This window comes from Perna viridis, chromosome 7 (assembly GCF_037379345.1).
Source record: "Perna viridis isolate PV_CMFRI_1.1 ecotype Kerala chromosome 7, ASM3737934v1, whole genome shotgun sequence".
Taxonomy (NCBI): Eukaryota; Metazoa; Mollusca; class Bivalvia; order Mytilida; family Mytilidae; genus Perna; species Perna viridis.
The window spans coordinates 40,676,081-40,737,028 of NC_142451.1; the positions used below are offsets into that span (position 1 = coordinate 40,676,081).

The following is a 60,948-nucleotide window of genomic DNA, read 5'->3' on the forward strand; positions in this document are numbered from 1 at the left end:
ATAGGTGCAATTTTGAAACTTTTTTCTAATGTATACCATATGAAATCCAAGCCTAAATACAAGAGCTTTAAGGAGTATGCTTACCAAATTAACCCTATTTTTTAATGAAGTACAAAGTGATCCACGAATGCACTCTAAAGCAGACGTTTATACGTATATTGAATTTCAAAATATTGCAATATTGTGTCCAAATGATTTGTTGTGTCCATAATGTACTGTAAGTCTCTATGTTAAGTGTGTCAATAACCAATATTGTGTCCACACTTGCAGAGTTTAATTGTCTGTGGTCATAGCATGCTGCACTTGGCAAAGCTTTTTATTTTAACTTGGACACATTCTTGTATTTGTATATGTTTAATTGCTGAGGAGTTTTCTTCACATTTTTATGTAATGGTGAAAGTTATAACATTCACATTAGTTAATTAAAAGTTTATTTATAATTTACTTGAGTAACTACACGTTTAGAGAAAAATGTTGCATTTGTCTCCATTACCATGTGCACGCATCATAAATAAAACATGTTTATACACTAGTAAATTCAGCTACATCTTCCAGTGACAATATTCTTGTAGGATTTAGGGGGCAGGAATTTGATGTCAGATAAGAATTTTTTGTTGCACAAGCAAAAATTTTTAGTTTTAATTCAGAAGCAACCGAAATCAATATTTCATTTTGAAGAAAAAACTGCCTTGTTTAGTAATTGGGAAAATATAGAATCATTATTATTCTACTTTTCAATGTAGGAATAAAACAATTCTTTTCAGGAATTTGGAACATTTTATAAAAGATCCCTCTCCCCTTGCTAATAAAATGGTCGATGCTTCAGATATTGAACAAAGACGGATTAATAAAACATAAGACATGGTCCATTACTGTGCCTCAATGCCATAAACATCATTCTATACAAAAAACATTGTGTTTTTAGGATTTGAGAGCCAGCACAAATGTTAGCTGTTTCAATTTGCAGATATACAAATGTACATATATATATATGATTAATATTGATTTGTTGTGACATGCATCATTAATTTGATCCTCTATCCTACATAATAACTAAATGAACTGTCCCGTACTACCATATATCGTGTACTAAGTTACAGCCCTAGATTAATCCTACGAGGAGGAATGTCCCGGTCAGCGAAAGCTATATTTTATATAGCCTAGCTGGCCGAGTGGTCTAGGACGCTGGACTGTGTGCAGGCGGTGTTGCCATAGATGTCACAGCGGTACGAATTCGAGTCCTGCGGAGGGAACGACCAAAAATTTGCATCGTAAATTTGACAGGTTTAACATCGTTGGGAATTTTTCAGACCTATATATATATATCTTTTAATTGTTTGGTAAAACTGACACATCACATGCCTTAGCTCCAATACAAAAAAAATATGTCCTTTTTTATGTCTTTGGTTGAAGTCGCAGATAGATTGAGGATTGTGCAATCTATTATACTTTGAATAACTTTTCTATAGTCCTCTCTAAAATCTTATCACCTGTAAAATTAAATACGTGTTTTATCGTGTAATGTAAAAAAAAATAAATATAATGTGTGCCAACTCAAACAGTACCCTTTTCATGTAAAACATACGTTAATAGATATTGGGAGGCAGCTACCAGTACAATTTGGGTTTGCTTTTATTTAGATATATAATAATTTGCTAGTAATGTTACATGTTGTAATTGCCATTTTATGTATATCTACAATACATTCATGTAGATTACTAACGGTACTTCATACATTTCTTTATGTCACTATATACAACATGCCATTCTGATATGCAATGTGCCTCATCATATGCAACTGAACATTTTTTAGCATAACCTTCTTTGATACCTGAAGCAAAAATCAGTTAATTGAAAAGTTGTTATTTCTAGTGATCATTTAAACTGTTTATTGACTTGAATCATTCATTGAATTCACAGAACATTTCCAATACTTGGATATATTGCATTTTTGACAAGACATCCTCACTTTTTTATTTCCCATTCCTAATTCATTTGTTCATGGATAAACAGAAAAAAAATCAAGATTATTTTTAACTAAATGACAAATACATATAGCATCCAATTCATTTTGGGTTATGCCTTCATAAATTTCATATGAAGAAATCTTATGGCTCCTTAGTTTCTGCACCTGTTCCTTGATAAGGTATATGTCAGTGGGGGTATAAATATCTGGTGTGCTTGGGTACTAGGATTGTGCTAATGGAATAAAAAATATAAAGCTACCATTTTGATGGTGTCGCTTTTTCGAGAAAAAAAATGCATGTCGCATAATTTGGTTCAATTTTAGGGAACAAAATTGCGGGAACTGGATTACAAAGAATAAGGGATATGAATAATGAAAAGTTAAGTGAAACTTACTAAAACTTTTGTTGAAAGTCACACTGAAATATGCATCCACCAAATTTACGATGGTCTCTTTCGATTCCAAATCTATCCAGTGCCCCAATTCAGAATTATCCATGTTGTCCCAGTACACAAGCTTGTTTAGACACACAAAGTAGGCGGTGTTTGTTGATGTCACGTGACCATATGTGCATGACAAAAACTCATTTGCATTCGACGAGATCTCGCTTGCGTGATGCAACGTTGGAAATCGAAATTAAATGGCTGCTGACCATGGGTGAAGGTTTTCAAACTTATTTTTACCGAGATTTGATGACAAAAAGCCGATAAAACTTACATCAGCATGAAAAAATGAAACCTGAATCGAACAAGGTATGCATCACCTGCACACGATTTCAACCTAAAAGTCGTTAGAAGCGTGTGAAAGGCGGTACTCCGCGGTACCGTTGAATCTCTTTTTGTATGGTACATCGTTCTGACCTGGTACATCGTTCTGACCCCAACCCGACATATCAATATCCAAATAAAAAAGAGGAGGGTTGCAGAGTCAGAGAAAATTCGGACTAATTCAATTTCACCAAAGCCTTTAAGCTTTCTTTGAAACAGAATGAAATCAGTCCAAGTTACTTCAATGCTTAAATGAGATTGATATAAAATGTTGAATACAACCGTTCCAGTGAATTGTAAGATTTGTGTCCCTTACCCCAGGTCTACCTCCTTTATTTCTAAGCTGGCAATGAAGAATATTTATCTGACACCATTTATTGAGCATGATAAGTAGTGAGTCTTTCAGGTTGAACTTATATTGTCCCTAAAGATAAATGGATTCAGCATTCTTAATGCAAGTTTAGAGAGTATTGTTTCCTCCTACATTAACCCAAAACCTTCCATGATAAAGTTAGAATCGAAAATTTACATTTTCTAAATTGAAAATGACGATGTACATGATGAGTTCAAAAGCGGAGGTCATTGTATATACTAATTTACATCACTGCCCGGAAAGGAAAATTATAATGAATCACAATTGACCGCATTTTTTCTCGGGAATTACCCAATTGAAAAGTGTAGTTTTTTTTGCAGATATGCATACAAAGTAACAGTAGCCAAAATAATACGTACAAAGTAACAAAAATAAATGAGCAACTCGGAATCCACCAAAAACTGGAGCATGGACCAGGTGCACAGGTAGGGTAAGCGTCCTATGCTTTTCTAGAAACACTTGCCGAGGTGTTCATAAAAAGTAAAGTCCGGGGTAGACGAAACAGGAAAGGAAAACTATGAAACGTTAAACAAATCAGTTTTCATGATGCAGATGGATACACCGTAACAATTCTCGAGTTCACGATGAAAAACTTCTGTAGTGATGACTTCAATCTTCTAGCAACACAACCCTGTTCCAGAAGCCTACTTGTAAGAAGTCTAGCGTTGTTACGGCAAGCTCTGGCATAACGTATGAGTTGTAATATAAAAAGTCCAGATGAAAGGAAAGTTGACAATACGGAATGGAAAAAAAACATCGCATTTGTCGTATAGTTTGGTCAAAAGTTTTCCTTTACCATCGATCTCTTAGTGTAGGTCAAGATATGAGACTGACTTCACAGTATCTGTAGTATCCTTTATCTCAAGTTGTTTGGGGTAGATGCGATATATAAAATCCCCGAAACTTGGACTGTTGAACGATATTAGGGTCATCTATATAGCGGAAACTGAGATCAAGTGATCTGGCTAAACGATGTTCCATCCTTTGGATTAGATCAGCCTCGTAAGAGTGAATAAATAGGTCAGAGAGCAGAGGAACACATTTTGTTCCGATTTGAATGCAAAACGTTTGTTGAAACAATGCTTAAATAATATTGCTATGGCAAAGAGGAAAAATTATAAATGGTAAAAATTTAAAAAAGTCGTCCATAACTATACCGTCGATATCTTTAAGTTACAACAATTATAGAACTCTAATTTTGATTATTTAAAGAAACGCTTCTTATTTATTTGGCTGCGGGGTAATCATTATGATTAATGATGGAGCTTTAAAAAAAGGACACCATTATACCGGAAATAACTGACCGTAATAGAAGCGGGAGGTTAAACGATATAATGCCCGGTTTAACTCATCATTCATTTTGAAATGCCTGAATCAAACAAGGACCATTGCGATGGTTGTCAACTTTCCGGTTTTTTACCGTGATATTGCCTTTCTTTTTTACTTCTCCTTTTGACTACTGCATAGATTTTATCAGTTTGGCAAGTTTATTATTACCCTTCATATCCCTGCAATGTTATATCGTACAAAAACTTTTTTTATTTTCCTTAGTCATTTTGTTCACAAGTGTTTTAACTCTTAAAACATGGATATTTCAGTTAAAAATATACATATTAAGTAGCGGTCTTTGTAAGAATCATGCAAAACATGAAAAATGTGGTACACCCTCAAAAAGGCTACATATTTTTATTTTTGTAATTCAGTTGTTTTATGGGTCTGTACAATAAAATGTGTAATTATTCATTCGAATCAGCCTGCTCTTAGGAGATAATCAACATCGAAAATTCAACAGATTCTATTGTTGTCATTTACAGAACTATCTCCCTTAATTTTGAAATCTGCAGTGCATTCTATATAATTTTATCTCATAAGAACACGGAATATAACAGAAAACTGAATGTAAATTTCTATTTACTTACGGCAATTCAAACAAAATATCCAAAATAAAAATATGTAGGCTTTTTACCGACGAATCACATTTTGCATGATTCCTAGCTGGAGTGCTACTTATCTTTGTAACATTGGACTACAAAAACGTCCATTTAAGGATTGTTTGATAAGCTAACAGTTAAAAAGAGAAAACACCAACAAAAAAAAAGGAAACTAACAAACATTTAACCTTCCGTTGTTTAGATAGATAATATTTCAGCCGAAATATAACTTGTCACTAAATGAAAATTAGCGATGTGAAACAATAATCATTATAAGTTATGTTACCGAGAATATCTTTCTCGTGAGCAATTAATCATCCAGCACTTAGTTAACACACACACACACACACACATAAAAAAATGTAGGTTTCATTGTTTTAATACTTATTAAAATTATTATACCTATTCAAACACTAAAATTCTTCCTTATTCTCATCTAGTTTGTTATTTTTCGTAAAGTTCATGGTGAGAATTCATACATACATATTTCCGAGTTATCGCGATATCACAATGTACAACGGATGTGAAAGAGTGTTTCCGCAGTAAATTATTTAATAACGCTTTAATAAACACGGGTTTATGGTTCATCGTGATGGCGGATATCTACTTTATTTTTGCATTTCTGATCAATGTTGTGCTTTCTAACGGTAAGTCCTTGAAAGTGTCTTTTTCCAATTTTCCTTTGTGATACCGCAGGGTGCTTCTATTTGGCTTTCTTTCTGTGTCCCATGATGAAAATGTAACATACGTTATTTGTAGTAACAAGATTTACAGCCTTTCTAAAGCTGAGGAATTTTTGCAAGTTCAATGCTTTTAATGAGTTTTTTTTTTTGTCTGTTTGTATGTTTGTGAATGGAATGAAGTATTTACCCAATTTACTCTTCTTCGTTACGATATCTGATTGAAAAAGTTAACTTTTAGTAATTTTATAAAGGCTTTACTTTTGAGGTATTAATAAAATTTGACTGTGTACACGATGTACCGCTATATCGTTATATCGCTGATGTCTCGACCAATGAAAATATGCGAGACTTACTATAGCACATAATGTGCGTCTGCGTTAAAAGGTCAGGTAATCACATCATTACTGCATACGTCATTTCCGAAGCACGCCACTTCAAACACAACGATTTTGAGTCATTCATGTTTTAGAGTACATGCATAATGTAGTTGACGCTCCATCCCTACTAATGTTATGCACATTTCCTTTTGTAATAGGTCTTAATATTACCATGATTCCCGCGTCTGGCTTTGATGACGTAGACGCTGCGTGCACCAATCAAAGTTCCGATTCTAGTTCACTGTTTCCGAGGAGCATATTGATCAGAAGTAACCTGACATCACTGATAGATATGATGAACATTAGTGAGTCGGCTTGGATTGGTGGAGAGAGATTCATCCGAGGTTGTCAGAATGACAGTGCAGTCGATTATAGCAGTATGTTGTAGTTAAATTGTTTTATTAGAGAAATCAGAGTAAGAACCGTTGAAAAACAAATGCGAAAGAAGAAGGGATAAAAGCATTACCACTTAGCGCATGAGCCAAATTATTGAAGAATCAAAGAAAAATAATATAAGAAAATTATATATTGAAAACAAAACATACTAAATTCTTTGAAATACAACTTTAATACATCGCCGTGATAAAAATACACAGTATTTTAACTGCTATATATAAAAAAAAAAAAAAAAAAAACTACAAAAAACAAAATACATCTTAGTCTGCCCCATGCTTCATCATCGATTTTCACACGATGTATGGATATTTCATAATATACATTTATCTTGATTGAATGTCTTTGTCTTAAAATTATGAAGGATTGTGTACTGAAATTGTGTTTGAAAGACTGCCAGGATATACCAAACTCAACTACAGCTGTGGTAAGTTTCTTTTTAGTATCATAATAAAGAAGTTCGATCAACTTCAGTCACATTCGGCCCTGAAAAGTAATGCGTGTCGTTGCAAGCGTTGAGTATCATTCATCAATGAAAAGTATATCATAATAGACATGGTCGCTGTACCAGTATATAATGTTGTTTTGGAGTCAGCATGTAGCCTACCTGGGGTGTGAGTGTTTCCTCGTTGTTTATTGAAGACCAATGAACGCCCTTGAGCTTATATCTTTTTTTTTATCCCGGTAGGGTTGTTGTCTCTTTGGCATATTCTTAAAATCCATTTTCGTTATAAGTCAACTTCTGAAAGAGTATTTACTTTATACGCATCCTTTATCTAAAAAAATAATGTTAACCTGTAAAATTTACCAAAAATTATGGTTTATTGCATAATGAATGTTGCGACATCATTTGCACGTTGATGAAATGACAGCTTGAGGTTTCACGTATTTGGTTTTTTTTAATAACATTTTAAGTAAGAGCGTCTACAAGGTGTATTGATTTGCTAATTTTCCGTATCAAGTTCTTACTAGTCAATATTTTGTTTTCAGTTGACACCTTTATAAATGTCAGGAAAAATTCACCAACAGAACAAAATATTATTAATGCCACGAACTTCTGTACCTCGTTCGGCTGGTCATTACCTACTCTTAGTATAAATGTGCCAACCTACCAACTTCCGGATAGCCTGCAATTGCAAGAAAGGGGGCACCAATGGTTTAAATCAGTCGGGCGGGAATATCTGAAGGGCTGTAAGTGAATAATCTACGAATATATATTTACTACAAGTCGAATATACCCAACTGTGTTACATGGAAGAATTTACTCAAGCTCTTAGATTTTTATGTGAAAATGCCTGGTTACAACGCACATTCAGTTTTTGGTTTCTAAATAATAAGTAACCAGGCGCGGATCCTAGGATGGATGTGTCGGGCGTACGCCCCGCAGAATTGCTTCCCTCTGCATCTAGTCTTATTTACGAATCCATTTGATCTGGTAACATTAATTCAAAGTTTAATTAATCGAATGCTATCAGTATTTTTGTATTTTTATGCCTTGAATATATGTGTTGTTTAATCTAGGAACCTGGTCAATAGCATAAGTGACATGAGTAATTTGCCGCTTATAAAATAAAATAAGAACAAGAGAAAATTCAATCTTGAAAAATACTAACAAAAACAAAACAACACCAACGAACAAAAACTCCAAAACATTCTTAATTGAATGAACAATTTGCTCGCGCTGTAAATTGCATAATAATATCTGAAGCCAAACTATTTTTTTATTGGTCAGAAAATGCAAAGAACGTCAAAACATTGCAATGCTGCTATATTGTGACCCATAATTCTAAAACAAATAGGAAAATTAGTGCGGTGCACCAAGCAATTTTATTTTGTTCAAGATATGGTTACTTTATCCTTTTTAGCTGTAGCCCGTAAATGCCCAATGGTCACGAGAAAAGACGAATGTAACTTGTTGGTTAAATACGTGGACTGCGAAACTGACCTAAGGGGCGTCTGTATGTCAGGTAAGCGTACTTCGTTCAAATTTTAGGGAAATTTGTAATTATTTATTAAATCTGGCTTATAGAGTTTAGGGTGATATTACAATATAAGCAGAAAGTTACCGTGTCCATAATTCATATCCAGGGAATCAGTGCCTCAAAAACAGAAATCAGCGAATCATTTGTACCTATATTTTCATTTATTTGGAACCTTTATCCACAACAGCAGTTTCCATTTCAAATTTAGCTTTTTATGTATATTCCCGTCGTTTATGATGTTTCAATACCTTACCTTTTACAATATTTAGAAGTTTGTCGAAAATCACCTAAATGTTATCGTCTTCATGTTTTTTTTTTTACATTCCTTTGATTTCCTCTAGAAACTTGGTTCCCTTGATTACTCTTTACAGATAAGGGTAAAATAAGTAAAAAAAAAATCATATGGTATTTATATGTTTTCAATAAGATGTCAGATGCGGAAAGAATACGTTTTCATATTATTTTCGAAAATATATAAGAAAACACAGAAACGCATTTTCACCATACTGATCCTGAACATATCCTTCCAGGTATTTTTGAAAAGATGTGGAGAGGCATGTTAATTACCATTATGGTAAACATGTTTTTTTTTGCCTGTGTGAACGAAATTTAACATTAATATTTTGTGTGTACAAATATTTCAAACCAATCCTACATTTTCATGACCTTGAAGGACTTTTTTGCAGGAATTCATGTTCAATGTAATATCATGAATGGACCTTTTTAAAATTTACTCATTCAAGGATAAAAAAGTATTTTGTTAACTACTTTTTAGAGAAATCTCAAGCAGATCATTTATTTTTTATAATTCGTTCAACACTATAAGTCAATCTTTTTGTAGTCTCAAATGTCCAGTTTCATGACAGTCTGCTATTCGAAGAATATACAGATGACATCAGCACAAGGGAAGTACCCACTCCTCTTACAGAAGAAGCTTTGTGTTGTAAGGCAACCAACCACATCTATCAATAACTCGCACTAATATTTTCGAGTTTGAAAAATCAAATTTTATTTATGAAATCAACTTTTTATAATTACAAACGTAGCATTGAAGTACTAACCTCATACAGGAATCTGTATTAACACAGTCTTCGGCCAAATCTGTCACACAAGGAGATAGGGAGATGAACTTTCTTTTATGATAATATATTTGTTCTGTTCATTATAGTAAAGTCATATAGAATATTTAAGTGGTTTTTCACTTTGTCTATATGTTACCTACATAAATATTGACAAAACAACGACGCGTCAGCGGTGGGACAATTCAAAAACATTAACATAAAAAAAATGGCCTGGGCTGAAATAAATATAAAACAAAGACGATCTACATTGGCAATATAGCAAACCCAATTAATAGATTATATATGAAAACTGCAGACAAGGACAAGAAGACGTAACATAAATCATGGAGATGAGGACAAGAAGACGTTACATAAAAAATGCAGACAAGGACAACAAGTCGTAACATAAAAACACAATATCACTAGCAATAAACAGATTTGGCAATAAATATAGTCTTGTAAATGTTGGCACTTAAATATATAATACTAGATCGATTATTGATTTTATTTTTATACAGATGAGGAAAAAACCTCGGAAGCAGAAACAGCACCAGGTATGTTTATATTACTAATTCCTATTCTGTTGACGTATTATGGTATATGCTATATTAGGTACAGTTAACAACTATTTTGGAATACAAAAAAAGAATTGAAAATTAAAAAAAAATCTATATCAAAATTTAAAAAAAAAAATTAAAAATTGCATAAAGAAAAGAAATATGCATGAAGAAGTATGACAAGTATATAAAGTTATTTCTTACTAGACGGAAATCAAAAGAATGTAATCCAGGGACAAAGACCAGGCATGGAAAACAGACAAACACAATAAAGAACATACAATAACCAAACTAATACATACAAAGTAACAAAGGTAAACGAGCAACTCTGACTCCACTAAAAACTGGGAGCACGGACCAGGTGCGCCGGCAGGTGAGCGTCATCTGCTTAATGCGTATCAGATACAATATATAAATAAAAAAAAATAGGAGTGTTATAAATTGTCAATTTTGATATGCTGTACACGTATCAATACACGTGTTTCAAGCTCTCATCAGCAGCATTAAAATCAAATATGTATTAAAATCATAATTAAAATATTAGTTATATACAAGAAGTAACCAAAACCAAAACTATCAGTGTTTTAAGTATTTTTAAATTTCAAATACTGCAAAATTTTATAAATACGGTAGATAAAATATGACATAATTCGGAGTCGGACTACTTGGTTGGTGAATACCCTCTGGGATCGACTTAGTGGATCTTAAATACAAAAAATGTCAGTTTTATTTATTGTAAATTTCGTGTTTAAGACACGGAATTATAACTTGAATTAAATTTTAAGGTGATAACTTAAAATAATGTGAGTATTGATAATCGAAAGTACCACATCCATAATGTCTATTGTTTCGATTTCAATTTTAGCAATAGATTTATCAACAGTTGGACTTCCTGATGCAAGAGGTAAATTACATGTAAACAGCCTTACATATAGCCTGCATTTTATTACAGTTGGTATTTGATGCGTAATGAATATTTACTTCGACTACTTTTCACTGATAACGGTTATCTATTTTGAAAGGATTAACTCCTTCCAGGGGAAGGGAGTTGACCATTTGGTTACTTTAAATACAATAAAAGCTGTCTAAACCGAACCATGAAACATCTGAAACCTGTCTAAACCAGACACTTGTTATAGTGCCTCAAAGTCAGTTTAAATGTTTTTGAACCTTGGTCTGTCTAAACCGAAGCAATTTGAAAGTCTACCAGATGTTTAGTTTAGTTTCACTGTAACTTGTCAGGAGCTACTAGGGTTCTGTTAAAATGCTACTATAGAAAACTATGAGAATTAATGTTGAATCGCACATTAAAACAAGCAGTACCTAAGGTGGTCGACCTAGGGTAAAAGACATAACTCTTGGAAATCAGTGATATGTTTAAACCATATTCAATTTCACCACTTTATCAAGCTGTCATTTAACACAGAATGAAATCAATCCAAGCTGCTTTGATACTTACATGAAACTGATGTAAACATTCCTATGATTTGTACCTAGGTCTATCTCCTTAATTTAATACCTTGTAATTTTTTAAGGTCACGTGGACTATGAAAGCACAGAAATGAGAGATAATGGTTAGTTTTCTATTTTTTGTGCTTATGAAGTTAGTCAGAAGTATTCTATAGATGCTTTATAAAACGGAAATTGATGTTAAATGGTTGTAGCGATTTCATATTTAAGATATGAAAAGTTTTCTGCCGTTTCACTGATTTTTCGCTTAACATAATCAGATTGGAGGAGGTATTTGGTTTTGTATATGAAACAATTGTGTTTTTGTATCGCCAGTGCGACTTCAGTTCCAGTTTGCATTATTTTGTTTTCAAAATTTACGGTTCATTTTGGGATAATTCAGTCGTATTGAAACCGGCAAATTTATAGGTGCTATTTCCAAATAAGTTTTGACAGAAGCTGGTGTTACAAAATCAGCAATTATTTTTACAGAAGTCTCAACGGTTGGCCAACCTGAAATGAGTACCAAAGAACTGGAACAAACAACAGGTGAAGTTTAGAAAATAAGTCACGAAAACTCCATTTTATCATTGTTTTAACACGAGCTGACCACTTATGTCCCATTGTTTTACCCTGAGCGATAGACGCAATCTATATGTTGCACGAAATGTTGATCATGTGTTCATCACGTTATAACAACGGATGTGGTATAAAGAGCTTTGAAGCACGTCATATTAGAATATCATAATAAATTATTTAACAGAATTGAGACGTTTGTTGCAATGTTATGAATAATCTTGAACATGCATCTTTTGTAACGATAAATTATGAACAAGTGAATGAAAACAAACAACAAAAACAAAATTAAGAAACATAAAAAAAGAAAACAGCAGCGAAAGTAACGAAACATTGAATTAAAAAGTGCATGCATAACAAGCAGCATGAACCCGACTAAAACCTGGGTTTGTATCAGGTGCTTCAGCAATTCTTGTCTTTAGCAACACACCAAGCGGGTTGCAATTGCAGGTTTCTTCCTGTGTAAGATAAAGTGAACGTAGGAGGGAGTTCGCCAAATAGGAAACTTCCACTTTCTGTCGTTCCCTACTAGTATACACGCGATTGAATTTTTTGTACTAGTATAACGTAGTGCTTAACGTAGTGTAATTATATTTCGATTTTTAGAAAATACTATTATACAGTTTGAACGATTTGTATTCATATATTGAGGCAAAGCTCTAGCCTTATCCCTTCGACTTAACAAACAGATGAAAGAGACTCTTTATAAGAATTAAATGAACGAATTAAAGCCTTGAGTAGATAAACAGAATCCAGACAAAACAGTAAACTGACGAGACGAACTGGCTAGGAAATAAGCAAGACAATGAAAATGTATATATTGTTTTTTTTTTTTTTTTTTGCGACAGGAAAGACGGTAGACAACGAACCATCACCAAAACCAAAAAGAAAGTCGTCTGACTCCAACAGTAAATATATTATGTAATGATGTAATGATGAGAGTTATTGGTAGACCGACTGTCTGAAGCAACCACTTGTCACATATATATATATATAGTGTGTGTGTGACACAATGTTTAAGTTCTTTGTAACTGTCGATAAAATTTTATATGTCACAGATATTCACCTGATTAGGTAGTGAGTTGTGTTCACAGACCACTTACTTTCATATACACTCAGTTTATTTAAGGCAATGAAGAAGGTCATTTGTTAAATGAAAATTTTGCCCATTATATATTTTATTATGGTGTGTTAACATCTTTATCGGTATCGTTGTACAGTCCTTTAGACTTGTATAATTATTTATACTGGGCGCTGGACTTAGTGCAGGCGGTGTTGCCATAAATGTCACAGCGGTATGAGTTTGAGACCCGTGTAGGGAACGACCAACAACTTGCTTGCAAATTTGACAGTTCTAACATCGTTCGGAATTTTTCAGACTCTTCTATATATATATGCGTTTTTAGCTTTTGAAATGATCAGTATTTTAAGAAGTATCAGTACATATAAGATTCAGACACTGCCTTTGGTGGATGTCATTCATGGTGTAGAAAAGCCACTAAACAAAGAAAATTGTGCTATATTTCTATGCACAACGATAGAATTCCTGTATTCACATCTGTTGGTTTGACAGAAAATACCACTTTTATACCGAAAGTGCAAGATCCGAATGGCAAACTTACGACTGGTTATGTGGTCTGTAACTGTTCTTGAATTAGAAATAAAGGTGAATTCGGTGGGTTTTTAACATGCATGAATCGCCTCCTGTCTAATTTAATTTTATCTAAACAACGGGTATAGACATGATTAATTCGCTGGAAAATTAGCACTAATGACAGTCCTAAATTATGCATTTGTAGCTACTTATCAATCAGAAATGTCTAGCTCCACATTTAAGTAGTAATCCTTGTAAGAATCATGTAAAATTCTGTAAAATGTGATACACCTAAAAAAAGGCTACATATTTTTATTTTTGATATGAAGTTAATTTATGGGTCTATATCATGAAATGCATAATTATTTATTCAAATCTGTCTGCTCTTATGAGATAATCAACATTGAAAATCTAATAGATTCTATTGTATTGATTGCATTTACAGAGTTATCTCCCTTAATTTTGAAATCTATAGTGCATTCTATATAATGTTTATCTCCTAAGAGCATGGGTTTTGTGAAAAACCGAATATTAATTTCTGTTTACTATGGCATTTCAAACAAAATATCAAAATTAAAAATATGTAGGCTTTTTACCCAAAAATCACATTTTGCATGATCCTTAGCTGGAGTGCTACTTAATATATGTTAATGAATTTCTGAAATTACAGTTCATTTTTGTTTTTAAAAAATATTCACAAAGAATGAAACATTGAAAGCTATCGTGGATTGTTGATAAAATTTGATGACAGCATTCAGCTTCAAACAATAAAGCATAACATATCAAAATGGGCCTCTGTAAAATTGACTTGGTGTTTCTGCAGAAATTACCAAAAACAAATTTTACAATTACGTTCCATTCAGAAAAGTGTCTACTTTAACTGAAACCAACATATATTCTCGAAAGATTTATTTTTTATTCGTTTTGCGAGCAAGAAAAAAAAGGCGCGAAAATAAATTACAGCGAAAAGGTCTCTTTAAAAGAAGATATATTTTTAGCCACGTGATGATATCGCAAAAATGAGTAACCGTGGAGAAAATTAGTTGACAGTGCTCTCCTGAAATATACCGCGGACTTTGCGTATTTGGTTTGAATTTATCTAATATTTAATTCCAGAGTTATGGATCTTAGCAGTTATACTGATTACCTTGGCGATTATTGCTATAATTGTACTCATCATGAAGCTACGGCATCAAAAACAAAGGAGGTATACGCAGGGTTAATTTGTGTTAGTTGTAGCAGTTGAATTTCCTATATGATGTCGACTAGATGAGCAACACTTACACATCATCATTAAAATTCAGTTAGGCTATATCAGCCTCCTTATTTGTATGTTGTATCATAGACATAGAAAATTAAAAAAGGATATCTGCAATATATATATTTTTAACGCTGTTTGATCAATCCACTGACTAATTTTCAAACTGCAAAAATAACTCATTGTACCCGCAAACATGTTAATTTTACATAATACTTGAAAATTAGCAATCGAGAAACTGGACAAGGTTACAATATTAGACTTTGATATGATTAGATCTTTAAAAATACATCCATTTGATACATTTTAATTTTGATTCTTTTTAAAATGAAGGAGTAGATCTGGGCAATTTGAAGAAGATGGTAATAAACGAAGTAGCACAAGCAGTAGAAAAAGACACAGCACAAACGATGTTAGTTCACCGTTGGCCGGAAGTATGCGGAAAATTCAAGATAAAAACAATGGACCTCAGAGACACGAGTCAGGGATCGAAGTTGTGATCAGCGACCAATTTGACGAGTTACATGGCCATGATATTGTAGTGAAAGATTTAGACGAAGACGTGGTGGAGACGAAATTCGAGGATAATGATGACGTCAAAGAAATTAGTGTTAGAAATTCAGTTAAAGATGAAAATAAAGAAAGTAATGACACGAATATGGACGATGGGAAAAACTCTTTAATTATAGACAATGAACCAAAAGAAGATAGTAGTACTCAGGATAGTGATGACAATCAAACTAGCAAGGATAACGTGAATGAAAATACAGGCTCTGAGAATGATGAAAAACAAAATGACTATGGTAAGAAAGAGGAAAATGAAAGCAGTTCAGACGAAAAGTCTGGACTTATAGTTGACATTGAAGACACGTTATAGAATGTTGTTTTAGCGATCGGAACTACTCGACCTTTATGGTTGCCTTGAGAAAATTTGTGTTGCAGAAATGGGGGAGTAGTTTTGAATGGTTATTTTGAGGCGGAATAGAATTTTAATGTTTAAGGACTTCATTGTCGGAAATAGCCTGGAGTTCTGTTATTGTCTACAAGAATACTGTATACTATTAAACATAAAACGGAAGTATATACGTATATCTACTTATTTGTTATGAGATTTTTAGGAGCTTTGAGTACATTACAGAAAGAACACTTGAAACACTTAATAAAAACTAACTATATTGAGAGTACATTGTACTTGAAAATGTGTTACTTAGCGTATATCGCTATAGATTTGTTGGTACATTTATATTTCAAACAAATTATTATGTATATTTCTTATTCATTCTCTTTTGCAGGCCATAAAAAGGTAGAATTTTAAAAGAAAAAAAGTTCAATATTAATGTTAATGTTGAAAAAATAAGTTTGCATAGTTTGTCGATGGTTTAACAATATGGTTTGAAATAGTATGTTTTATTTACAGTCCAAAAACAAAAACAAAAAATAAATTTCGTTTTCTTCGTCTCCTGGATATTTCTGCTAGTTATGTTAAGTCTTTAAAATCTGATTTGGGTCTACTGGACTTCGTTAAATGCAATATAATTATATTTTCTGTGCATATTATTAAAGTACGCTAATCTCATTGGATAATCGACTTCACAAGTGACGTTTAAAGAATTATTTATAAGTCGATGAAACACATCTTCGAGCTATTTATATTGGCCATGTCCACAATAACCTGGACTACTTTTGTATTTTTAACATTGTCTTCTATACATGACAAATATGTTGTCGTACCAGCAGACAAAGCCCAAAACAACATTGTTTTTGTCTGCAAAACGTTTTATATCCAATGTTTATTATTAGAGGTAGACGTAGAAAATAATAGCAGTGATAAGACCTATACTGCTACCACTCTCTCCAAAGAAGAGATTGTGGAAAACCATAAATCTGTGCTATCCTCTTTTGGTCTCTCTACCAAGGACGATGATTGTGATTTACTGTCTACGTACTGGATTCCTAAACTTCACAAGAATCCATACAAACAACGTTTCATAGCTGGATCTGCAAAATGTATCACCAAACCTCTTTCAATACTTTTAACGTCTATACTCACAACTGTCAAAGAGGGTCTGCAGTCCTACCACAACACTTGTTACTCCCGTAGTGGTATTAATTCAATGTGGATCCTGAAAAATTCGAAAGATCTTTTGGAGACAATCAGTTCAAGACTATTATCTGAATATAATAGCATTAAAACCTATGATTTTTCAACACTGTATACTTCTATTCCCCATACTCAGTTAAAATCCCGACTTAAAAAACATTATACATCGTTGTTTTTCCAAAAAAGATGGTACACCTAGATACAAATATAAAGTTCTTGGTAGATATTCCTCATACTTTGTAAGAAATAATTCAAAATCATCTTCGAAATATACAGAGGAAGATGTTTACGAAATGCTGGAATTTTTAATCGACAATATATTTGTCCAGTGTCGTGGACGTGTTTTTCAACAAACGGTCGGCATTCCAATGGGAACAAATTGTGCTCCTTTACTTGCTGACCTATTCCTTCACTCTTATGAGGCTGACTTTATAGTTGATCTGATCAGAAAGAAAATATATCGTTTGGCTAGATCCTTCAATCTCGGTTTCCGCTACATAGATGACGTATTATCTTTAAACAATCCTAATTTCGGGGATTTAATACATCACATCTACCCAAAGGAACTTGAGATAAAGGATACTACATTTAGAAATCGATGGTAAAGGAAAACTATTGACCAAACTTTACGACAAACGTGATGACTTTTCATTCAGAATTGTCAACTTTCCTTTCATCTGTGGCAACATCCCTTCGGCTCCTGCGTATGGAGTGTTCATATCAAAACTCATACGTTATGCCAGAGCTTGCCGAAACTACGCAGACTTTTTGTATCGCGCTAGAACTCTAACGAATAGGCTTCTGGAACAGGGTTATGTTGCTACAAGATTGAAGTCATCACTACAGAAGTTTTATGGTCGTCATCATGAACTCATGGATCGTTATGGTGTATCCATCAGCACCATGAAAACTGATTTATTCAACGGGTCATAGTTTTCCTTTCGTCGTTTGTCTACCCCGGACTTGACTTTTTATGAGCAACTCGGCGGGTGTTTCTAGAAAAGCAGAAGACGCTTACCCTACCGGTGCACCTGGTCCATGCTCACAGTTTTTAGTGGAGTACGAGTTGCTCATTTACTTTTGTTACTTTGTATGTATGATTTTAGTTACTTTATGTTCCATGTTGTGTTTGTCTGTTTTCCATGTCTGGTCTTTGTCCCTGGATTACATTCTTTTGATTATCGCTATAACCTTGGTTCCCTTGATTACTCTATCATAAACGAGTACATTTCAAATTTCGATACGCTGTACACGTCATAACTTACGACTAATTTGTACATTTACGACTTTTTGTGAAAAGGACTGCAGATATCTAACTCGTTGTAGTTTCGGTCCAAATTTTCTAACTAGCTCACCCATAATATCGCAATAAAATTATTGATTGAGGTTAATCCGATGAACGAAAGTCTTTTCCTAAATATCTACTTGTTAATAAAAATATCTTTGACACTTTTTAATCAATTTCTTCAATTATTTAGACAGTTTAAAGATTTGTTTCAATTTTTATTTGGTAAGTCTTTCCGTGCTAAAAATATTTAAACGCGGACACTGTCTTTGTTATTTTAGATAAAAAGTGATCTTTTTAAAGATAAAATGACAAATGATTATCAATTTCATAATTTTATTAGCTCACTTACAAACCTATCGATATGATCAAATTATCAAAGAAAGGAAAAAAATAACAAACCGAAATAGAACAAAAGAAAACTTTTTCATATTCTATAATTGGAAATTGTCTGTACTTTTAATATATTAATGTTTAAAAATGATGACTTTGTTTATTTTGTATTAAAACAAATAACGTTCGTACAGAATTGTTTCGCTAAAAAAAGAGACTGGTAAATTTTGGAAATCTGCTATTATAACACGTGTTGTTCCGTTATAAACATTAAATATCGATTTAGATAAATAATGATAATTACGAGCAGTTTTTTTTCGCGAAAAAGAGAAACAGGGACTGAACTTGACAAAAACAAACAATCAATAGCCCACACAATCAATGAATTTAATTTTACCTCAAGAAAAAAAAAGTATCAACGTAACAACGTAATGAAATGACTCCTTAATCAAGGATGGAAATGATTAATTAGAAAACGAATGAAGTTGTAAACAAGGAGAACAAAATCAATGATTATTGCATATCGGTAATGAAATATAACTTTCTATTGGTTAAATGTTGATCAGCTGATATGTAGAAATTCAAAGTATTGAAAGTAACGTCTGTATCAACATTCGAACCGTTACTTATTCGTGAATTATTCTACTTATAATGAACGTTAACGCATCAGTGACTTTCACATATTTTAAAATGGCTCGGGCAATATCAGTTTTCAGGCCCATATCACTACCTTCGGGCAGTCCTCATGTTGTGATATAGACCTCACAATCATTAAATATTCTAAAATATTTAATAAACTAATTAAGAGTCAAGATTCTTTGAGTTACAGTACAACAAACAGGAATACTTAAAATGACATAATGAAGGGTAATAACAAAATTACGGACGAACTGATAAAATCTAGGCAGTACTCAAAAAGAAAGTCCGTATAATATATAACAAATGACAATATCAGGATAAAACCCAGAAAGTTGGAAACCACTGCAATGGTTCTTACTTGGTACAGGTATTTCAAAATAAAGGGTGAATTAAACTAATAAATAAAACCGCTGTTTGTTTCTAATTTCAATATTAAAACTCTACTCGCACCTGCACGTAGTTTCAATAGATTTAAAATACTTTCATTATCACCAATAAGATTTTTGCGTACTTTGAACTTTCCACATTCAGGTTCGTCAATATCACGGTAAAAAACGGAAAGTGAACGCAACCACAATGATCCTGACTTGGTACATGCATTTCCAAAATAAGAGGCGGGTTTAACCAAGTTTTATAGCGCCAAACTTCCCGCTTCCATTATGGGTCATTATTTCCGGTATATTTCAAAACAAATCGGCAGCATAAAAAATCAGTAAAATTGGTAAAAAATTTACGCAAACTGAAACATAAAAGATACATATTTTGAGTTAATGAAATAATGAACGTTAAATACTAAGTCATTCATTTTAGGAGCCATTAAAGATATAATTTATAGTAACCATTTTCTTGCTTTTTCAAAATGCATTTGTACATAAAAATTGGTTGATCCTGAGTTTTAAAAATAATACAAGCTGCGCTTATAGAGCCAAAGCAGTAATACATATATTCATTGTCACGTAATTGTAATTTTAAAACAAGTAAAAAACTATATCAATGATAAAGATAATGAAAAGCATTTATTTAATAATAATGCATGATAACATATGATGTAAAATGATAAAAAAAAATGGTTATGCAAAGAAATATCAGGTGCATGTATGCCAAACCCCGTTTAAACATCTTGTGAAATACCATTGCATAAAATAGTATAAAACATAATATTTTCTGATTGGTTTGACCAGAAATAATACTTTATTGATTACCAAAACCTAGGATCCAGTATGGGTATTCGAAGATTAAAGTCTGCAAAAACATGGAAATAAAAAAAAAATCTTAATTATCATATATCTTTGAATTTTCGGTATGCTGTTCATATGTTTCAAAGAGTAACCTCTTCTTATCATCAGCATCAGATCAAAATAAATAGGAAGATCGAGATCCGTATACAAATTATGTACAAGAAGTTATTACAGTATAACCACAAAATATGGAACCATCACACAATTTTTTACCATGCATTTGCAAAATTAGAACAATACAGATATGCATCGGGAAATTGTTTAAGGACTTATTTAGTGCGCACCACGTGATGAGGTTATTTCTTCATAGACCAAAAAAAATATATAACAGTCATTCCTTAAAATTTAACTTTAATGTCATAATTCAAAGAGTAAATCATTAAAAAAGGGTGATGACGTCACAGTCATATTACAAAATGTGGTCTATGAGATGATGGACAATATTTTTATCCAATCAGAAAGCGTGTTACTTCTGAAATTAAAATATAACGAAATGTACTAGGGATATAAAGCTGGTGTAATAGCGACTAAACAAGACCAAAGAAAAGTCATTAGTTTATTATCTACTAAACATTTTTTTATTCCCAACCAATCGTTGTTAAAGAGTAACCAGGAAGCAAGATTCCAGGGATGAAGACTAGACAGGGAAAACAGACACAAACACAAAAAATAATAAGAAATAACCAAAATAACAAGTACAGAGAAACAAAAATAAATGAACAACTCAGAAATGTTCTTTTATAAAACTATACAAGAATCATAGGTAAACTAAGATATGAAAAATACATATTTTGAATGTCCGTTCAAATTCATAACACTAAAAACGTAGAAATTCTAATATTTAAAAATTGACACAGATTTCTTTACATAAAAATATAAATTTTTAATAAGTTGAAATTAAGATTGAATGATTGATTGTTGGGGTTTAACGCCCGAGCAGCAATATTTCAGGTATATCCAGGCGATGAACATAAAATGGATGATAAAAAGAACATGAAATGATGATGATGAAATGAAAAAGGGATGGGACACAAGGATGATGTGGTCGACAAATTTTGATTGCCATTAGAAATAAGGAGAAGCGGGTAGGTTCGTACAATTTAGCTTCTTATGGTCAGTTTACCGTATTATGGCCTGACGACCCCCAGCAGGTAACATACCAGGGGTACCCCATTCCACCACGGGGCCGTCAAAGTTAGGAATAAAAAATGGATAAAATTTTACACAAAAAATAAAATACAATAGGAATTCCAAATGTTCAATACAGATATCTTTATATCAAAATAGAACTGCAGTTAAAAATGTGAACATTGTACATAGCTTCAAATAGTACTTCATTTACAGTTGATACAGAACCAGTATATTGCGCTTTGGGCATTTGATTAGTACATGTAGGTGTACAAGAAAAATGCTGCCATTCCATGCATGAAATGCACTTAATGCTCTTTTCTAGATTATCTACATATCTTCGTTGCAAGTTTAATTTACAATATTATTAAGAGAGGATGATCCGACTTCTGCTTAAAATGTTATACTTCTTTTAAAATCATATAAAGAAATTGAAATGTACCCAATATACCTATTTTAAACAATATATTAACAGCGTATTGTCATTAATCAATATTTTAATGAGGTCCGGCAAAATAGCCACTGGCTATTAAATATGCATCTCCAATTTGTGATTATGTGGTAATTTTGTTATTTCCTTTATCTTTCAAAGATGAAAAATTGACGCAATGTGATGTGAATGTAAATATATTTGATACATGTAATCAAACCTGTTCAGCAGACTATAAGATATATTGGCTCGTACATGTGCTCCTACCCTTTAAATTAAAACACGATACAGTTACTTTAAAAACCAACATATCATTGAATATTACCTATCAGTGAGAGTTTAGCATATTGATTAAAAAAAAACTTATTGCAGTTACGTTCAGTTTCTGTTAAATACAACTTTTCTTATTACCAGATACCAGCCCTTCTCTTACTGGTGCTTTTGACTTTAATTTTTATATTTTGCATATTGAAACTATTGATACTATATCATGCTTTTAAACAATAGACATTCCAACTCCTGCAAATTTAGAACTGTCCTGTTTCCCCTTCGTCGTTCCCTGAGGGATTTTGGTGGATTTCAAAGGGCACATTTATGTAACTTTTCCGAATACAAAAATACAAATCAAGTTCTAGTTTCTGATTTGCTTTTGTTACTTTGTATGTATGATTTTAGTTACTTTCTGTTCGTTGTTGTGCATGTCTGTTTTCCATGTCTGGTCTTTGCCCTTGGGTCACATTCTTTTGATTATCGCTATAACCTTGGTTCCCTTGATTACTCTATCATAAACTAGTATATTTCAAATTTCGATACGCTGTACACGTCTTTGAAGGCGTAACCCTTCATCAACAGCAATAAAATCATATATCTAGGAGGATCAAAATCCAAAAACTTATTGTATACAAGAAACATTCGAAACCAAAACTGGAAATAGGAAGTCAAATTCATTACAATCACTAAATGACAAACGTGATACTATCCTTTCCTAGTTCAATGCAATTAGGCAATGAATAGTTATTAAAAATCGTGTCTTGTTTCTTTTTACATTGACATAAACTTGTATAATTCTGTTACAACCAAAGGTGGCTATAGAGATGACAAAAGCAAAAAAATAAGGAAAAAAATAAACAATGATTTGCCAGTCTACATATGCCATACTTTTATCTAACTAAAGACCTTTCTGCCCACATATCTGTGCTTTCGAGAATTCCATACATTCATCTCCCACAAAAATCAATAAAACCAAGAACGATAACTCTTGCAAAGTGCTAATTTCATACACATTTTACATAATTTGTATTTCTGTAATTTGAAATGACCGAATGAAAAATTTGTACTAGTTATGTGGTCTGTAACTGTTTTTTTAATTAGAAATAAAAGTGCATTTGACATGCAGACATGCATGAATCACCTACAGTCTGATATTTATAAAGACACTTTCAGCAGTGGACAAAATCACTAAAGTGTCAGTATCTGTAAGAATTAAGCAATGGGTGAAACATGGTATGAAAAAAAAACACCATTTTGAAAGTTTAATTTGACCATTTACACCATCAGAATCAAGGCAAAATGACAAGATTTTCCATATCATTTTGGTAAAATGAGTTAAAATTTCATTGAAATGCACTGAAAATTAACATTTCAAGGGTAGTTAACTCCTTCAAAAACCTCATTTTTCTAACATTCTATTGAAAAATTTCTGAGCAAATCCAGTGATGCAGAGATCCAATAATGGTCTTTTCAAATTGAGTGACATTGTATTGTTAGAATGCTGGGTTCCGAAATGCATGTTTCTGACTTATCCCATTTTGCCTGATTCTTACAAAAACTTAAACTTAACAATGAAACAAACACAAAATCTATGAAAAAGGTTTTATTTTGTGAAAACTAGAATGTAACAAAGGGTAAAAGTGTTACAAATGATTGTTTCATGTGCACTGAAAAAATGGTTTAATATTTAATATTCTCATAGTTTCCACAGTTCAGCCTATTCTAAAGATGAATGTGTAACATCCAAAGGCTTCGCTCATACAAAATAATTAACTGTGTAATATTTGTATTAAATTTGATTATCACTTTTCACCAATCTTTAGTTATCATTGACATAATATAGCGAGTAAAATAGTTAATTTCATGGAACAAACTTGGTTTCCTTTGATAAAATGACCAATACTGATTGAATTTTACAATAAAATATGGCAATTTAAAGGTTTTATCTGACAGAGATGCAAATACCTATGGAATAACAGAAACTTAAATCTCTTTATCAATTGTCCAGTTAACTACCTATGACATTACATTATTCCCTGAAGTTAACTATTTGACTCGCTGTAAATTAAAATAAACACACAAAATGACAAGAGGTATATCATGGACGGAATATTTATAAACAAACATAAAAAATAAACAGACAGTAGAATTTTTAAATAATAAATAAACATTGCAGAAAAAGGAGTAGAAATAAGTTTTGACATAAGATGCAAACAATATGCAAAAAAAAGTTACTATTACCATTCATTATGCCTTCAATGTTGTTTTTTTTAAACATAATATTGATTATGCCTCACTATGCCAGAAAAACTTATTTGAAAAAAACATTTCGATTAACAACAAAAAACATTGAAATAAAATTCTACTGCAAAAATTAGGTTATGTCAAATTAACCATAAAAGACTTGAAAATGATGAGAGCAAATTAAATGTATTTCTCTCACATTATAACAGGTGCCAGATATGTATCTCCAATTTCGAGATTTGGATGACAGGTCTTAGTAGATGAATGTATACATATTAAAACAATTTAATACAGACACTTTTGGAATATACTGATTTGTTGTTATTGTTCCAATATCTTCAATGAAATAATCAGAAAAACTAAAAACCCTATTATACAGCGTATTCTGCATTTCACATTATCATGTGGATATTCTCAGCATAAGTTCCTTTTTTTATAAGAATATTACCCTATTTCTCTCTCATTTTGGGACTTTTTAGTTGTCTTTCTGAATACTAATATCACAAAAAAAAAAAGATAGGCCACCGACTACTGATTTATTTATTATACTAACTATTGAAAAGAAATACCAAAATGGGAAAAATGGTAAATTTCAGTAACTTAAATTTTTCAATTGAAATTATTAACTTGTTTATTTTTATAGATCCATAGCTAACAGGCAGAATTTATCTATGAAGAAATGTAGAAAAAGTAGAAAGTGGCCTAACTTCAAACTTCAAATCATAAACAAAGGAAAAAAAATATGAAACCATGACTTGACTTTCATAAGAAATTTTTTATCCTTCCATAGAAAACTTATCACTGTTTTCATGGTTAAAATTTAACACTGAAAGATCAAGATGAAAATGAAATGATTTCTATATACAAATTATCACAGTCTTGCTTTGATAAGCCTTAACTTGTCCATCGACAAGCGACAAAAAATTATTTTGGCAGTGAACAATTTCTCTCCCTGTTTGCCTGTCTATTTTTGCCCATTTTGCCTGTTTAACATTCATTTTGTTGTTGGCGACAATCAACTTTTAAGTAAATTGTGACCTTAAAAATATGCCACCCGTAATTAGCATAAAAATGAGAAGCAAAATAATTAGACTTTTTCATAATTGTTAGGTGTATGGGTTTTTACTGAAAATAAATAAAAATTTTTTTTTAGGATTTTCCTACAAGGCTGGCTTGCACTGTAACAGACTAGGCTGAAAATCAATTACTCAGTGAACATACACTAGCTTGCAACAAATACTACACTGAAATAAAGTAGTCTAAAAATGGTCTGTAAAATTAAAATCAAAATCCAAAACCTCACGGGCAGACAGGGAGTTAATCAAAATGTCCCATTATATCACACTATTTCGTTAATACACTACAAACTCTTAACCCTTAAAATATCCACAATGTGAAAGTTAACTCAATATGTTTTGAATCAATAAAAGGAAGTAAATTAGGAAAATAACTTGTGAGAACACAAAAATTAGGACATTGGACGAGTAAAATATATCATAACTTTTACCCAATAATCAGAAGCAATTCATTGACAGAAAAACATTACACACAAAAATTTAGCTCAATGGGTTCAACTTAAGGTGAAAATTCTCAAATTTAAATTCCTTATGAAAGGACATCTTTTGAATTTTCAACATAACTGCTTGAAGTAAAGCACTTCAGTTCTTAAAAGCAACATATAAAATTATCCAACATAAAAAAGTAACTTCTATTTAAGCAAATTTGTGCAGGTAAAAATTTGACAATTACATTTACAAGTAAATTCAGGAGAACAAACGAGAACAGAACCCCATTAGATATAGAGCTATTTCAAGCTGATAATGAGGGATTATAATGCCAAGCATACAATTAGGAAGATAATTCCTGATTGTGGATAGAACAAGGGTATCTAGGTTAATAAAACTATCTACCACTGCAATCAAAGCCTTATTATATTTAGCAAGTGCTACCTAAACCTTACAAAAAACAAAGTGAAGGGAAAAGTTGAAAAAAACAGGAGCAGGGTATGCCATAATGGCAGTTAAAGAAACTTCAGGGAGATTAAGTCACGATATTAATTAACAGGTGACTGAAATCATAGTAACCAAAAATTTGATAAACATGTACGAATAAGGAGTCATAAACATTAGTACAGCGGTGCATTTCAAATGCAAATTCCAAATATTTCAAGCTGAAAGGCATATCATCAGTATTAGTCAAACGTGGACGTGGGCTGCATGCAAAGTGAAGATGAAAAGAAAAGTGAAATAACTGCAGGGGAAAACAATTAAACCATCAAAATCTGTACAAAACTTCAATGAAAGTTCAAATGATCTGAATTCTTGAAACAAAATGTTTTAAGTCCTTATCCTCTATAAAGAGAAAGAAGGGAAGTAACTCAGTTATTTCAAATATACAGTTCCATTAATTCAGCACTAATTTGTGCCTGGATGCAAGACAAAACTTGCAGACACCGAGACAAACATAGAATAATTAAACAAAAACTAGAAAACACCAAAAAAGCCAAATAGAAAAATGCAAAATCAATAAACAAGCAGAAAACACGATATAAACATAAAACAAAAGATATGAATGACCAATATTGCACATTTCATGAATCAAACAATTGACTATTAAATTTCAGACTTCACAAATAAGAGATTTTACTGGACGACCAAGTTTATACCTTATTGTAACAAGATTTTGATATCAGACTCGCAGGCAATAAATGGTCAATCAACAGACCAATCATGGTTCTCTTACTGGATGAAAGACATGTTTTGTAAAGTCTGAATTTTTTCCTAATAATTAGAAAATCCATAAATAAGATCAAGACTTAATAACCGATAGCTCTTAAACAAAAGAAAACTTTTGTCATATGCAAAATGAGCACATCATGGAATCACCTTCAGGATTAGAAGTAGATTTAACAAGTAAAATAATGTTTTTACATAGGAAAAAAAAGATTCTATTTATGGATTCATACAAAAAAAAATTAAAAACAAACAACAAGAGACAAGACAACACAATTATTAAGCACAGATGTAACTGCTTCTGAATAAATAAAGGAAAAAAAATCTTTATTTCTCTTCTCTGGTAAATTTTAGCTGGCAGTGATATTGTATTGTCTATGAAAACTATTCTTTTTCAATCTTATAGGGCTCTTTTTCATTGTACTAAAACCTGTCATACAAAATTCAGTTAATAACTGACACATCAAAGGGAGATAATATCTGGCACTTCAAAGGGAGACAATTCTGGCATTTCTAAGGAGTGGCAAAATCTTGACACATTTTTAATATTATCAGGCATATTTCTTCTGAAAAAGCATTTTTTCACTGCCTAGGCCTTTCAACCAATATATTATGCATTTTGAAATTGGTTGCACTTGTGGTTTCAATTACAATACACTAAATAATTAAACATTCTGGAAAAACAGAAATATCGTATTAAATACATTATAAACTTTATAAAAATCAACAGAATAATATAAGTATGATATGTAAAACCTACTATAGAGTATTTACATTTCACGACCTGCCTTTTAACCTGTAGTTAATTAATCTATACAAAACAACAATTATATTACATGTTTTCAATTATCATGTTTTGCCTTTCAAGGGCAATAACTCTAACAAGGTGTCGTCCAAAAACTTTGATCCAATGCAGACTTTTGCAGTCTAATTAAATTAGACCTTGCATTCTCATTTTTCATGTTTGCAACCTCTGTTAAACAAATAAAAATTTGAGGGGCTAATTTGAATTAGACTGCAGACTTTAGTACACCTAATCATAAAGATCATTTCAGCAACTGAAACTTTATTTCTGTCATAGTTTTGAAGATATTGGCTGAAAACTTAAAAAAAAACAAAAAAAACCAAATCATTTTTCACCTTTAAAGTGCAATAACACTAACACAGAGTTGTCTGACAAATACAGCTTATTTGCCAAAGCGAGGATCTTTATAACAGGCTTGAGTTCAGGAAAGGGTCCCTACTTTTTTTTTTTTTAGTTTTTTTTAAAAATATAACTTGGAGTTACACAAAGCACTGACATGTAAATTGTGGTCTTAGAACTGCAAAAAAAAAGGATGTCCTAAAAGAACTACAATTAATAAGAGATTATCAAAAAAATCACTAACTCCAATTGTTTAAATTAATCAACTCTTCAATAGTAGCAAAATGATGTGCTAAATGAAATTTGGACGGAAAGGGGGAGGGATTGACTTCAATAAACAATAAAAACAAGGTGTTAGGAAGGAAAATATATACAAAATAATAATTATAAAAACATACTTGATTATATTGCAAGCAAAGTGCATAAAAATACTGTTCATTTGGAATGCCTAGAAAAAATACAGGATTCAAATTCAATACACAAAACATATGTCGATCAACAACAGAAATATTCATACATGGACAATACACAATTAGGATTCACATGTATTTCAAGGTATTCCTTTTATTTCCTTCTTTTCAAACATAGCTTAAAATATAGCAGAACCTCTTATCTGGGTGCTAATCTGTTCAAATAAACATATTGGTGTAAATAAAATCTTATTTAATCTGTTCTGGAGAAATTTCCCCAACAAAAAAATGTTCTGCTATATCTGTAAAACTGTCTTTTACATTACTGACACATATTCCCCTTTCGGTAACAAACAATTGTTTTGACAAAATAGCTGAAAATCAAATTTTTGATAAGTCTTTAAATATCACACTCTTTTTTTTCTCAGAATTTCAGCTACAACAGCAAAGCTTCATTCAACAATATCAGCAATAAATACAATTGTAATAAACAATTTTTCAAAGGACAAAATATATAATAAAGATATGGGTCTCAACTGTACAAAATGATATGTCAACACAATAGAAAAACTTAACTGCAATGTTCTTTTAACTGTTTAAGAAAAAATGTAACCTTATCAACCTCGCTAACTAAATAAGGTCAGAGGTCAATCATCCCAGTTTATAAAGAAACTTATTCATACATAAATGTTAAAATTTTGTCGAGTCAGTGTTTCAAAACTAACTTGGCTATATTTTACTGACAATTTCAATAAAAAAAATACCAAAAGATTTGGTTCATGTGATACAATATTGTCAAATAAGCATCTGCAATGCCTACTTACTCCAATGTCGTTAACAATGAAAAAAAAGTTTACAAGTGATATGGGTCTAAGAGATCAGAGGAAGTTGATAGAAATATTGCTAACAATACAGACTGACAGACAATGAATGGAATTAAATAACTCTTACCAAATAAAATTGAGCAACAATAAAGAAGTCTATGAAATGGCATTATAATAAAACACAAGTTGATGCCGTATTTTTGGGGGCCACTTTAGGTTGTTGTTTTCTCTCCTCCTTCTTCTTTTCTTGCTCAGCTTTCTTTTTTTCCCATTTGTCCCCGGACTTCTTAGGACTAAGTAATGATTCGTTTGGAGAGGCATTTTTTTGTACATCATTAGCCTCCGTCTTTTCCCTCCTGTGTTTTTTCTTCTTTTTCTTCTTCTTTTCTGAGTTGTCTTTTAATTTTTTTTCTTCGTCACTCGATGAAATTGAAGATGTTGAACTTTTACTTGATTTACTACTATCTGAACTGTGACCTCCCTCATCATCTGAATCTACATAATAATAAAAAATAATGATATTCAATGGCTGCCCAGGAGAAATCATATCACATTTCCTATTAAAGAAAAAAATAAATAGATTTTACCGATAAACAAATTAAATATAATTTTACTCCACAGAAAAAAAAGAAAAAAAAGAAAAAAAGGAAAAAAAAGAAAACCAAGTGGAAATTCCTAATCAGAGGAGTGTTGAATGATTAAAAAAAACAAGATTTGTATCTGTACAACCCAGGATGAAAAAACCCTAGAATTCTGTTTTAAAACAGAAAAAAAATCCTGTATGATTGAAGAAGTCCATTATCATAAATATGATTAAAATCATTCCAAATATTTAAAATATTCATGACATAAAGATGTGTGATAGTAGTGTACCATAAAATAATAATAATAATAATAATAATAATAATAATAAAAAGAACAGATCAATAAATTTAAGTTTCAAGCATTAAAAATTTCAGTACACAGGTTTATAACAATGAATCTATAGAATGCCATTTTTTAAAAACTTTTTTTTTTAAATCATACAGGATTTTAAATGGAAAACAGTTGAAACTCGACAAAATTAAAAGTAAATTTACAACAATTTTAATTGTTACAGTAAAACTAGGTATGAAAATATCCTAATAATTACAGATAAATAATCACATCTATAAAATAAGCATTGATATATGAACTTAAAGTAAAATTAAACATTGAAAATTCAGAAATTAGTGAAAGCATTTGTAGTTGGAATTTTGTCCATTTAATGCAAAAGAGCTATTTCAATTTCAGCAATACAGAGGAAAACTCCTTTTCGGTAATGTGTTCCATAGTGAGAGTCATAATTATTGTGAATATGATAAATTTGTATTTTTACAAAAACAAATAAAAATGGGTCGTAAACAGAAGTGGCTAGGTTGCAGTAAACATGAAGTAGAAGTGCAACAGACATGAAATTGTATCCCATAATATAAGACCCCATACTGAAGTTGCAGAGAAAATTTCATCTGGCTTTGGTTTATAGTTGCTGAGAAAAAGGTTACGAAAATATTTTCCCCATCCGTAACCTGGCCAAAATGATCACAAGAAGTTCCAAATTTGTAGTAAATGCAAAAGAGCATATACATAAACAAGGGTATATCTGAATACCTTCTCTTTTCATGACAGGACATAAAAGTCACCTTTAGAAACATAAAGGTCTCAAAATTTATAACTGTCTGTAAATAATTTGTTTTAAATAATACAATCAATAGCTGGTGTATTTTTTGTAGATTCTAATTCAATATATATGACTTTTTCATATTTACATAAATCAATTATAAAGCTGGTTTGTTTATGGGAATTTTAATAATGCGTACAAATTTCACCTTTTTAATATGGTTGTTGTATACTACAGCCAAATGTGCCACATATGATAATCATATAATAATTTACATATGATAGTCATATGACCATCATGTAATTCCCATAAATTCATTTTGGCTTTGAAACAAAGAACAATCACATGTAAACTGAAACATTTGATTATGGCATGTTGCAAACCTTCAAAGTTTCATGTGTAGCACTTCTGGCTGTGTAGCATCTTGTCAGACCATTTTAAGGCTCCAGCATGGTTAAAACCAGGACTAATACCCAGACAGCAAAAGTATTTTCACATTCTCAATTTCTGATCTTTTTAAGTTATTCCTCAGCCATAATTAAATAAGAAAAAAAAAAACAAACAAACAAAAGCACAAATCAACAAGTCTTCTGAGGAAAACACGTACCAATATTTACCTTTCTCCAGTGGGATCAAGGCAATACACTTATCAGCTGAGTCGGCAGTCGTAGCATCATATACACCCTTGACAATATGTGTGGAAATTTTCTTCTTCTTGTGTTCTTCAGCTACCTCTAACATTTTTTTCAACCATGCCTGTAAAGGAATATTATAAATATCATGTAATATAACAGAATCACTATGTAAATTGAAAGAAGTAGAAATAAAAATTCAGTTGTTTAAAATAAAGACCAGGCTAATGGTGAGACAACCCAGTTAGCCTTAAAATCTTAACTATGTAAACATTCTTATAGGGTCCACTTGAAGTCACTTTTTAGAGTAAGGAAAACTCTGCAGTTGGTGTTCGCGTTATCTTATACACCCACATCTTTGCTTCTTTATTTTATTTCTTTTTTCTTACTATTGGTACTTTACATTCAAATTCATATCATAATATAAAATAAATCACTTTAAATTCCTACCATTTTCTTTTCCATCTTTTCTTGTCGTTTTTTCAACATGGCTGTCTCCATCATGAACTTCATCTTATCGGCATCATATTTCTGCAAACAGACAAATAAAAGCAGTTTGAGAAAAAAAAATTGCTTAATTCAGCTAAAAAAAAAAATTAGGAATCAAATAAAAATATAACCCTTTCTTCAAAAAAAAAAAAAACAAAACAAAGCAAAAACAAAAAAAAACTGTTATATCAAAATTTATATTCCACAAAAAAAACAACCCTACAATATTGCCAAATTTTTAAGAATAATGCTGTATATTATACATTTCTCAAAGTCTGTTCAAACTAATCCTGCCTTACATAAACATAAGTCTTATTTTAGAACATGTCTAATTGAAACAGACATGTATCAAAAATACGGCATTTAATGGGACATTAAATGACATCCTGCAATGTTTTGGAGGTAGAAACAACTTCAAAGTGAAGTTATCACTTGGAAACCATAGGGAGGACAGACAGATGGACAGACGGATGAACTGACATGCAACTTATATTGGGGTATTATTTGTGAGGCTCCCTTTTGTATACCTTGACATTTGTGTTGGCACTGTGAGTGGCAGCCTTCTGTAGACCAGCATTTAACATCGATTCTCTGGTGTTTATCTTCTTCTTTTCCTTAGGAGGTTTGAACTTGCCCCAGATCTGTACCATTATAGCTCCTTCACTGACATATTTAATGAACTGAAAAAGAGTTTCAAATAAAGAATGAATTAAAACTTTAAAGTTGCATGCTTTGCTGTGCTAGGTGTACCCAGAACTGTACAAAAAGTTGATATACGACAGCAACAAAGATTACTCACAATGCATTTTACATCTATATAAAGCTACATGATTAATTAAAAATCAAACCATCCAATGGGAGTCAAAATAACTGCAACAAATTTTCTGACGGTGTTGATTCCAAAACACCAACCACTCAAACAGCCTATTGGATAATGATGGACTCTTACCTCGCTGTTTTACCAAACTTGATTTCAGTCTGATTCCATATCATGTATTAAATCAGAAAAAGTCAAACCGTCAACATAGAAATTTCAATTACATTCTAGTGCACAAAATATCTGCCAAAATTAACCCCTGCCGAATTTCCTTGTTTATCTTTTTAAGACATTAAGGCATAAGGCTAGAATTTACATACACAAAATGTTTGATCCAAAATTAACATTCCATAACTTCACTTTTAACAATATTTTATACTAAATTTGAAACAGGTCTGTCTTCGTGATTTTAAACAATACGTGCCATTATCATATCATACAAAAGGTATATGCTCTATTATCTTACAAAGGGTACATGAAGTAGCAACAAAAACAGAACAAAGAGGGATAGTGGCTTCATATAACACCAACATGATCAACAATTTTAACAAGTGTAAACCAGACATCTTCTGAAGTCATTTATGCCAGCTTCAAGACAATTTAAATTTGTATAAACCAGACATCTTCTGAAGTCATTTATACCAGCTTCAAGACAACTTTTACCTGTACAAACCAGACATCCTCTGAAGTCATTTATGCCAGCTTCAAGACAACTTTTACCTGTACAAACCAGACATCTTCTGAAGTCATTTCTGCCAATTTCAAGACAATTTAAATCAGTGTAAACCAGACAAATTCTAAAGTTATTTATTCCAGCTTCAAGACAATTTAAATCTGCATAAACCAGACAAATTCTAAAGTCATTTATGCCAGCTATCATACCACACCAGTACATTTAGGTCAGAAATTTAACAGTGTAGTTCCAGTCATGGTTGATTGTGTTGGGGATAAAAAAGAGGGATTTTTCATAAAACCTACCTCTCCAGTACATTTAGGGGTGGCATGAAGCTGTGTAAAACTCCAGTCAGGGTTGATTGTGTTGGGCACCTTCTTGGTCTCTACTGGTTTCTTATCCAGATAAAACATGTACTTGGCATAGATGTCCTAGGAGGAGAAAAATATCATGTTAGATAAATTTAATTCAGCACAGATATAAAATGGCACCAAAACAATAAGCAAGATATGGTTGATTATAATGGTCTAAAAGTACACTTATATATAGAAAAAATATCTAATCTATGTGTATATGACATTACTTTTCAACTAAAGTCATTTATGTGTTTTATAAGACAGTTTAAGCCTGCGTAAACCAGGCATCTTCTGAAGTCATTTACATTACTTTAATGATTTTAAACTTGTATAAACCAACACACCTGTCTAAACTGAACCAAGTTTTTTTTGTGTGTAAAAAGATATCACTGTTTATCAGTTCATTTAAAATAGTGCTTTTTGGAGTCAAAACAATTTAAAAAAACTCACTGTAAATTTATTGGGGAGACCTTTGCATCCAAGAAGTTTAACATTAAAGTTGAGTTCCTTGTTGATCAAATCTTCTGGTGCTTCTACAAATATGTCATCTTCATCTGTGTATTCCTTTTTACCAGATTTGTCACAAGGTACAACCTCAACCTGTAAAATATGTACAAAAGTTTTTACAAATGATTTTTTAAAATACTAGTTCAGCAGCAGTTCTTATAACACTCAGACAGAGAGTAATTCATGCATTTCAAAAACTGACCAAATTCACTTTTATTTCTAATTCAGAAACCATATAACCAGACTAAGTTATTCATTCAGTTGTTGCACTTTAAGGAGGTAGACCTTGGGTAAGGGACATAACTCATGAAATCAGCGATAGGTTTGTATTATATTCAATTTCACCAATGCCTCTCAAGCTTTCGTTTGTAACAGAATAAAATGAATCCAAGTTAATTAGATGCTTATATAAGATTGATGTAAAATGCTGAATACAAACGTTCCAATGATTTTTAAGAGTTTTGTCCCTACCCTAGGTATACAACCTTAAACTAAATATTTGAAAATGATATTGGCACTTTGCAAGAGTTATCCTTCTTGATTTGGTTGTTCAGTGGGAGATGAATGTATGGTTTTCTAAAAAAAAATATATACAGATCTAAATACAGAAAGGACTATTATTATTGAAAAAAATATAGTATATGTAGACTGAAAAAACATGGTCTGTTCAGTGGGTTTTTCTACACCATTAAACAGGCGGTGTCTGAATTTTATACGGACTGGTACTTTGAAATATATCACGACACCATATTTGAAACTTAATTAAAGATTTTTGTCCAAGGGCTTTCTTTTAGATATTTTTAACATGATGCTATTTATACCAAATAGATATTTTTAACATGATGCTATTTATACCAAATAGTCTTTAAGTAATTCAACAAGAAGGCAGCCATGATTGTTTACTTCAGAGGTGGATCTGACCTACTACTGAAAAGAAATGTGGATGTGAATATGGTGGATTATTTTCCCTCTCTTTAAAAATAAGCAAGAAATGGTTTGGATATGGAGTCGCAATTTCAAGTTGGTAGGGTTACTGAAATCACACATATATATTCGTATTTGGCCTAATAAAGAGGTAGACAGACAGAATAACAAACTGGGTCATTCAAACACAGCCCTAACAACGGTGTCTAAGTGAATTACTGTGAAAGTACTTTAATTTGTGGATGCCAATTTTCGTGGATTAGAGAAGAAATACAAGATCGTGGATTCTTGATCTTTTGGTTTTGAGGTTTTCAGTATTCACATTTATGGGATTCTCCTTTTTGTTGGAAACCAAAATTGGTCTAAACACAAAAATCATGAAATTGGTACCCAACGTATGATAGCACTTTCACGGTATATCAAACTTACATTTAAAAGGCCAACTTCATTGCCTTTGAAGTCTGTTACTTCTAATTGTTCCTTTGTATCAATCTAAAAAAGAAGGAATTAAACAATTTAAACCTTTTACACAAACACATTTGTTTGACTGTATTTACTTTTGCAGGAAAATCAGTCTTAACCAAACCCTGAATACCACATATAGTGAGTAGTTTTTGTAGGTGCCTAAAATTATAATTTATAATTCAATGCACCAACATGATATGGCAAATATAGGGTATGTAAGTCTCGTTCTAGTTTCCGATGTAGAACATATTGAAAACCGAAACCGATCTGCGTTTTATTGTTTACTTCCGGGTACTCGAAATGCTGTATAACAATGCAAAATCTTCTAATTTATGTTTTTTCTTACTATGTTTATTATGTAGAAACAGTTGTTTGTCATTTTTATCGGTATTTTTTACACAGAAAGATTTTTGCCCTTAACACTAAACTCAACGCTATCTAAATGACAAATCTCTATGCTTTTGAATGGTAGACTAGGACCCATTCTCGTGAAATCATGGGGTCACATGACGAGACTTACATACCCTACTGTCTTTTTTCCTTGTTTCTGATGGTACAAATAATCAAATTATGCTATTAGAATCATGTTTTTTTTTTTCGACCATGTTTCACCCTCTGCCAGATTCTTACGAAGACTGACACTTAATATTTAACTTTGAAAGGGGTTAAGTTTTTAACGGTTTCACAATACATGTACAGTTCTGAAGTTGACAGGTTTCAAAGTATATGTACAATTGTGAATTGTACATCTTGAAAAAGCAGCTAAATAATTCCAGTTCAGAAGTTGCAGTCTTATAAAAGCAGCTTAATAAAGCCAGTTCTGAAGTTGCCATCTTGAAAAAGCAGCTAAATTAAGCCAGTTCAGAAATTGCCGCCTTGAAAACTAAATCTTAGCCTTATAGTGTTGTACCTAAAGCTGAACACTAATCTATTTTCTACAAGACCTTGATGAAACAAGAAATCAATACGGACATACATCTTTGTAATTATTTCAACCTATCATGTTCTAAATTCACATTATTCTATGCTTTTTAAAACTTTGTAACCCATACATCAGTTATAAGATTAAGATTACAAACAAAAACTTACCATATAAGAGATTGACTTGAGCCAAACTTTAACACTACCAATATGGAACTCTGCATTAGGGTCATCAATAAATGGATCCTTGTCCTGAAATTACATCCAATGTAAATATAGAACATTGATTACATGGCAAAAAAAACAAATACAAAGTTTTGATATTTTAGGCGTTGGCATAGATATTATGTTAGTTGTACAATAAACCCAATATCTATTGTGGATGCTTTTATGAATCCCCATCAAATGTCCCTTTTCCTGTAAGTTTAAGAAATTTTACATTTTTAATAAAAATATAAAGAAAATGGACCTATAATAAAATTTGAGATAACCCTTATTTCCTCCCTAAACTATCCCTTGTTCTCATCTTACCATCATCTATACCCTTAACAGAAATGTCAAGAGATTTAATCACCAGATTTTCTCCATTCACAATATCTTAACCCTGCTCTTACCACCTTCTAACAACACCATAGAGCTATACTTACAGCGGGGACCTGCCATTCCTCTCCCTCTACAAAATCATTGTACATCTCCTCCATATTGTATTTCCTGTTGAAGAATTTCTGTCTTGGCCAGACCCATTCGTAATTGGTTTCCAAATCTTTCATTCTCACCATAACCTAAAATAGAAGTAAGAGTTGTACTGCTTAATGTGTAACCTTTTAAGTACTGCACTGTCTAAGAATCAGGCAAAATGTGTATGAGGTGTGGCACATGAAGAAAAATTTTTTTATTTTATTGCATTATCCAAGTATTTATACCTGATAACCTATAGAAATAACTATCCATGTGTTTGTAAAATTTGCCTTTTTAAGATATTGATAGGTTAAATCAAGTTGAAATGCACTATGAAAAATGACAAGAAAATTTTCCTGCACTTATTTCCTTATATCAGCAGACAAAAAATATCTATGTCAGAGATGCTTCAGGATACATAGCTTTTCAGTTGATTTCTAGATATATTGAATAAATTTGACGCAAAAAATACCAATTTGAGAATTATCATGAGCAATCAATTGCCTGATCTTTACATGGAATGGTAGATAATACTTGACATAAGGAATGAGCACAGTTTATAGAATTTTTTAAAATGATCTTATAAATAAAAACCTTTTTAAAATGATTTCCTGAAAAAAAAAAGAAAAAAAAAGACTTTTACTCTATAGAACTTTTGGAAATGATTGGTACTGTTATTTATTTCTTTGAAGATATTGCACTACAGTGATGGGGATTAGCGCAGGCCATGTGCCATTTATCACATTCCACCTGAAAATGTCCCATTAAAATCTTTTTTGGGGCCGTTGGAATTCTGAAGATCATTAAAAATGGCCTGTTCTCAAAATTTTAAACCCAATCACTGGACTACAACTTTTATCCTTTGAACAAAAGACAAATTAAAAAAACATTTTCTTTATTTATTTTGACATTATTTTCTTCTTTTTTTTTGAAGTTCAGGAGATACACACCTCTGTTCTACCCGAGAGTTCACCTCTGGCCTCAGGGGAGACAATCATGATCTCAAATCTTCTTTTCTTGTCAAGCTCTTCACTGATGGAGTTGGCTTCTTCTACAGCTGGTAACATTTCTAACAAATCTTCTTGAAGCAATAGGTCCTCTGAGATAAAATTGAATAATTTAGAGAAAACATTCCTCATAAGAAGTAAGACAAAAACAAAAATATGAAAAATATGAAATGAAATATACAAGCCATCTAAATATACTGGTTTGTATTTCATGGTTTTCTATAAGTAAATCTATACCAATGAAATCAAAACATTCTAAGACACCATATTTTTCAAGGACACAGACAGACAGACAGACAGTCTGACAGGTAAACATGATAATCCTATCATCTAAGAGCTATTCATAATTTACTGAAAGTCTGTAACTCCAATTTTAAGCAAACAACTGCAAAATTTGTAACTATACATTTATTTTATCTGTAAAACCAGTTATTCCCTGGAAGACAACAATTTTTTACAAAAAAATTTATCCAACTTTAACAAGGACTTGTACATGTATATTATCTACCTCTAGACTTGTTCTGTCCTTCAATATCAAATCCAGAACTCTTAGCAATTTCCTCTTGGGCCATCTCAAAGGTAATATCTGTAAATTTCTCCTTTGACTTGTCCCTTTCTTGTGGATTGATATAAACAAAGTACTTAGTAGTACCAAACACTATTCTGTCATTGTGATTCAGTTTGGTTTTAGTTCCAACAGCTTTTCCGTTCACAAGCAGACGGACATTTGGCTCCATAGGGGCAACACTGAATTTTCCTTCTTCTTCTGTGAATACTGCATGTTTCAATGAGATACTGAAATTTTAAAAGACACAGATTTTTACTTAACTATACTTATAGAACTATAAATTTGTTCCTTATCTACAGTATAAATATAAAAAAAAAGTATCATTTTACATATATCGTTTTAGCATGCATGTATAAATATGTTATTCACTCTAATTTAATATCTCAACAATATTCGATAGTGTACACATGAGAAAAAATTTGCATTTTTCCCGACAGGTTCATTCTATTAAATAGTGATTTATCGCAATGTTTATTTGGTTTCATATAACTGTCCAATGACAAATGCCATAGGAAAAAGAAACTACAGTAAGAAAATCTTCCTGCAGTATCATCTTTTTATTAACCTATTTAACTTTTACTACAATTCAGGAAGAAATTGAACATTATACGGTAAAATCTGTCTAAACCAAATCTCTTTTAGACTTTAAATTTCTTTGGTTTACCTAGGTTAAAATACATTAAAATTGATACAAAGAGACTTAAAAAATAAGGTCTGGTTTAGACAGGTTTCAGAGAAGATTTTACTAGGTCAACAAAATGGAAATTGACAAAACAGGAAGTATATATACAGTAAAAAAAGAACCGTAACAGTAAAATACGGATTTAAAATAGCAGAAATAAGCTAAAAAGCAGAAAAAAATCATGTCTGAGGTTTTCAGATTATACAGGATTGGGATAAGACAGGTTTTCAGATTACTCATGGTTTGGATAAGACAGGTTTTCAGATTATTCATGGTTTGGTTTAGACATGTTTTTGGCTTATTCAGGGTTTGGATAAGACAGGTTTCACTGTACATGAAATACTGAATGGTGATAATACTTCAAAGCAACAATATCAATTCAGAAGTTTGGCAAGTAACTGTTGTTTTTTTATGGAACACAGGTTTACATTTTAAACCATCCAAAAATGACCAAAAAAATGGTGCCTGTATTAAAAAAAACATTAAGGTTATCATGGAAAACAATATCAAACTAACCTTGGCCCATGCATAACAACATCAATCCCATCATCTCCAGCTCCAAATGATTTTGACTGGGTGTCAAGGAAATAAGTCACATGACCAGTCAATTGTGGGTCCATATTCAGATTGTAAATATGTGGGACAGTCTTTTTCTTCTCGTTAATTTCTGCCAAGTCTGATCCTGACTGTAACAGATACACATAGTTACTTTTAGTCAACATGTACCATGAAAAATAAGAATTGTACACAGCTGATATGTTAAAGACAATATTCAAATGCCAAAAAGCACTCAACTGTTCAGTCTTTTTCAAGAGTTATATTTCTTGATGAAGTCAACGTCAAAGTTTAGGGGTGTAAGAAATGGGAATCAAGACTACATCTGTAAGTCTTTTATTATGAAATTTAGAAAATATTGTGATAGTCATCATACAGGTTTATTGACGGCCCACTTTTGGTGAAATTTTATGAAAAAAATAACTGCATTTTCCCAACAAATTTAATGTTACTAATCCTTAAATTCCCACATAAAAGTCTAAAAGATACAATTTAAATTTACAAGAAATTTCAACATTGTAGTTTTATGGGTATCTTTTCTGAAGTGGGTGTACCAAAATACTACAAGATGTCCTTTACATTTAAAATACAGCATCCACTACTGTAAACATACAAATTTTTGTGGATGCTAATTTTTGCAGATTCTGTCATTCACAGTTTCAAGAAATGATTAGCGTTACACAGTGTTAAAAATCAATTTCACATGTTTTTTTGCAGTTTTCTGTCTACTGCAAAATACCCAAAATTAGTACATTTACAGTATGATCCTTTTGCCATTTTTTGGCACATCATGTATTCAAAGAACTTTTACAGATGACAAAAAATTGAAAAATATTGAACTTACATGTAAATCAACTGTTTATTTCAACTGATGGCAAAAGTGATTATGACCAAATTTTGTTATAAATGTAAACAAACAAACAATTAACAAGTCTTAAACTAAAAATAAAATAGCCTTAAAAGTGATGTTTATGATGGGTAATTTAAGAAAATAAATATTTGTGCTTCTATACTAAATTGAATATAGAATAAACTACTGTTATTTTCTTTTCATGACTTTATTGACATGAAAGATTTAAGTAGCAGTCTTTGTAAGAATCATACAAATTCTGCAAAATGTGATACACCTAAAAAAAAGGCTACATATTTTTATTTTTGTAATTAAGTTGTTATATGGGTCTATCCTATGAAATGTATAATTATTCATTTTAATCTGTCTGCTCTTAGGAGACAATTCACATTGAAAATCCAACAGTTTCTATTGCATTTAAGTGTCATTCACAGAATTATCTCCCTTAATTATGTATTCTACAGTACATTCTATATAATTTTTATCTACTAAGAGCACAGGTTATATGAAAAATTAATTTTGAAGAGGATGTCAAGAAAAAGAAAGTCATAAATAATTCATCTGTGTTATTTGGAACAGAAACACTATATTCTTCCCTCAGACTATCAATTGGAAAATAGTTTATCTTATTTGAAAATATTTTTTTTTTTAGCAATTTTTAGGACAAACAGGAAAACTGTCATCATGGCAATCAGCCTTGTTTCAGAGGTCAAATAAGGCAAACAAAAGCAGTACCAGTTGAAAACTGTCATCAGGGCAATCAGCCTTGTTTCAGAGGTCATATAAGGCAAACAAAAGCAGTACCAGTTGAAAACTGTCATCAGGGCAATCAGCCTTGTTTCAGGGGTCGTATAAGGCAAACAAAAGCAGTACCAGTTGAAAACTGTCATCATGGCAATCAGCCTTGTTTCAGGGGTCATATAAGGCAAACAAAAGCAGTACCAGTTGAAAACTGTCATCAGGGCAATCAGCCTTGTTTCAGGGGTCGTATAAGGCAAACAAAAGCAGTACCAGTTGAAAACTGTCATCATGGAAATCAGCCTTGTTTCAGGGGTCATATAAGGCAAACAAAAGCAGTACCAGTTGAAAACTGTCATCAGGGCAATCAGCCTTGTTTCAGAGGTCGTATAAGGCAAACAAAAGCAGTACCAGCTGAAAACTGTCATCATGGCAATCAGCCTTGATTCAGAGGTTGTATAAGGCAAACAAAAGCAATACCAGTTGAAAACTGTCATCATGGCAATCAGCCTTGTTTCAGAGGTCGTATAAGGCAAACAAAAGCAGTACCAGTTGAAAACTTGTATTGTCATCTATTTTTTGCAACAATTTCTAACCTTAGTATTCCTCTTACGTTCCCTTATACAAAAAGTAAAAATTCAGAATTTATAACATGCTTTTGTGGTTAACAAAATTACCACTACAAAAATGACATTTTATTTTGTTTTGTGTGTGTGTGTTTTTTTTTTATTATTATCCTAACATGGGTACTATACAGATTAAAAATCAATACACTTGCTGTCAAATTAGTTGAAGCTATGGTGAATTTGTTTAAGTAAACACCTCTAAGTCAGGTATAACACAACTGTCATGGATTTTTCCATATTTATGTGAATTAGAGTCGAGATAAGGCTGTTTTCCAAAGCAAAATAAAGCTGATTACTTTCCAAATTTCTCCCCTCAGTAGTAATATTGACTTTTTTGACATGTCAAGTCAGGCTCACCAAATAAGGTTATAATTTTCTCCCTTTCAAAAGTCCCAAATTTACTTATGCCTCACTTCATATCATTTTAATTAAAAAATCATTTTAAAAAAATCTTTAATTTCTACTTTGTAAGGGAAAATAGCAGTTCAAAAAATAACTATCCCTGTTCCCTATTTCATTTTCCTCGGGTGACGGGAGAAGGAAATCCTAGACCACTGCATTGTCATAATTTCTGAATTAAAAATTAATCAAATTCAAAACCTCAAATGATGTCACTTACTCCTCCCTGTTCTTTTAATCTTTCCTCAAATGTTTTCTTCATGTCTTCCATTTCTTTGGCATTTTTCTCCAGAACAGATTTGTATTGATCTTCTAATTCTTGTTTAATCTTATCTCTCTCTGAAATTAACAGAGCAAAAAATTAAAATTCCTAACCAAACCATAATTTATTTCATGATTAGAATATTTAATAATTCAAATATTGTTTTAAGCTACAAATGTGTGTTCCAGTTCCCTGGCAAGTCCCATTACATTTGTTAATATGAGAAATCCCCCCCCCCCCCAAATTTAAATTTGCTTTTTACAACTAGTCTTTGTATACAGAATAACTTGTGAGGTTTTATTCCAATCCACGAAATATAAATATATAATACAAAAAGAGCAGGTGGGGTGGGTGTAGGGATGGCCATGGTGTACAAACTGTATTTGATGTTCACAAACACCTGATCTCTACTATTTGTAATCAAGGATTTATGTCAACTGCTTAATGGAGACCTTTTCTTGTTATTTTGCACTTAAAGCACATGTAGGTATTCATCAAACTAAAATAGTTATTTTCATTATCATATACAACGACGGCTAACTTTAATTCTGAAAGTATCCGACTCTAGAATTTAAGAAGTCATTTTTCAATTACTTTTGGTATTTTCCTCAGAAAATTTTATTATAAAGAATTATTTATTAAGTACAAATGTCTTTTGCATAGTTGCAACTTGTAACAAAATATCTTTGAGATGACCCCTTACCTTCATCAGTCATATCATCATCGTCATCATCGTCACCCTTGAGCATTGTGAGATCTCCCGATTCCAATGCCTTCTTTAATCTTTCATTTTCCTCCTGAAGTTCCCTGATCAGTTTCTCTGTTGGATCTTCATTGACTGAAGTCTTTGTTTTAATCTGTTTAGCTCTATCAGCTAAAAAAAAAAGATTTAAAAAACTTAAGCAACTGTGAATTTCAGGATATACAAATTTCTGGGGAGTATATAAATTAACTGAAGACCAGTTATTGAATAAGTGAAACTGTCTAATCTGTAACTCCAGGCACAGGACCCCTAAATTGTGCTAACAACATTACATAAATGGTAAAACAAACCTGATACTTCAAACTTAGGTTTTTGAACAACTTAAAACTCACATATTAAAGCCATAAAAACAACACTGAGCTTAACAGGAATTTTTTTTAACTTACCATAACGTAATGTTGACAGAGTTTCATCATAGTTAATATCAGCAGGGCTAAGAGCAGCAATCTAAAAAAATAAAAAAAAATATCAAATTCTTATACCATTTCAATTAATAATCAAAGTATCAAGTAAAACTGATTTCGAATCCTGCATCTCAATCAAAATAAAAATATCATGCATAACTTTTTTGTCAGGTTTACCTGTTCAAAATCAACACATCATCATTTCTTGGACAATTCTGCTCTTCAGGATGGCAAACTTAAAGAGATGTTCTCACTTTGATATTATTTGTAAACAAAAACATAAGAAAACTAGTGAAATATAATATGGAAATCAAGAGTTATCTCCCCTTACCATAATAGTTTTACTGTTTCCACCCAAAGCATTCTTGAGCAGTTTAGTCAGGACGGAATCTCTGTAAGGCACTGAAAAGCACAAAAAATGCAAAAATAAAAAGTGGGCAGTTAAGAAATCAAGAAATTTTTTTAAACAAAAGTCCTTAGATTTGAAAAAAAAAATGAATGCAGCATGTTGCATACTAAGTTTCCTAGTTTTTTACCATCAGCAGTAACTACCCGGTATTGGAAATAATTAAAACTGCTATAAATTAATGCCTTCCAGTACATAGGGAAAAAGAGTTCTCTAAATATTCATAAACATTCATAAATAATAAAAAACAGTATAGGCCTCATTTGAATAAAACAAACATATCTTGTGTACATTTCAAGCCAATTTTCCCTGATAATTTGATCTTTTCTTAGAATCTCAAAGAATGTATCACCATACTTGAAAAAGTTGCTATGCCATCCAATATGAATTACTGATATTTCAAAACAGTAAAAATAGTAATTTACCTCTGGTCTTCTTTCCGGAGGCATTGTCGGCTAAGGCAGCGATACAGTTTCCAAGACATGATAAGGACTGGTTGATAGCAGCGCCCTCTTTCAAACGATCACCTGTAGCTCCAGTACTGTCAGCTCTCTCACTATAAACAAAAGAGAAAAGTAGTTTGAATAAAACCAGAATGGATATGAATATAACCAGAATGGATATGAATATAACCAGAATGGATATGAATATAACGAGAATGGATATGAATATACCCAGAATGGATATGGTGAATATGTCAAAGAGACAGTAACCCCATTCTGACGAAAAATTCCGCTCAAGGTCACCCGTGAGACTTCAATTACCTCATGTCTTGGGAAGCTCTAGACCACAAGAAGCTAACAAAAACTAGAATGTAATCAAACCAGTGTAGTTTATGAAGATTGGAAAGATACATAGTGAGAGGGGAACAAAGGATGCATGAAGAAGATTCTTCTTGAACTATTTGCCAGAATTGTAGTGATCCACTGATCAACATAATTGTATCCATCATGTACCATTAAAAATTTTAGTTAGATATCACTAGAAATAAAGAAATATACCAAAAACCTCTCGAAAGACTTGCCCCGAAAAGAGGAGCTAAGAAAAAAGTTTTGATAAATAAATCAACCAACTCCACCAAAATTTTAGAATCAGATCAGACAAATTCCAGATTCTTCACCCTGGTGCATACAGAAATTTTCTTTTGTTTAAAGAGAAAGGATGAGTAGTACGTACCAATTGTATATAGTAATTTCAAATAGCCTGATAGTATTCCAATAAATTATTAAACTAACTCAGGTGTCCTTTTTGAATTTTAAATTCATTTCAATGTAAGTAATTTAAAACATTTAACCTTCCAGCCAGATCTACAAGGTTGACAACAGAGCTCTTGGCTGTTTCTTCTCCAGCAGCATTGACATATTTCTGTACAAATTGGATTCCAACAATGGTGTGGGCACGACTGAAAATAGAAAAAAAAAAAAATTTCCTTTATAACATTAAACACAAATTAGTTGTAGCTATGTTCTATACTAAAAACAAAGGCAATGTATTTTTTAACAAGTTAAGTGTCTTTTTCATTATTTCATTCTTATTTATTATGCTACTTGGCGTGAGAACGATAAAACAAATAAAGTCAATAAAAACATATGACAATCTGTATACTATTACACTGTAAAATGCAAAATCAGCATGCTGTTGTGATGTGTCAAAAAAAACTAATTGTCACAGTAAAATGAAGTCAACTTCAAGAATAATTCTAATTGCTGTGGGTGGATAGAAAGACAGGGCATTAATGGAACATTAACTGATATGATGCCCTGTAATGGTGAAAAAGAGGGATGGCAAAATGTTCAAAATGGGCTAACTTGAAAATTTCATTTGGGATTTATCTGAAAATTTCACATGTATCTTATGGTACTAAACTACTGTGCATATTGGTGCATAGTTTCATTCATTGATCTTTTCTTAAGTTATTATCTGGAAACCATTGCAGACAGATCCGTGGTATCAAATAGTACTGCACCACTTCATGTGGCTGGGTATAAAAAAGTATCCAACAATGATTATTTTTATTTTCCACATCTATTTTTATGATGCCTAACCTTCCTAGATAATTTAATCTAAGTCCCTTCAGTGGATAGGAGGAGTTGCACTTGCGGGGTTAAAGGACTCTGGAGCTAAATTCTCTCTTCTTTGAGACATATGAAAATAAATATATTCCATCTTGCATATCAACATATGATGCCCAACCTTTCTACAAAATTCTATCTTAATCCCTTGAGCTGTTTAGGCCAGGTTGTTTAGGAAAGATATGTGGACAAAACAATTAGACAGACATGATGTTTTCTATATATTAGTTAATTGAGTATCTCCAAACTGTTTTGCACGCTATAAAAAGCTAAGACTGTATGTTTCAGGATAAACGGCACTGGTGTCCACAAATAAAACCAATGCAATTATTTTACCAAGCCCAATTACAGAGAGAATACAAGAAATCACCATTTGTAATTAATCAATGTATAAAGCCATCAGTAACAGACTCCTTTCATCTTTATATAATTATCTTGTCAATATCTACTTGTTGTCTCCATGATATCAAACTCATTAACAGAGACTTTTTCTGAATAACAAATAAGGCCCTTCTTTGTATTCAGATTTCTATAAGTCAGTCACATTTGTTCCTTTTTCATCTCTAAGTATATGAACTAACCATTCTATATGGCAAATCCAATTACAATGACTAGACATCAGTGTGTATAAGCTAAAATATATACCAGTTTCAACTTTGTTTCAGGCCAAACCAATTGATTAAATGGATTCTAATTAGGCCAAAAAAAAAGATCTTGTTTCCTACTACCAGCAAGGATTTTTATAGCAGTATAATATAAAAAACAAGTACTATCTTTTCAAAAAAGACATATTTTGGTATTTTAAGTAACAGGGCTATAAAGTTCTCCAGTTGTACATGTAGTTCAATTTATGGGGTCAGAGGTTAAGGGTATCAGCCAATATACTAGTACAGGTATGTAAGATGGAGTTTAAAGACCACAAGTTAATACATTTTGTACCTACATGTATATTTGTATTTCCATATGGGTATCCAGACCAAATTGACAAGCCAGCACAATATACAAAAATATTAGGAAAGTCTTTTTTCCTTTCAAGGCCACAGTTAGAAAACTCCAAGATTCTCATCCAACTTTGTTCAAAGTTTGGGTAGGTGGACAAATTTTCTTTTCTCATTTTTTACCAATTTTAGTGAAAAGTGCTGTCAATTTCAAAGAAATTGATCTCAAGTGGACAAAAAATTCAAAAATTTTTTGAGGGGGTGAAAAAATCAGGTGGTGAGGGGATGTCAAACTAGGACATTTTCTTTGGCCTAAAAAAGTGAATTCATACGATTGAGAATCAACATACAATGTATTAACTTAACATGGCCTAAAAACTGAACAACTTATCATGGTGAATGTCTTTATTTAGTTCCTTATTCACTGTGTTCATTTCACCATTTCATCTTTTTGTTCACACAAACATGAAATCATTTAAAATCTAAAATTCTATTTTTTTTGCAGTTACATACATTTACACTTGTAAATGTAAATAAATAATGCATATTACATCACACATGAACATGGCATTTACTAAATTAGATCTTTAAGTTAAGTTTCATTGATTCCTATTGTCTGCAGATTTGAAGACTCTTAAGGGAAATATATTATGCACATTGAGGAGGAATTAAGTAAATCCTAAGTACTCTAAGTGTCAGTACCTGTAAGAAGCAGGCAGTCGGTGAAACATGGTATGAAAAAGCCCATCATTTTAATGGTGTAATTAGACTATTTGCATCATCAGACTCAAAGAAAACAGACAAGATTTTCCAAATTGTGCTGGACAATTGAGTTACAATTTCAATAAAATGCACTGAAAATGAACATTTCAAGGGCAGATAACTCTGTCAAAAAACTTCATTTTTCTATGATTCTGTTGAAAAATTTCTGCACAAAGCCAGTGATTCAGAGATCAAATAATGGTCTTTTCAAATAGAGAAAATATCCTTGAGTGATATTACATTGACAGATTGGTGGGGTTTTGACATGTATGTTTCTGATTTTTCCCATTTTGCCTGATTCTTACAAACACTTTCACTTAAGCATTCAACATCTCATACAAAAAAGATTTTTTTTCCTCTTTGTAAAGAAAGAGTTAGTTAATGTTTTCTCTTTAAATCCATTTCTTTCCTTTTACATTTACAAAAATCAGCCTTAGGAATTTCATTGTAAAATATTCATTAAAACTTTAGAATCTATAAACTCCTGCTCAATTAAAATTCATAGACTTTATTATTAGACCCAATATCTATGTGCATTTCTTTACATTGGAAATGATTGAACTGCCATTCTTTCAATGATAATTTACACTGATAACACATCTTATTGTATCAACAACCTTGCAGTATTCATATGAAATGATTCCAGCGTCTGGATTTTTAAAAAATTAATCCTATAACTGTCCAAGAAAAACACAAATTTAAGTGACTTCCATAACAATAAAGAGGAAAGAAGCATTTAAAGAGTCTGAGAGAATTGCATGGCAATATGAAGTTCTCTCCTGGAAGAGCCAAAACTCAGCCAAAAAAAAAAAAAAAAAATTAAAGGACCTCAGCCAAAAAAAAAAAAATAAAAAAATTTAACAGACCTTAATCTGTAACTTGTCATGGTAAAGCGATGTATCAAATATCAAATGAAAACTGGCAAGCATGATGAAGAAAGTATGGAGAACTGAGTCATTGCATGAATTTTCTCAAAACCAAGGACCATAACTAAACCAAAATACTCAGGAACTCTGGGCTTCTGTTGTTTTTTTTTTAATCATACTTTCATCCAATGAAAATATACATAAGATAATGAGCCAACACCATGAAGTAGTAAAATGTGGCTGTGAGTGAATAAGGGGGAGAGGGGTATGTTACAGGTATTTTCAAATTGTCTTTAAACTCCATTGTTAATACTTCGTAAAAAGACAACAATACCTGATTAACAGTGCTAGGAGATAGATTTATTCAGGTCATGACCTGATTTTTTTTTGCAATGTATGCAATGAAAATGGATAATGCTAGTATGGAGGGCCTGAAAACCACAAAATTACTTTCAGTTGACTTCAAAGTGAATTATTTACTAAATGACCACTCCATCTATGTACTGTGAATGTACTATTGTTCGTGGTGTACCAATTTTTGTGGTTTTCAGAGTAGGTTAAGCCACAAAATTTAGTTCCAAACCAAAGAAAATTGATGTGTTTACTAAAAACCTCAAAACCACAAATTCATACCCACAAATACATGCATGTATTTCTTCCCTAATCCACAAAATTGGTATCCATGAACAGTATACAAATTGGATGATTTAAGTCCCAGCAGTGTAACATTTGCATTGTTTTAATCATCTTGATTTATTATAAAACATCATGATTATAAAACAATGTTTTTAAATCCATAAATCCCTCATTCATTACCCAAAGTTAAAACTATGAATACAACACTATTAAGTATATGTCCTACAAAACATCATGCAAATTAAGAAAAAAAAATGTGATGATTCAAATTATTTAGTCAACTTTCTGCATGACCTCAAGTCTTTCAGAAAGTCATATTAATGATAAAATACCAATAAGAGTTCTATTTAAAGAAAGTATGAAAAGTAATAAACTAGTCAAAGCAGATGATTTAATTTCTACTAACAGAATTTTTCTTGACATTTTATGCTACAGATCACTATACATATATTAATTTTTCCCCACTGTCTCTATCTTCTTTTTATTACTTTTATTACTTCTCAAATCACTCAAATCAGACATACTGGAAGCATTTACACTATTATAAAATTTGACAAAAAATATTGATTAATCAATCACTCTCTGCATGATTCTTAGCTTAACCTGTACTAAAATTACAAAACTTAATCAATAAATAATATCACGTCACAATTGTAATAACAGGTCTGGAAATTTTTAATGGACACAATATTTGTATTGCCTCCATGGTAGCACTAAAAGCCCCTTCACACAGCTGAAAGCTAGTCCTTTGTTCTGTTAAGGTTTTTAATTAAAGTGCTGCCTACAGAAGTAGAACGTGATTATCTTATTTCAGTAAAATATAGCCCCTTTCGTAACAGTGGAATATTTTATAGTTATATTTTCTTAAATGACATTTACCTTCATCTTGCATAAATGGCATTTTTGCATAAATAGTTGGTCAGTTTATATCAATGTCAATATCATCATTTATTATCAATAAATAATTAACTGGGAATATTTAACACAGTTCAACAGATTTTCCTTTGAGATGGTCCCTTGGTATTTAATTAAGCGCTAAGCTACTTAATCAACTCAACAGTTCAAACTTTTGAAATCCTATCTATTTCACATGTATATTTATAACTCTGGCATTCTCTTATTACCTTCCTCGTAAAGGTACATGTATAATAACAACAGTCAATAAACTTTTAAGTTTCTTTCCAGGAGATTAAATTTCCAGATTTAATATTACACAAGGACTAAAATTTACTTCAAGGCTCTTTGGGTTTTAATTCTAAAATGTTCAGCAAAAGAAACGCCTAATATTTTGAAAATAAAAAAGATCTACGTAAATTTACCTAAAATTAACAAGTGTGTCCCATATTGATAATGTAAGTGTTATTTAAAGCAGCTGACCACTGAGCTTTTACAATCCTTGTCATTTTAGATGAAACAACAGCTCTTTGTGTTAAATATTAAAAAAATGAAGCTGTCTTAATGTTGGGAAAAAATGGTAATCTTTGGAGTTTAATGAATGATCAAAAATAGTTTACTGCAAAAAAAAAAAAAAAAAAACACTTTTGATGCCAACTTACTAGAGGGCAGACAGGACTACCAGTGCAGACCATATACATGTATGTATGCAAACCTCTAAATTTATTTGCTCACTCAATAAGCATTAAATAGCTTTTAAAAATTGATGCTATTAATGCAAAACTCAGACAAACGATTTGTCTTTGCACAATTAATCACTGCACTGAGGTTCCATTTAAACAAACAGCTATGACAAGAGACAGAGAACCAACACTTTGTGACATACAGGTAAGACAAGAATATGATAACAGGGATGATTTTATGAAGTCAACAAACAAAGGGCAAATTGGAGAAATTGGCAGTAAATATACATTAAAAAAAGAATCGTAACAGTAAAATCTGGATTTGAAATAGAGGAATTCCGTTAAAAAGCGGAAACAAATCCTCCCTGTGAAAAGGAGTATCATATAACTTTCTAGTGATTTTCGTATTACCTGAAAAAAAAAAACAAAAAAAAGCAGTTCAATAGCAAAGGAGACAAAAGAAAAAATGCAAACTTATACAGACCATTGGGCTAATTGGACAACGACATGATATCTTGAATAATTTTACCTGCTAATGGCATTCATGTTAGTTGACATAACACTTCCTCAATTATACAGTATACAAACTTACACAGATGGACTGACAGGATTAAGGCATCATATGTCATATTGTTTTACCTGCTAGTGACATTCATGATAGGCAAAAAAAATATGTTTTCTGCTACCCTACCACCCTATTTTTTTGTGCCTGCCCTAAACATTTTATGGTCATTTTGGCTCAAGCACTCATAAAGTCTAGACCGTTTCACCAATAAGTAAATGTAAAATGTTTTTGAAAGATAAAATAATTTCTCTACCTACCTAGCAGGAAACAAGACTATCATTTTTTTTGCCTTAGTTGAGCCAACAGTATTGTACTTTGTATCATGCTATTTCATGGGGTATACGGAACACAAACTTTGTCAAACAGACAGACAGACTTATGAAATATGTCACATCATATTACACGCTTGTGCATTCAAGCTACTTCAGGCAACATACAGTTCTGTATCATGTATAATCATTGTATACAGGTCACAAACTTGGACAGAAAGACATGAAATGTCAAATAAATTTACCTGCTGGTGGCATTCATATTAGTTGAGGCAACAGTTCTATTTCTGGTTCCTTCCTCCATCCTTGTCTCAATATCTTTATAACTACTGACTGGTACAACCTGAAGACCCTCAGCTGTAATGGAAGTATAACACATTCAGATATCAAATGCTACATTTATCTTTATAATTTGTCTTACATAACTTCAATACAGGAATCCAGTAGAGACAACTACTAATTAGTACCAATAGTAATTTTTCATAAATGAATAATTAATTAATATCATACCAGTTTTTATATATTTTTGTAAAAATGCTGAAGAACTTTAGTCAGAATACATGTCAACCAATACTGATTTACCCTGGACTTGACTTTATGTGAGCAACTGAGCAGGTGTTTCTAGAAAAGCAGAGGACTCTTACCCTACCAATGCACCTGGTCCATACTCCCAGTTATTAGTGGAGTTTGAGTTGCTCATTTACATTTGTTTCTTTATATGCTATATTTTAGTTACTTTTTGTTCTTTGTTGTGTTTGTCTGTACTCCATGTCTGGTCTTTGTCTCTGGATTACATTCTTTTGATTTCCACTAGAATCTTGGTTCCCTTGATTACCCTCTTACAGACTCTATGATTGTAAGTGGTACAATTTTGACTAGAAAATGCATATTCTTACCATAGAATCCCTGTTTTGGATGTTGACGACATTTCAGTCCTCCTTTCGTTGTTTTGGAGCTTAACAAATCTCTGATCTGTTCATTGTAAATCTCCAACATACTGAATGTTACCTAAAAAGAACAAACATGAAAGGTTATACTACAGACTTTAGGCTTTTCATGATCTAAAATGAATCAATCAAGCCTGGCAAATGGAATCAAAGATCACAAGAAAATGAATATGACAACGTAAACCATGAATGTCAGGTTGAAAGCAAAATAATTTACATGTAAATTGAAACACTTGCTGAAATTTTTATTCCTAATTTTCAAATACAATATGGTGAAAGCAGTCTTAACCGAACTCTCAATAAACCAGAAACCTGTCTAAACCAGTCATATCCTCTGAAATCCCCTGACAACAGATTCAATTTATGTTAAACTTGTGTAAACCAAACAAAGGGGGTTAGTTAAGGAGGTAGACCTAGGGTAAGGGACATAACCCTTGAAATCAGTGATATGTTTGTATTATATTCAATTTCACGAAAGTCTATCAAGCTTTCATTTGAAACTGAATGAAATCAGTCTAAGTTATATGGATGCTTATATGAGATAATGTAAAATGATTAATACAAACATTCCAATGATTTGTAAGAGTTGTGTCCCTTACCCTAGGTCTACCTCCTTAAGACTGGCTTCACTGTAAAGACTAAGCTCAGCTTTTGTTATAACTTATAATACTGTTGATAGTAACATATCAACCACAAAATTTTCAAGCCTTTCCGACAAAAGTTTGAAAAACTCATTAAAAAAATCCAAAACACAACAAATGCATCAGCATTTACCTAAATACAAAATAGTAAATACTTTCAGAGATTACAAAAAGGTCTTCAACAAGTAAGTTCTGAATGGCCCTGACAACAAAGAAGTAAAAACGATGACATACATTCAAAATCAACCTAAAAAATAAAATGGCAACCAAAAGACAAATTAATGACCAAGATTTCCTGACTGTAGACAGGTGCATATCTACATGTCTACAGTTGGGTTTCTCAGGAAGAAGCAAATTAAACAAATTAACCACAAACTTAACAGGTTAAGCTACAATGTATAGGTCTTATAGTTTATAGACTGAATTCCAATCTAACATAAAGCTGCTGGCAGTCATGCTAGGCATAACCCCACTCGTATACTAAGTTAAAATGGTAGAGCAACCATAATCACTTATAACATATGCCCCATATATATGAAGCTATGCACAAAATTTGAAATGAATTCATCCACTGCAAGCTGAGATTTTTGTAACAAAACTTTTTCTATCATTCCATACAGCAAAAAGTGGCAAAGTCCTACAAAACAGGAAGTTGATATACAACATCATCCAAAAATAGCTGACATGGTATGCCTCATTTATATAAAACTACACATCAGGTTTCAAATCAATCCATCCATTGAAGCTGAGGTAATTGTGACAAAATTGGGATGACAGATCTAATGAAGACAAACAAGGCTGAGTGGGGGTATATGTTATTATGTACCTCATATTCAGTATTTTCCCCTGCTGCTTTCTTTTCATCAATCTGTTTGAAAATATTCTCACAGTAGAGTGGGACAATTCCTGAAAAGAAAATGTAGAATCAATTCACTGAAAAATGAATTTTTTCAGCAGTTGTTTACTGTTTATACATAAACAATGTATATACTGCATAGTGGTAGTATTTGTAGTGTGCAAATTTTGACTGCCTAAAAATGACAAAATAAATTCCACAAAATATTTATTCTGGGCTTAAATACTTAGTACACCACTTAGCATCCGCCAAAATTTTTTGTATAATAGTCTTTTTTTATTCAAATAGCAAAAGTTTACACCTACCAAAATAACCAGCCATACAGTATATGTTGTTAATTCAATATATATATGGTATATGTTGTTAAGTAGTGCTCCAGCTAAGAATCATGCAAAATTGCAAAATGTGATTCATAGGCAAAAAGCCCACATATTTTTATTTTTGATATTTTGTTTAAATTGCCATAGTAAACAGAAATTAATATGCATTTTTTCATATAACCCGTGTTCTTAGGAGATAAAAATTATATAGAATGCACTGTATATTTCAAAATTAAGGGAGATAACTCTGTAAATGACACTCAAATACATGTACAATAGAATCTATTGGATTTTCAATGTTGATTATCTCCTAAGAGCAGGCAGATTTGAATGAATAATTACACATTTTATAGTATAGACCCATAAAACAACTTAATTACAAAAATAAAAATATGTAGCCTTTTTGGGGTGTATCACATTTTTCAGATTTTGCATGATTCTTACAAAGATAGCTACTTAATTTAACATACTGACATCTAGCCTAATAAATGCCTTGAAAACTTTAACCACAACCTTCCTTCTTTACAGTGTGTTATAGAAAGATACAACTAAACTTCAATGCATTGCATTACGTATTTCAATACTCACTGAGAATCAGGTCGAGAGCATGATTCAAATTCTTCAAAACATTTCAATATATGGATGGGGATTGGGAGATTATTTTTGATGGCCTAAAATAGATTCATCAAAACAGTAATAGAAGGAATAATAACATAGGTTTGTTGCATCTTGAGTCAATAAACCATAGATGATGAAAGCTCTGTTATAATTACTGAGATCAATACATGCACTTGAACAGAACCAGACATGAATTGTAATTCTAAGTATTCATTAAGGGATAGGATTGATAGTCTATAATATGAAGACTTCAGCAATTGTAGAAAGTTCATTAGACAGATAACGTGAATGTTGATGAAAGGCTTACATGTAATAATTAATTCTCAGTTTATTATCATAATGCTAGACTATTAAAGTTTGTAAAGTAAAAAAAAATCAATTTGTTTTTTTGTTTTTAGAATGTATCGTACACATTCATTATACAAAAGAATATGTTACACAAGTTTTGATATTTTTCATATAAGTACCAGGCCATATAAAATTTAGACACAGCCAACGTTCCTATACAATTGTTCTTTCACATAACAAGTCCTTCCTGTATTAAAAGCTGCGTTTTGAAGGAAAACATGAGTTAATCTCCCACTAAATTCAAGCAAATTAACCAAAATCATGAATGGTAATTCCTTTAAAGTGCCATTTTCATACACTATCTATATAATTTCTATCTCGAAAGCGCAAGAACCAAATGACAAACTGAGACCAGTTTTGTGGTCTGTAACCGTCACATGAATCATCCCCTAAGTACTTGCCTTCAGCCACTAGCCCGAAGTCCAGGGCTAGAGAAATGATGTGTACATTTCTTGTTTCGTGCTAGTGGAACCCTATACAGTCCTCTATCAAGGAAAGGACTGCCCCGTCTTATTATTTTAAAGACTGATGCTTAATGAACCATAATTACAAATGTACAATGTACTTTTCAACAATAACATCATACAATCTATCATTATTATCATGCCATTAATGGACCAATGTCTCACAACACCAGACCTTTCAAATAATCTAAGATCTTACCTTAGAAGTTACTGACACCAAATGCAACAATAAACCAACTCTTTTCTGGACCTTTTAACCATTAAAAGGATCTTAAATTTAATTACCTTTGTTGACATATCCAACAATGGACCAACTTTTTCTGGCCCTTTAACCATAAAAAGGACCTTAGATTTAATTACCTATGTTGACACCATATATATCCAACAATGGACCAACTTTTTTCTGAACCATAATCCTTTTTAAATGACTTTAGCTCTAATTACCTTTATTGACTCCATATCCCACCATGGACCAACTTTTTCCAGACCCTGTCTGTCCGTAGGCAAACAGTGTAGAATTGTATCCTTCCCAGGCATTCTCTAGCACACCAACTCCCAGCTCATTGTAAACTTTCATCTACAATCAATACTTGTAACTTAATAAGCCTGACTTTCAAATTCTAATTCAGTAACTAAAGAAATGTATGTACATGTATTATGTTGATACGGAAATTTATTTCAGAAAGGCAGAAGTCGTTATTTAACATCTTTCAATGAGCATGCATTGTAACAAAAGAGATGTTAAGTGTCATTAAAGAAACTATTTTTTTTAATAAAATGAATTCAACATTTCTCCATACCCATCTTTGTAGGTGCCAGGATCCCTTAGTGATGGGAAAAAATGGCTGAATAAATAGAAAATCCCTTTAAATTAGTGAAGCGACCCCAAACTGGTATGCTAATTATTGCTGCATAGTATTTCCACAATTTTAGACTTCATACATCATATATGTACATGTATATGTACATGTATACACGCGTATGACTCAAATAGACCAATATTTTTTTATCAGGGCTGCATTATGTTTAGAAAAGTTGAATTTGAATAATTTATATTTAGCAAAAATATGAGAAAAATTGAAATCAGGGTTGGTTATACAACATGTATACTCAAGTTGATTTTTCAACAGATACAATGAAAGTGCAGCAGTGTCATCCTCAAGATTAAAATTGAAAAGCTTTTATGTATAAGGATATACATGTTCACGTACCAACCAAACCCTAAATTTTGAACCGATAAAATTTTTGATCCTGCAAAAATATATTCTTTATCTCAATGGTATCATGTCATAAAATTTGTATTTTTTTACTTGCAGTCGTGAGCTCCAGAAATTAACTGCTGTAGGTTGTATAGATAAAGAGTGAGTTGAAACAAGGAATGTATCAAAGAGACAAGACCCTACCAAACTGTGAATTTAACAGACAATGGAAGTCTATAGGCCATCAATTAATGCAAGAAATTTGCAAAACCCAGTCTGCCTTCGACCAGCCCATAAAATCATAGATATACCAGGAAATGTACATTACACTATATCCTAACCCAGTCTGCCTTCGACCAGCCCATAAAATCATAGATATACCAGGAAATGTACATTACACTATATCCTAAGCATATACAAAACCCAGTCTGCCTTCGACCAGCCCATAAAATCATAGATATACCAGGAAATGTACATTACACTATATCCTAAGCATATACAAAACCCAGTCTGCCTTCGACCAGCCCATAAAATCATAGATATACCAGGAAATGTACATTACACTATATCCTAACCCAGTCTGCCTTCGACCAGCCCATAAAATCATAGATATACCAGGAAATGTACATTACACTATATCCTAACCATATACAAAACCCAGTCTGCCTTCGACCAGCCCATAAAATCATAGATATACCAGGAAATGTACATTACACTATATCCTAAGCATATACATAACTAATATTCAAAATCAAACCACATAAACAAAAGCTAGAGGTTTCTACATAAAAATGTAACTTCAGATGAATACAAAATATGTAATTGTGGTTGTTCATATATACATATAGTTTTATGGGCAGGGACATCTTAAATTTCATGATTTCAGGTTGGGGGATAATTAGAATAAAAGGCCACACAAAGAGAGGCCTGAAGATTACAGGGGGAAGAATTTATGTTGAGTTAGACCACTGACAGAGTAATGACATCCAATAAGAAAGCCAGGTACATTTCTGACCCATGAAATGTTTACAATTTACTTGCATGTACTTTGCCTTTTTAATGCATAAAAAACTAAACATTTATTTAGAACTTGATTGTGAAAATAGAGGTATTATTCTTACCTGGTCACAGAATTTTCTGCCATTAGGATGTGAAGTGTCGGGACCATAGTAGCCATTTGATTCTTCTTTGCAGCCATCATGTGACCAATAACTGAAGTCAAAGGTGAATTTCTTTGGTTCATCTGTACCTGATGGATCTTCAATCTTTGTGGTGGCTCCTGTCATGTCAATGATACATTTTGCATTCCTCTCTCTTTCCCTTCTATTGTGAGAATAGTTAAGGATAATATGTATACAAGTCTGAAGTCAAGAGCATGTATACCACAAACACACCAATTGATTGATTGCTTCAGTTTGAGTTCTTTGTAAATGAAGTGTAACATGTTAACAACTTTGCAACAGTTCAAGCAATGAAGCATATTTGTAACCCTGGCACTGATAGCTAACAATAACTACCACCTGAGTTAAAGAATAACTCCATTGGTGCAACCGTTGAAGTTAACTATTCAAATCAATCTCTGTGAGGGAACATTCAATTACTTTACATCAAATCATGCAAACCCTGTAATGAAACTAAATCATCACTCAATCCAGGGTTTAAGTACATGCTGAAGCTCACAGGTACATGAAGTTGCAACAACCCTTTTGGATTCAATTGTCTGGACTCTGAAGCACAACTACCAGGTACTTTATTTTGGATCTCACAGGATATATACATATATGGTAATGGTGTACAGAAAGATATACATTTACAATGTACATAAAAAGTTTTTCCCCTATTTTAACATGCATTAGTTTTAAAATGTGAACAAAAATATTGAAAAACAAGAGTGAAACATAAATATATTTATTTTTTTTACAACTGACTTTACTGTTTTAATATAACGGTAATTCCTATCAAATTGTCACACTCCATTGATTACTGATTGGAAAATCGGCTTACCTGTAATTAGAATGACCTAATACACAATATGCCCGTGGCCATTTCCCTCTGCCCTACAGAGATCCCGTCCTAAAATGACAAACGGACGCTAAAACTGCCCCAAATACACAAGAAACTGACTAACAAGTCTACACTTGCGAACGATTTACATCGCATCACTAAGTGCACTTCAAACGCAACACAAAAATGTTACCATTCCAGTTAAAGGGTTTTTATAATACCGTTCAATAACCCAATAATAAAATACAAGATTTACAAGCACCTACAATATAATTTGCCTGATAAACATTTGGAAACATGCGCTTGCGAGCATCTGATTCAGATCGTGCATAGATGAACGCAAAATCTTGTGAATTTTCGTTATAAAAGGATATGAAAGGTCTCACTCTTACTGCTACTCGAACGTTTTCTTCTGGCATCTTGTTTTAAGTTCCGTAAAATCCAAATATGTGCAAAAAATGTCTTTTTACTCGGTTTATTATCTTATGTCATTTCGCAAGCACTTGCCGGAATCACGACGCCATATTGTATAGCGTGTAGTCATTGGTTGGTTGCTAGGGAACGTGTCAAAATACTCTTTGGTAAATAATGTATTGGGGTATCAAATAAGGGTACATGTTGAAACCGGCAAGAAATTTAAGAAGTTCTCTTTCATAATTATAAATGTTGATGGTTTAAATAATATAATAAGAGTACAAATTGAAAAGCCTTCAAGAATAAAAAAAAAATGGGTTGTATCAAAATACTTAGCAACCAATTT

At 31.9% G+C, this 60,948-nt stretch overlaps 2 protein-coding genes across 4 annotated transcripts; one reads left to right on the plus strand and one right to left on the minus strand.

Moving 5' to 3' along the window:
* Nucleotides 1-5,531: 5,531 nt before the first annotated feature.
* On the plus strand, nt 5,532-16,235 carry LOC148612711 (uncharacterized). The gene is made up of 13 exons (XM_088594368.1): nt 5,532-5,684; nt 6,256-6,474; nt 6,855-6,917; nt 7,481-7,681; nt 8,356-8,457; nt 9,314-9,415; nt 10,052-10,087; nt 10,956-10,994; nt 11,626-11,664; nt 12,032-12,088; nt 12,964-13,023; nt 14,826-14,916; nt 15,301-16,235. Exons 1-13 carry the CDS (start codon nt 5,630-5,632, stop codon nt 15,842-15,844), a joined length of 1,608 nt encoding a protein of 535 aa, XP_088450494.1. The 5' UTR covers nt 5,532-5,629; the 3' UTR covers nt 15,845-16,235.
* A 7,744-nt stretch (nt 16,236-23,979) lies between these two features.
* Nucleotides 23,980-60,733, minus strand: LOC148612712 (kinesin-like protein KIF28). Of its 3 annotated transcripts, none has more exons than XM_088594372.1 (24): nt 60,562-60,732; nt 59,306-59,511; nt 57,430-57,562; nt 55,206-55,285; nt 53,688-53,799; nt 53,037-53,148; nt 46,401-46,508; nt 45,532-45,662; nt 45,032-45,102; nt 44,683-44,743; nt 44,237-44,407; nt 43,492-43,610; nt 40,620-40,789; nt 39,362-39,648; nt 38,797-38,945; nt 37,816-37,950; nt 37,337-37,420; nt 36,212-36,274; nt 34,802-34,951; nt 34,301-34,426; nt 33,033-33,185; nt 32,467-32,547; nt 32,002-32,140; nt 23,980-30,240 (listed from the first exon to the last, which is right to left on the minus strand). In XM_088594372.1, exons 1-24 carry the CDS (start codon nt 60,605-60,607, stop codon nt 29,915-29,917), a joined length of 3,213 nt encoding a protein of 1,070 aa, XP_088450498.1. In that variant the 5' UTR covers nt 60,608-60,732; the 3' UTR covers nt 23,980-29,914. The 3 variants fall into 3 exon arrangements, with proteins under 3 accessions (XP_088450498.1, XP_088450499.1, XP_088450500.1); XM_088594373.1 differs by lacking the exon at nt 60,562-60,732 and adding an exon at nt 60,189-60,307 and having other exon boundaries at nt 59,306-59,507; XM_088594374.1 differs by having other exon boundaries at nt 30,101-30,240; nt 31,992-32,140; nt 60,562-60,733.
* Between the last annotated feature and the right edge of the window lie 215 nt (nt 60,734-60,948).

Bases quoted from the DNA above. Each gene is read 5' to 3' on its own strand.
- LOC148612711 (XM_088594368.1), top strand. From the start codon at position 5,630: ATGGCGGATATCTACTTTATTTTTGCATTTCTGATCAATGTTGTGCTT. The intron at 7,682-8,355 runs GTAAGTGAATAA...TATCCTTTTTAG, and splicing joins GCGGGAATATCTGAAGGGCT to CTGTAGCCCGTAAATGCCCA. The intron at 11,665-12,031 runs GTTAGTTTTCTA...TTATTTTTACAG, and splicing joins CACAGAAATGAGAGATAATG to AAGTCTCAACGGTTGGCCAA.
- LOC148612712 (XM_088594372.1), bottom strand. From the start codon at position 60,607: ATGCCAGAAGAAAACGTTCGAGTAGCAGTAAGAGTGAGACCTTTCA. The intron at 59,512-60,561 runs TATCCTTTTATA...ACTATTCTCACA, and splicing joins AGTAAGAGTGAGACCTTTCA to ATAGAAGGGAAAGAGAGAGG. The intron at 39,649-40,619 runs GTTAGTTTGATA...TTAAAATTTCAG, and splicing joins GTTGTTATGCATGGGCCAAG to TATCTCATTGAAACATGCAG.